Genomic DNA, 72089 nt, shown 5'->3' with positions numbered 1-72089 from the left:
ATATATATATATATATATATATATATATATATATATATATATATGTATGTATAATAGCGGGAAACATTCCACGTGGGAAAAATATATTTAAAAACAAAGATGATGTGACTTACCATACGAAAGCGCTGGCAGGTCGATAGAGACACAAACAAACACATACATACACACAAAAATCTAGCTTTCGCAACCAATGGTTGCTTCGTCAGGAAAGAGGGAAGGAGAGGGAAAGACGAAAGGAAGTGGGTTTTAAAGGAGAGGGTAAGGAGTCATTCCAATCCCGGCGGAAAGCGGAAAAAAGGACAGGTATACACTCGCACACACACACATATCCATCCGCACATACACAGACACAAGCAGACATTTGTAAAGGCAAAGAGTTTGGGCAGAGATGTCAGTCGAGGCGGACGTACAGAGGCAAAGATGTTGAAAGACAGGTGAGGTATGAGCGGCGGCAACTTGAAATTAGCGGAGGTTGAGGCCTGGCGGATAACGAGAAGAGAGGATATACTGAAGGGCAAGTTCCCATCTCCGGAGTTCTGACAGGTTGGTGTTAGTGGGAAGTATCCAGATAACCCGGACGGTGTAACACTGTGCCAAGATGTGCTGGCAGTGCACCAAGGCATGTTTAGCCACAGGGTGATCCTCATTACCAACAAACACTGTCTGCCTGTGTCCATTCATGCGAATGGACAGTTTGTTGCTGGTCATTCCCACATAGAAAGCTTCACAGTGTAGGCAGGTCAGTTGGTAAATCATGTGGGTGCTTTCACACGTGGCTCTGCCTTTGATCGTGTACACCTTCCGGGTTACAGGACTGGAGTAGGTGGTGGTGGGAGGGTGCATTGGACAGGTTTTACACTGGGGGCAGTTACAAGGGTAGGAGCCAGAGGGTAAGGAAGGTGGTTTGGGGATTTCATAGGGATGAACTAAGAGGTTACGAAGGCTAGGTGGACGGCGGAAAGACACTCTTGGTGGAGTGGGAAGGATTTCATGAAGGATGGATCTCATTTCAGGGCAGGATCCCTGCTGGAGAGCCACATTCAGAGTCTGATCTAGTCCCGGAAAATATCCTGTCACAAGTGGGGTACTTTTGTGGTTCTTCTGTGGGAGGTTCTGGGTTTGAAGGGACGAGGAAGTGGCTCTGGTTATTTGCTTCTGTACCAGGTCGGGAGGGTAGTTACGGGATGTGAAAGCTGTTTTCAGGTTGTTGGTGTAATGGTTTAGGGATTCCAGACTGGAGCAGATTCGTTTGCCACGAAGACCTAGGCTGTAGGGAAGGGACCGTTTGATGTGGAATGGGTGGCAGCTGTCATAATGGAGGTGCTGTTGCTTGTTGGTGGGTTTGATGTGGACGGACGTGTGAAGCTGGCCATTGGACAGATGGAGGTCAATGTCAAGGAAAGTGGCATGGGATTTGGAGTAGGACCAGGTGAATCTGTTGGAACCAAAAGAGTTGAGGTTGGAGAGGAAATTCTGGAGTTCTTCTTCACTGTGAGTCCAGATCATGAAGATGTCATCAATAAATCTGTACCAAACTTTGGGTTGGCAGGCCTGGGTAACCAATAAGGCTTCCTCTAAGTGACCCATGAATAGGTTGGCGTACAAGGGGGCCATCCTGGTACCCATGGCTGTTCCCTTTAATTGTTGGTATGTCTGGCCTTCAAAAGTGAAGAAGTTGTGGGTCAGGATGAAGCTGGCTAAGGTAATGAGGAAAGAGGTTTTAGGTAGGGTGGCAGGTGATCGGCGTGAAAGGAAGTGCTCCATCGCAGCGAGGCCCTGGACGTGTGGAATATTTGTGTATAAGGAAGTGGCATCAATAGTTACAAGGATGGTTTCCGGGGGTAATAGATTGGGTAAGGATTCCAGGCGTTCGAGAAAGTGGTTGGTGTCTTTGATGAAGGATGGGAGACTGCATGTAATGGGTTGAAGGTGTTGATCTACGTAGGCAGAGATACGTTCTGTGGGGGCTTGGTAACCAGCTACAATGGGGCGGCCGGGATGATTGGGTTTGTGAATTTTAGGAAGAAGGTAGAAGGTAGGGGTGTGGGGTGTCGGTGGGGTCAGGAGGTTGATGGAGTCAGGTGAAAGGTTTTGTAGGGGGCCTAAGGTTCTGAGGATTCCTTGAAGCTCCACCTGGACCTCAGGAATGGGATTACCTTGGCAAACTTTGTATGTGGTGTTGTCTGAAAGCTGACGCAGTCCTTCAGCCACATACTCCCGATGATCAAGTACCACGGTCGTGGAACCCTTTTCCGCTGGAAGAATGACGATGGATCGGTCAGCCTTCAGATCACGGATAGCTTGGGCTTCAGCAGTGGTGATGCTGGGAGTAGGATTAAGGTTTTTTAAGAAGGATTGAGAAGCAAGTCTGGAAGTCAGAAATTCCTAGAAGGTTTGGAGAGGGTGATTTTGCGGAAGAGGAGGTGGGTCCCACTGTGACGGAGGATGGAACTGTTCCAGGCAGGGTTCAATTTGGATAGTGCCTTGGGGAGTTGGATCATTAGGAGTAGGATTAGGATCATTTTTCATCGTGGCAAAGTGATATTTCCAGCAGAGAGTACGAGTGTAGGACAGAAAATCTTTGACGAGGGCTGTTTGGTTGAATCTGGGAGTGGGGCTGAAGGTGAGGCCTTTGGATAGGACAGAGGTTTCGGATTGGGGTGTTGTGGTTCCAGATTGCGTTGATTGGAATTTTGAGGTTTTGGAGGGAGTGGAGCTGGAAGTGGGAGATTGAGTAGATGGGAGAGACTGGGTTTGTGTGCAATGAGAGGAGGTTGAGGTTTGCTGGTGAGAGGAGGTTGAGGTTTGCTGGAAAGGTTGTGAAGGGTGAGTGAGTTGCCTTTCCGGAGGTGGGAAACCAGGAGATTGGATAATTTTTTGAGGTGGAGGGTGGCTTGCTGATATATATATATATGTGTGTGTGTGTGTTTGTGTGTGTGTGTGTGTGTGTGTTCATTGTATATAGCTTCAATCTGATGATGAATTTCGTTGCAGGTGAGAGTATACCATCCCCCGTGATTAGAAGATCTAATGAAGCTAACAGGCACTTCAGAGGGTGGCAGGTGGCACTCAGCACAGGTGAATTTTATGATTCTACGAACACTTTTTTACAAATTTTTCTCCCTGTGTGTTTACATAATAACATACTTATCTAAATAATGTTTCTCTTTCCATAACTGAATGGTCAATGCGACAGACTCTCATGTGGGAGACCCAGGTTCTATTACCAGTACCACTAAGGATTTTTTCTTGGTGGGAGGACTGAACTGGTCTGCACTCAGCATGCTGTATGATGCGAATTTAGGAGCTACCTGACTGAGAGGTTGTTGCTGCAAGGCTGGAACATCGACAACGACTTGGAGTGCAGTGTGTTGACCCCTTACCTGAAGATGACATATCAGTCGGTCGACTATCATGTGGTCTTCAGTCCCTGATCATGTGGTTCCTTTTCCTTTTCTTAAGGTAATGTTTCTTTTTTTTCTTTTTGTAGAATTTTTCAACGAGGTTGCGGCAGTGAGGATGGATGGAGTCCAGACCAGTCGTCTGAATGTATGCTCACAGAGTGTGCCCACTCCACAACCTATAATTGGAGTTCACACAAGATCCTCCCCACCTGCAGGAGTACATCAAAGTGAGTAAAAATGAAATATATGACCTATCCCTCGGTGCGTATATTTGTGAATGAAACTTTATTGAAATATCTAGGACTGATCAGGCCACTTGTGTAGACAGAGTGTGTCTACGATCTGATTCAAACTACAGAGAATCGAATGCATAGTGATTCAGATTAGAGTGTTATATAACTATGCATGAATATGTTACTTATGAAATGTTATTGTTTTTCGAGAGACTTGGATAATATCATAGAGATATGCATAGGGTAAATATTGAAGTAGTCAAAATTTCCAAACTATAACCTACAATACAAATCTCTGAGATTTACCCATAACAGGTTCTGTACGATGCCTTTCTCTGTTATTAATTTGCAAGTGTGAACTGCTTCTGTGTTCACCACCATCACTCCAGCCTGGTCTGCTGATGATGCCTTCCCCACTATTGGATCATCTTGACATCGACCATCACCTTGACATCGGAAATCATTTCGACCTGGACCTAGAAGCAACCTCCCACCCCAACCTGTTAGTGAGGACTAGGTTATTCACATGTCTCCTTTGAATACCTCTGTGGTTGTAGTCACTTTTGGGAACAGGATCTTGTATGCCAGCATATATAACTCAAAGGCAGGATTCCAGGGCCCTACCACATCTTTAAAAACATATCTACTTGTTTTGTACGGGGGGCTTCTCAAAATCGATTACAGCCCATGGCATCTCCCCATGAAGAGCAGTGCAGTTCTATGCCGTGAGGTCACACACACACCAAAAAGAAGGTGGAAATGCTGTTGAAGAAATTGTCTGAGTTTGGGAGATAATGGCGTAATATTGCAAGACGACTCAATTGAATCTTGGTTCAGAACTTTTACCTTGAGCGATGTACTGGGCCATTTTTATAAGATGCAGGAAAGAGGGTCCAACAAGGCACACAGCCATGTACTCTACCTCAGTGTGTACTTACATGTTTATGATCCAATAACTTGGGGAGAGGGCCCAGTTTTATCTTGCTTCCGAGGGATATTGCCGCTAAACAGGCCTGCATTAACGTCCAGAATGTTGATGAGGACGACGAATACTGTATTGCATGGTCACTTCAGGGTTGCGACAAAAATTACAAGAATCAGTCTCATCTTAAGAGAATCTAACATACATCTAAGGTTTGGGAGTATTACAAGTTCAATGACGTTACAACTTCAGTGGCATACCCTGCTAAACTTCAGGACATACCAAAATCTGAATGGCAGAATCAAGATTACTCAGTTCGTTTTTAGAGCTTCACAGCAGATGAATGCAGGACAGAAGACGACAAAGAGCACATGGTGCAGACAAGAAAGATGTAAAGCATAAGGTAGTTGGACTCCTCTAAATTTCAGAATTAGTCAGTCAGCACCTCAAACATGCAAACTTCTTGTTGCTCTAGGAGAGGGGGGAAAAGCACTACATCTGGACAAAAACATGTTCCACCTACTTTCCGCCAAACTGAGTGAAAATAAAGGGGCTTGGCATTTATACCATTTCTCTAACCGGTATCAGGTACATTTAGAAATGCCTACGGAGGCAAACAGGTCCTTAAAGTTTAAGAACAACAACTACCAAGAGTGTTGCCCCTCTGTAAGTCATGCGCATTTTGATTGCCTCCTAGCTGCTGCGGCACATTATGAATGTGACCTCACTGCCTTTCATCCTACCCTCATAAAACGGCATGTACCATATGTGATGGCCTATCAAGTTGTATGCTCATATGACTCTGGTCTTAACCACTTCAATTCATACATTGGGGATAACCCTGTGAGATGGTTGCTCTCTAAGCTTGAACAGCTTGCAATGTGTTTTGATGAGATTTATTGCACCGTCATTCCTATGGCCAATTCGTAGGAGAATGATGCATTATACAGGAAGGCAGTTGAGTGTCATACCTGTAGACTGCCACTCGATAGAAAAGTAGTAACTGCATCTAGAGACCACTATCAAGTAACAGGGACGTTCCGCAGTGCAGCACACAATGAATGCAACTTGAAGTACCCCCTGCCATGAGACATACCCGAAACTTCCATAGTTTGAGCGAATAAGATGCTTCCTTTCCTGTAAGTACTTGGGTGCTTTCAGCTAGAAAAATGAAAAGGTCAGTGTCCTGGCTGAGAGTACTGAAAATTATATTTTGTTTTCCAAGTGAATCACACCAAGAATAACGCTCCACTTCCTGAATTCAATTTGATTTATGCATGCACTGCTTCAGGAACTTCCTAAAGCAATGCATCAAGGGGACTTGCATATCACTCAAAGCGCACATCCTGATGATGCAAAGTGACAGCTGCCGGCCGCTGTGGCCGAGCAGTTCGAGGCGCTTCAGTCCGGAACCGTGCAACTGCTACGGTCGCAGGTTCGAATCCTGCCTCGGGCATGGGTGTGTGTGATGTCCTTAGGTTAGTTCGGTTTAAGTAGTTCTAAGTTCTAGGGGACTTATGACCTCAGATGTTAAGTCCCATAGTGCTCAGAGCCATTTGAACCAATTTAAAATTACTGCTTGTGACGAAGAAGTGAGTCTTATCATACGAATACCTGGGTTTGATGAAGAGACTCAATGTAAACAGATTACTCAGTATAGCCACATTCATCAGTAAACTTTCAGGCATTGCCATAACAGATGTGGGGTATGGGCATGTGGTGAATATTTGGCAGGAATTTAAGATCCCTAATTTATCGGAGTGTGCTAGAATACACGTGGACATCTGCATATACCTACTTGCGGGTATTTTTGGGAAATTCCTGAGTGTATGCATGGACACATACTCACTGGGTCCCGCCTTCTATTACACGAACTATTGGCGAAAGTTGACATGCTGCTCCTTTTCAAATACGCGATTCACGAGGTAATTTGCCAGTGTGTGCATAGATACACAAATGCAAATAACACATGAATGAGTGAGGGGAGCACAAGGCATCTGACGATTTGAGTTACATCCTAATCATGAATGCAAACAATTTATATGCGCACGCCATGCAAGAGTCTCTGCCGACTGGAGAGCTTCAATGGCTGTCCGATGAGGAAGTCATGAGACTGGTTAAGTTCCAAGATGTGGCTGTGGATTCTGGTTTGGGATATGTCGTAGAGGCAAAACTGCCACATCCTACTACTTTGCATGACATGTAGAGCGAGGTGCCATTGTATCCAGAGCGACTAGCTCCACACAGTGGTTCCATCCCCAAACTGATGACAATGCTAGGGAATAAAAAGAGGTGTGTTATGCACTACAGAAACCTCCAGCAGTGCTTCAGTTTTGGGGATGAATCTCATTAAAGTCATCCATGGCATTTCCTTCAGCCAGTTAGGATGGTTGAAGGAGTATGTACATATGTCAACAGTGAAAAGAGAACTCTCACAATGTCTGAGTATGAAAATGATATTTTAAATTAATGTACAATTCAGTGTTAAAAAAAAAGAAAAAAACATGGAAAACTTAAGGTACCACATGGTCATTCACGTACTTGCCGCTGGGATGGACGTTTGGCGAAAGGTATTATATCGCCAGGCCACATTTTAAGTGGATAACTATCTTCAATCAAGGATTAATCACTCTGAAGATGGCTAAGATTTCGGTACGTGAAAAACAGCATGCTGTAATCGACTTTTGAATTCGAAGAGTTCGCCGAGACATGGAGCACCCTCTCCTTCAACATGACAATGCCAGCGCTGCGACATCTGCAGCTGTCCCACGCCTTGGTTTCACTGTCATCGATTATCCTCCACACAGTCCTGACTTGGCCCTACGTGATTTTCATCTCTTTTCAAATCGTAAGCCGGCCGCGGTGGTCTAGCGGTTCTAGGCGCTCAGTCCGGAACCGTGCGACTGCTACGGTCGCAGGTTCGAATCCTGCCTCGGGCATGGATGTGTGTGATGTCCTTAGGTTAAGTAGTTCTAAGTTCTAGGGGACTGATGACCACAGATGTTGAGTCCCATAGTGCTCAGAGCCATTTTTTTTTTTTTCAAAACGTAAAGTACACCTTCGAGGACTTCACTTTCATATCGATCAAGAGGTGCAAGCAGAGCTGAGGTTTTGGTTCCGTCAACAAATATTCTGTCAAAACTGTTCAACAAAGGTGTAAAGGAAACATGCGTTACTGACGACTTAAGCAGCCATTGTAGATAAATTTGTCCTGAACACTACCTCACCTGTGGACCTGAAATGGAAAACAGTGGTACCAGCATTGTGGTGCAGACACCCAACCTCTGGGACAGTATAATAATTGGAGTAGCGGTTACTTTAATGAACAGGGCCGAGAGCATTAGTTGTCATAAATGTTGAGCTTCACGCTGATTGTTTTTGAATCGCGACGGCTGTCGTAGTTCTCTTCTCATAGATGATTGCCTGTTAAGTGTATTTGTTGGTGAATGATATCGTGTTACGCCATTTTGTTTACTACTATTGTTTTTTCGTTTTAAAATAGCTTTCTCTTCCCCTTTGCCCTAGCGTTTACCCTATCGTTAGTTTAGGATATGGCACATTTTAATTTATTTACCATTGTGCTCGGATGCCCTTACTGACGCCACAGTCGTCCAAGGTATATTAAGCGAGGGAAGTCGTGTGAAGTCGCGTCTGTGAATCATGTAGACTTTGTTCCGAGAGGTATCGTGTTTTGACTGTTTTTGTACGGTATTCCCTGATGCGAATTTTGTCAAAAGTTCAGCATCTGTCTAAAGGAGCGTCGGAAACCTCCTAAAAGGCCACACTGAGGCTCCCCTCGATAACCCACGGTCCTTCGTCCGTCGCGCGGATTCCGCCCGGATGTGGTTCTTCTCGCTGACTTGTGATGTAGGTGGCTGCGCGTTGCACTGTACGGGCAGGTCTTATCAGAGGCTTTTGGTACATCCTAAATTTCTGTGAAACTGTTTTATTTTTTGATGCCCCGAAAGACGGGAAACATTCGCTAAGGCACCATGTTACGTTCACAGTTTGGTTGGAGTCCATAGAGCCAATAAAGAGATATTCTTTCGACACCTGACGAAGGCAACTAGGGAAACTGTCGATATAACTTCATAACAAACTGACAGTATTACTCCGGATGCACACTCATAATCTTCAAAATCGTCCTTATTAGTGTCAGAAATCGAAACTAACATCTCCATCGTTCTTTATAGATAAACATGTTGAGCTAATCACTGTTCTCAGAAAATCGAAAGCCACCCGTGAGGCAGAAGAATTGTCGTAGCTTTTGAGACTAGTCGACATTTCTCCTAGTACACTGAAACTATTCTCTTCTAAAGTAGTAGATGAATGGTCTCGTTACGTGCAGTTACATGTCGATCTACGCCAGTTCACCATAATCTGGTAAATGATAGGATGGAGCAAAACAGGCAGATTCCATCATCCAAGATATTCGAAAGGTATTGACACTTTATCACATCGTTCATTACTAATCAAGATATTATAATACGGATTATCTTCAAAACTATGGAAATACATTATTGTCTCTATGAGTTTTTGACTACTACAGTCCACTACGTTACGCCACATGGTGAATGTTCAGTAGAAGTGAAAGTAAAATCGGGTGTGCCCCAAGCAGCTGCAACATACCCCCTAAGCTTCTCAATATATACAAACGGCGTATCATATGGCGTCATAACCACTATCAGGTTGTACGCTGACGATGTTCTTGTCTGTAGATAAGTATTGTAGTTAGGTGATCTGAAGAAAAATGCAGAAAGTTTTGGACAAAATTTGTACCTGATGTATGAATATCAATTCGCTTTAAAAGTGCATAATAGCCATGTGCATAAGACCCATAACAAAGAGAAACAATCTGCTAATATTCGATTATAATATCAATGGCGAAAACCTTTAGCATGTCTCACCACTTTAATATTGAGCAGTACAATTTTCAGCATTTTCCGGTAACATCATAATTCAAAAGGTTCTATCCACCTTTTTGTCTAACCTACAAGCATACACTTCAGACGAATACCTTCAGAAAAGACTCCCAGCACTTGAATCTATGAAGGCAAATACGGAAGTCTTATTAGACAAAGTAAGGTACTACCGGTAATGACAAATATACATCATATTGTACGTATCTAACACTATTTTTCCACATAGCCTCTATACCGGTTCACACATTTGTCCCATCGCAGCGCAAAGTATGAGATGTCCCTAAATTCGTCCAGCTGACTACGGAACCATCGTCGGACTGCTGTCTTGGCTTCATCGTTACTTGTGAGTCGCTGTCCTGCCAGGAACTTCTTCACTGGTCCGAATACGTGGAAATGACTAGGGGTGAGGTCTTGACTGTATGGTTGGTGGTGCAGAACCTTCCAGTGAAATGCCTGGAGCTTTTCCGCAGTTCTGATTGCCACATATGGTGTCGCATTGTCGTAGAGTACAATCATGTTGTCCACATCAAGAATCCGTCGGCGCCTACGCCTGATGGCAGCCCTCATATGTGACAGTGTGGAACAATAACTGTCGGCATTGATGGTTGCACCTTGAGGCATGAAATCCAGCTGGAGCGGTCCACAGCTATCCCAGAAGGCCGTTTTCATCATTTTCCCAAAAGATGGTGCTCAAAGGAATTTTTTGTCACTGGTGAACTAGCATGTTTCCGCACCATGCTCTACTGCTTGGATTCTGGCGTGAAATGCTGTATTCAAGTTTCATCGCCAGTACCAATGCGGTCCAGGACACCTTGACTCCCTTTGAGTATCGCTGCAGATGATTCACTGAATACATCATTGTCTTTCATTATGTCATTCAACTGCTTACAGACCCACCGACATGAAACCTTCTGGTAACCAAAGGGCCTGCGAACGATGTCGTAAGCACTCCCACACGATATGCCAAGCTCCCGGGAAATGGCCGTGATGGGCACATGCCGGTCTGCCTTCATCATTGCATCCACGCGGGAAATGTCTTCAGTCAACGACGATGGCGGCCTCCCCGACCGCTCATTGTCATGCAACACTTCACGGCTTTTGTCACCATAGTAAAATAAGGGAAATCAGAGCTCACACAGGAAGATATAGATGTTCGTTTTTCCGGCGCACTGTACGAGACTGGAATAATAGATAATTGTGAAGGTAGTTAGATGAACCCTCTGCCAGGCACCTAAATGTGATATGCAGAGTATCCATGTAGATGTAGATGTAGAACTAACAATATCATCACCTCACAGTTCTCAAAACGAGACAGTTTTCTTCATATTTGGGCTGTATTTGCCTGTAGATTCGGACATGTCTGAAAGAATAAATACCATCTCTATATACAGTTAAGGCCATCGCCTTCTTCTTCTATGCGGATGCACACGCATTGCCCGAACTCTTACGGGACTCGGTCAGATTGTCTGCCGCGAGTAATGAGTGTAGTGGGCAGGGGCACTGCGAATGTAGTGTGTGGACATTAAGTTGGGAATGTGGGCCTCACGGGGAGCGTGCAAGGGATAAATTCCTGGAGTCGCACTATCCTCTGTGCCCACGGTGGCTCAGATGGATAGAGCGTCCGCCATGTAAGCAGGAGATCCCGGGATCGGATCCCGGTCGGGGCACACATTTTCAACTGTCCCCGTTGATGTATATCAATGCGTGTCAGCAGCGTAGGCTCTCGATTTAATTATCATCGCTTTATACAACGTCCACTGTTAGTGCTGCCACCTGCCGTTTGTGATCTGCTACTGCACATTGACGTCGAACGTAGGCGGTGGTCACATTAATGTGACTGGACAGTCTAATAAATACTCGTCGAAGAAGAGACTCCGACGCCACTGATCCGCGTTGCACTGTAGGTGTTCTGTCGCTCATTTTATCTCGCATCATGACGCTGTTTTTTCCTATGATTCTCGTAATGGATGCCTATGGGCCAGATTTATCTTTTGGAGACTGTTGTGGACTGGCTAGTGTGACACAGTTTCTACCATAAAGGTAGTCAGCAGTCTATTACATTCTCCTCAGTGTACCTACGGGCCATACTTTGGAGGTAGTTGTTATTAGCTGGTATTGACTGCAGGAGAACACGACAAGGCAACGGTTGCACATTTGACTAACGCCAGCTCGGCGGGTACCTGACGGTGCCGAGAAGTGACGATGTGTGCATGGCGTAAGCTTGAAATGACACTTCGAGGTATGTCGAAAGACTAAACAGTGTACAACAACCGCAGTGTCCCTTTAAAGACTGAACTCAACGAACTGCACTCAGAAAGTGAGAGTACTGTAATCTCCATTACACAGGATGCTGATAAGGAGATATCGCGTGGCAAAATAGTACTGAGAAAGAGATTCCCGACAAAAAAACTCCTGTGCAAGTGATGTGGGTGTACAAAATTCTTTTTTGGGCAATTTATATCGAAATTATTAATGTAAAAAGCCCTACTGATAACAAACTGTGATAATAACATCGACTCACATTTTTCCACGGAAAGTTTGATGTTAGGTCACTTCTATCAACACAGTTTATGTGCTATGACGTTTCAGGAGGCTTACTGATATTTGTCATGGCTGTTGTAAGGTGTAAGGTAGTCCTTCAGCTGTTCATAAACAATCTCTCCTAGGCTTTACATACTACAGGTGCGATGATCGGCCGGTGGAGGCGTGATGATTTCTGATTGTCATTCTAGAGTGTTGGTGAAATTTCTCCAGAGTTTCGGAGGAGAGAGCTGACCCACCCCTGGCACGCGATACAAAATATTTAACCGGCTTGTCTGGCGCGTGTGGCTGACACACGCGATAATTACAGGGGCAGGTGGCGCGCGCCAGGGGTCACTGCTATCGGTTATTGGTTAATTTATTAGATGCCATTCATATTTAAAAAATATAAGGCGCATAACAGTTATTGATTCCTTGTCCTTGCTCCGACGGTATTCTGCGGTCAGACGTCAACCTGTAATGAAACTGAAGAAGATCGTTTGAATACCAATATTTCCACATAGTTACGGCCAGATATTTCGCACCAATACTCCTCCAGATAAAATGAAACCACTTTCAGCTTTGTATGTGAGGTCGTTTGGGGACTGCAGGTAATTCACACCTCCCGTGATGGAGCCAGTGAGAGGAAACTCCTTCTCCCTCTTCTACACAACTAACTATATTTGCATTCTGGCAAGTTCAAAATCATTTATATCCTCGATACGTGAATTGTATATCTCCTGAGTTAGCGATTTGCAAACAGAAGGTATTAAAGTGTGTATCCTGTTCACGAGACCATTAAATAAACAAACATCGCTCTTAAAGTTTTCAGTTTTCAGATGACTTACTGACACAGCAACAACGTTTCCATTGTATTAGAACATCAGTAACACCATCATCATCATCGTCATCGGTTTCCCACCCCAGTCGCACGGGTGTGGTTTACCATTCTTCTCGCCGGACCGTATTCCAGCTGACTCCTATTGTTCTTCATCCTCCTTCATCTGCTCCTTCCCTGATCTTCATACCGGTCTTCTACGAATAAAATCAGTGCCTAGTCATTTTGTGTTATTCTTCTCTGATCCATTCGTTTGAGAAGAACAAACCGTCCAAAACGTGCCCTTGGTAATTTTTCTTTCAAGGATGTGTACATTTCACCATCTTCCTTTATTTTTTCATTTCCAAATCCATCCTTCCTAATTTTATAGACCACAGTTCGTAAGGGCTTTATTTCTGCGGTTTGCAGTTTTTTGTCGACCTGTTTGGTTGTTGTGCAGGTCTATTGGCCATACCGTAATGTGGGGATAAAGAATGACTAAGGGAAGGTCTGTTTTGATCTTAAGGGCACTTGTTCGTTCCAGAGTAAATTCAGAACTTGATGGCAGAACTGAGGTGATATTTGAGTTCGATTATCGGTCCCATGGTGTATCCTGTTGTCGCTTGAAATAATGCACCCAACATTTCAACATTTTTGTACTGGTCTATTCTATGCGTATGCGTATCTTCCAACCTGACTTTTTCTTTCTTGTTCACCCTGTTGATTGACATTGCATCCGTTTTTTATTTATTTATTCTAATCCGTGTTATTTTGGATGGTCATTCCACGTGGGCAGCCCCTCCTGGACTTGTTTCATTGTATTGCCCCAAATTATTGCATCATCCGCAAATGCAAATGCGTAGACGTCCTTAATGTTTTTCTGCTTGATTCCTTCCTTAAGTTTATCCATGACAGTGATAAAAGGTAATAAGGGAAGAGTACTGTCTTGTTGACCTCCTCGAGTTGTCTACAGCCATTTAGAATTACCATTTCCTATCTGTTTGCAGCAGCAGCCGCCTTCGTAACGCACTTTAACTTTCTGAAGAAGCCTTGTAGGTAAATTTATCTTTCTTAGTTTCTCCCATATGGTCTTCCGCGGCACACTATCAAACGGTGTTTCGAGATAGAAAAACACTGATGTTATGTCTGTGCCCTTCTGCAAGTCATTTTCAAGCTACATTCTAACAGAACATATGGGAAGTATAGTGGAACAGTCTTCTCTGAATACGTAATGTCTTTCTGTAGTTGTTGTTCTATTATTTTATTTAGACTTTTCTAAACTATTTTCTGAACTATTTTCAGAGCATGTGACAAAATGAAACGAAACTAAAAATTAGGATTAAGAAACGTGTGACTGCTTTCCTTTCCGTCATCATTCCTAAGGTAGATTTCGCGCAGTACCCATTCCTGTGGCTTAACAAATGTCATTTTCGTAACTACTGCATCCTACATCATACTCAGGCCTAGGCCTGGCATGAGATACTTCCCTATCGCCTCATAGATAATGTCAACTACGATCGGTGTCGCAAGTAGTGATCTCAACAAAGACAGCGACAGAAACTCTAATTCGAAGCTTACTGTATCTATTCAAGTGTTAATTATGACTATGCTAAATACTATCCGCAACATGTAGACTGGCTTCAGCACTAGGGTTGGTAACTACACATGGTCCTATTGGAACTGGTATGTCTTTACCTCCTTCAGACCTTAGAACTGAGTCACCCAGCCACCTACACTGGAGCTATTGTTTAACGTCAAGTTCGAACAATTGTGCAGTTTTTGACTAACAAATCATTTCCAGAGGTTAAAGAGCCGATAAATGACAGCAGAAACCTATAGCAGATGTAGCTCGATCAGCAGAAATTTTGATTGGTGATATGACACTGACCCATTCTGCCACCAAGCCAAGCGATGACTGTATTATAAATGTTGCTTCTACCTAACTAAACTAGTCAAATCGTTAATGTTAACATCCATTGTGTACTATCTTCAAACGATACACCTGCATACAGAACATTTATATGAAAATAATAATTTCAAATAACTAAAATATATGAAAATATGTCGTTTCAATGTAGACTAATTGTCTATTGATTCCGACACTATACTCCATTCTGAATGAAATAAAAAATTTACCGATAATCGTTCTGTATGTGATTACTGTTGAACCAGGAGTCTATCACAACAGGATATTTCATTTGCGAGTTATTCGCCCATATCCGTGGGCGTTCGTATATTGCTTTCCAGTTAGCAGGTACCAAGTCGAAGTCATTGTTCTTGTCTAAATCATGATGAGCACAATAGTAACACTTTCTATTTACCATCTCCTACAGGCGAGACCTAGATGCATATGTCTATGTGTCTACTCTCCACGCAACGATAGAGAGCTATGTTAGTTATCCACATTTATATCCACATCTGTACTCCGCAAGCAATCGTAGGGTTCACAGCAGAGAGTACCTTGTACCACTATTACTGATTTCCCTCCCTGCACCACTCGCAAAAAAGCGAGAGAAAAATGATTGTCGAGATGCCTCCATACGAGCCGTAACTTCTCATTTCTTATCTTCGTGGTCTTCATTCGAAATGTGCTTTGGTGCCAGCAGAATCGTTCTGCAGTCAGCTTCAAATGCCGGTTTTCTAAATTCGCCGAAAGAATGTCGTCTTCCCTTCGGAGATTCCCATTTGAGTTCACGAAGTTTCTACGTAAAACCCATGTGTTGATCCTACCTACCGATAAAAAATCTAGCAGCCCACACGTGAATTGCTTCTATGCCTTATTTAATACGACGTGGTAAGGATCCCAAGCACTCGAGCAGTACTCAAGAATGGATCGCATAAGTGACCTAAACGGGATCTCACTTGCAGATGAGCTACACTTTCCTAAAACTCTCCCAATAATCCGAAGTCCATCATTCTCGTTCCCTTCTATCGTCCTTACATGCTCGTTTAATTTCATATTGCACTGCAGTGTTACTCCTAGATAATTAATAGATTTGACTGTGTCAAGCACGATGGTAATAATACTGTATTCGAACATGACAGGATTGTTTAGCCGACTAATCTGCACTGGTTTACATTTTTATACATTTACTGCCAGCTGCCATTCATCACACCGACTAGAAATTTTGTGTAAGTCATTTTGTATCCTCCTACAGTCACTCAACGATGGTACCTTCTCGTACACCACAGTCATCAACAAACAGTTGGAAATTGCTGCTCTCCCTGGACCTGAGACCATTTATGTATTTAGAGAATAATAGCCATCCAGTCACACTTCAATGGGGCACTTCTGATGAGACCCTTGTCTCTGATGAACACTCTCTCTCTCGAGGACGACGTGCTCAGTTCTATAAGTTAAGAAGTCATCGTGTCATTCACATATCTGGAAACATATTCCATACGCTCGTACCTTCTTTAACAGTCTGCAGTCGGACACCGTGTCAAACGCTTTCCGGATTATAGGAATATGGAGTCCCTTACTTCCACGGTTGCAGGATATCGTGCGAAAAAAGGGAAAGCTGAGTTTTGCACGAGCGATGCTTTCTAAATCCGTGCTGATTTATCGGTCCATGTTCAAGAATTCTGCAGCAAACCGATGTTAAGAATGTGGAGCTGTAATTTTGGGGGTCGGTTCCTTTTCCCTTCTTATATACAGGAGTCACCTGCGCTTTTTTCCAACCGCTTGAGACTTAGCGCTGGGCGAGAGATTCCTCCTTAATCTGTTCATCGATGGGTGTGAAGAAAATAACTGTCTGTATAGCTCATTACGTGTCATAATCTCTCTTATATCTTTCCTATGTTCCTTGCGCGAAATATGCTATTAGAAGAAAGGAAGACTGCGGTTTAACACTCCGCCGTCGACGAGTTGGTTACAGACGGAACTATGCTAACCGTACATTATAATAGTTTTACAGTTCGTATGCAGTACTACTTTCTAAATTTTGCTCAGTATGCCTTAGCGAGGAGGAAGTCGTCTTTCTGGTAAGGATTCCCACTTACTTTGTCTGGGTATCTACACAATCTTGCCGTAGGGAATAAGGCGGGCGTCTTCACCCTTAGGAACGCACCTCCGAATTGTCTCGATTCCATACAGTGGACTAGTTGTCAAGAACAGTCCTGCATGTTACGACCTTCGTATAAATAAGGCGAGTACACATAATTTACCCAATACTTGGAAATATTCCAACTGGATTGTTGCTGTTGGTTTCGTTTGTGAGTTTCACTCCATATCTCTCTACAATGTTACGTATAGATATGTAATATATGTGACGGCATCCGCAGATTTACACTAAATGCGAACTTGTATGATCCAGTTATTCCACTATTCAAGCGGAATCTCTTGCACACTTTGAATAAGACCTGACGTTCATTACATTAAGTGGAAGATTTGATTGAATTTTTCCGAATTTCGGGTACTATTAGAGTATGAAAAATTAGTGCACACAATAACCAAGAGTGCAGGCAGCCCTATATCTCAGATGGCGTAGAGAGTGAAAGAGAAAGAGAGAGAGAGAGATTGAAGGGGGAGGGGGGAGGAGAAACAGGGTGCAACGGGTGTAAGTGCAGATTTTTCTATTGGTGACTGATTACAGTGTACTGAACAACATTACATCAGAATTTACGTCATCTGCGGAGTAAGAATTATAGACATTACACGTCGTATGTTTTTAGGTTGGTTAGTATGTCCAAGTGAATGTGGCGAGAGCGAGCCACTAAATCTTATTTTCCCCTGGGCAGCAGGTCAGGTGAAGTGTGGATGCGTGAATGCAACACGGTTAGTTTATAGCGACAGGCGTAGTCCACTTATTGGTGGCGTAAGACCGTGAAGAAAACTTCAGGTCATTATATTTGTGATGTGTTTGTGTGAAGACACTTCAAGGTAGAGAAAAAACAATCAGCACACATTATGTGTGTACATATCAAGGTACTAATATAAAAATATATGCATATACATCCGTTACACCCTATAAACGATCCCCTCGGATTTCCTATGGAAATTATGGGCTTTCTATTTGTTATGGATGAACACCTGCCAGCCAGCAGAACATAATGGGTTTTGAAACTGTCTGCCAGACAGGGACTCGTACTCGAGACCTGTGCGGTCCAGGCACGAAACACGACCCAGTAACACAATTAACTTCGTCAGTACTTTTTCAGTACTCCCCCCCCCCCCCCCAGACTTCTCAGAATCTAACTTATATACCTTGTGGGAATAAGGGTATTAAGGAGCAGTAGCTTCGCCATTAGCCTAGAGGATAGATTCGACAGTGTATTTTCACTCTGCAGCGGTGAATGAGGTGATCTGAAACATCTTGCCAAATGAAAAAGGTGTGCTGGCCCAAGATCTAGCGACCGAGCACTCCAGTTTCAGCCTGCTGGGAAGTTTCAAATCACCGCGCAATCTGCTGAATAAGGACAATTCATTCTGGATACTGGGTTCTATCAGAGAAATGCCGAAGGGACCACATTTTTACATCGCATGCTGGTACCATTATTAACCGACAGTGCGCACCAGCTGAATGGTTTTGAAAATCTAGGAAGGCAGAATCTACCTATTTGCCTGCGACAACGTTTTAAAAATATCGTTTGTGGAAAGAGTGAATTACATCTATAGGGCCCATTCTTCTCAAATCGATGATGAGTTTTGGAGAGTTTATCGATTCTTAAGAAACGTTATTAAATTAAATCTTAGAATATGTTGTACGATTCTGCAATAGATGCTCTAAGGGAAGGATATAATTAGTAATTCTGGTAGTTAAAACCGAACCGCGACGCATGTATTCCACGTTCTTATTATACCTTAACCTTAGCAACACCAACGCATTTTCCATAACGAGCGGTACAAAGGGGGTGGGTTACTTTCTGGCCACCATAAGAACTTCTATAAACCAAAATTCGTTAATTGTTGTTGACTTAAATTAACAACATATTTTTAAAGAGGTACTGATGTGCAAGTAGGGTCCATAACCTGAGAATATCTCTTAACACACTCTTAGCGATATCAACGCATCTACAACAACGAATTTTACGTCAATTTTTGTTGACTGTTCGTCACAACATAATTTTGAAAGAGATAATGGTGTATAAATAAGATTCCTAACGTGAAAATATATTTTTTGAAGCAATAATGATGTATAGTAAGATACTTAACCTGAAAATACTGACTGTCACATTCACTGCCGAAAGTGACGTCTTCTACCAAGACTTAAATTTTTGTGTTAAATTTAAATGAAATATTTAAAACATCTATGAAATCTGGTTGAATAATTCACTAAAACAAAAAATATTTTAAAATAAATTTTAAAATACAGTATTAAGTAACCGACTAGATTACAATGTGAGCATAAAATAACAGCCCCCCCCCTTGATACTGCGAGCGTTAATGGCTTTACAGATAGAACAAAAGTTGTTGTTTACTTTTTTAAAAACTAATTAGATCCGCGCAAAAGCAGGAGATTTAGTGTGCATACCATGAAACAGAAGCTGTGTTAGTATTAAGATACGATTTCCTCCTACTTGTGAAGCTCAGATCAACACAAAGAAAGATGAAGTAAACAAAAAACTCCAAAATAATCTTAAATTATAATTTCAATTTTCTGTCAAAACAAGCCTTTTTGCGTAAAAAAGAGGTTCGTTTTAGCCAGCGTCCTGAAACACAGGAGTCTTGTGGTATTGGAACAGAATCTCATTTTTTGAATGCGATTGTTGTGGCCTAGAGTGAGTGCGGCGTGAGTAATGAAGCGCGGGAGATGCGATTTATCAACCGCCTCGGCGCACTCCGACCTCGTAAACAACATAAGCAAGTTCCTCGTTAAATTCAAGCCAAGCAGAAAAACACATCAGACCACACGCAAGCGTTCAGCAGGGGATTCATTCTTCCAGGCCGTGGGGAATGAGGAAAGCTCTACTCCCTCATCAACATACACAGTCATGAAAAACGAATTTTAATTCCCTGCAGAAGAGCTACCGCTTGCTGAGAATGCTGTAAACCGAACAGTCTGCAGTGACAACTGTCATGGGAAAGTGAGAAACGTAGACACTGTCAACTTTTCTCGGTATAAGTGAAAGGTAGCTGAAAGATCGAGAACGTTTCCACGTCTCTTTTTGTGTCTTTCTATTTGGGTAGAAGAAGCCGTCGGATACATTAATGCGCAAACGGTAAGAACGAAGGTAACTTTCGAATAATGTGTCACGGCCAAGTAGCATAGCTCCACGAAACTTGTACTACACATAGGACGAACAGCTACAGCATGATACAGAAGGTAAGTGAAAGGAATACGCAATGAGGCAAACAGAAATGTCACTTTTAGCCGAATACCATAAAGTTATACTAAAGTGATCGCGATTTATGAATGTCCCTTGGCAAACCAAGGGACATGGAACTTAGTAGTATGTGTGATCACCACAGCTTGCTCTCGTGCTCGCCACAAAGTTCTAGTGGTAGGGCGTCTCATTCCTCCGCCAGTGTGGTTCACAACTGCTGGATGGTCGTTGTGTATTAACGTGCTGCAGTACGTATCCTCATCGTATCCCTCACGTATTCGATGGGATTTAATTTGGGGGAACTGGTAGGCCAGACCATTCACTGAATGTGCTCTCGTTCAATGGACTCCTCCACCTGCGCTCTTCAATGCTGACGCGCACTCTCCCCCCGTCAGGTCAGAATGTAGCCCTGAAAAGACGCATATGAGGAAGGAGTACAGTGGCACAATAACTCTGATCGGTGAGTGTACCATGTTCAAAGATTTGGAGGTCATTACGCCAATATCAGAACACGTCATCACCAAAACGATCATTTTAGACAGTGTTCGTTGGTGCATTACGTGATCCCATCTAACACCATTTGCACTGACGTCCAGCTTTATCGAACATGATCGTTTAGGTGGTCCAGGTGTAATGGTGTGGGAGGGCATGAAGTTCCATGGATGTACTGACTTCCAGATATTTAACACCGTACACTCACAGGTCCTGTCTCATGTACATCTTTTCAGGAGTGCATTAGGCTCTAACTTCATGCTTATGGATGGCAGTAAGCGACTGCATCGAACAGCGCAATGAAAGATTTCTTGGAACGAGATGATATTCGGCGATCTGTCTGGTCTACCCGTTACCCGACATAAAACCCATTCAACACGTGTGGGATGAGTTGGGGAACGCATTGCAGGCCGTCCACAAGCAACAACGGCCGTCCACCAGTTGTCAGTCGCGTTGGTGGAGGAATGGAACACCTTACAACAAGAGCTCCATGCCAGACTTGTCGCCGGTATGGTAGCACGTTACGCTGGCATGCACTGTCGTCCATGATGATCACACGCCGTATTTAAGACCCATGTCTCGTCTTTAGTAATGCCCACGGAGCCTCATAAATAGCACTGATTTCAGAGTAATTATTGACTTTGAATAAAATTGTCATTTCTGTACGTGTCATTGCGAATTTATTTCAGTTACTTTCTGTAGTATACTGTAGCATTTCTTTTCATGTATGGTAAAAGTTTCATTGAGGTATGTTTCTTGAGAGTGACATATGATGAGAAAGTTACTTTCGTCCTTAAGTTCGGCACACCATCGTATATTTTGTGCAGGAAATGGTAGGCTCTCTCTCTCTCCCTCTCTCTCTCTCTTTCACTCACTCACTCACTCACTCACACACACACACACACACACACACACACACACACACATACACACACACACACACACACACATGTGATCAAAAGTATCCGGACACCTGGCTGAAAATGACTTACAAGTTCGTGGCGCACTCCTTCGGTAATGCTGGAATACAATATGGTGTCGGCCCACCCTTAGCCTTGGTGGCATTTACACTCTCACAGGCATACGTTCAATCAGGTGCTGGAAGGTTTCTTCGGGAATGGCAGCCCATTCTTCACGGAGTGCTGCACTGATAAGAGGGATCTATGTCGGTTGGTGAGGCCTGACACGAAGTCGGCGTTCCAAAACATCCCAAAGGTGTTCTATAGGATTCAGGTCAGGACTCTGTGCAGGCCAGTCCATTACAGGGATGTTATTGTCGTGTAACCACTCCGCCACAGGCCGTGCATTATGAACAGGTGCTCAATCGTGTTGAAAGATGCAATCGCCAACCCTGAATTGCTCTTCAACAGTGGGAGGCAAGAAGGTGCTTAAAACATCAATGTAGGCATGTGCTGTGATAGTGCCACGCAAAACAATACCATCGGGTCGCCACATTGTGTACCGTGATTCGTCACTCCACACAACGTTTTTCCAATGTTCAATCGTACAATATTTACGTTCCTTACACCAAGCGAGGCGTCGTTTGGCATTTACCGGCGTGATGTGTGGCTTATAACCAGCCTCTCGACCATGAAATCCAAGTTTCTTACCTCCCGCCTAAAAGTCATAGTACTTGTAGAGGAACCTCCCGCAGCTTTGAATTCCTGTGTGATGGTCTGGATAGATGTCTGGCTATTACACATTACGACCCTCTTCAACTGTCGGCGGTCTGTACGCTTTTGTGCTGTACGTGTCCCTTCACATTTCTTCTTCACTATCACATCGCAAACAGTGGACGTAGGGATGTTTAGGTGTGTGGAAATCTCGCGTACAGACGTATGACACAAGTGACACCCAGTCACCTGACCACGTTCGAAGTCCGTGAGTTCCGCGGAACGCTCCATTCTGCTCTTTCACGATGTCTAATGACTACTGAGGTCGGTGATATGGAGTACGTGGCAGAAAACTGCTCCTAATAGGAAAAACATACGTTTTTGGCGGTGTCCGGATACTTTTGATCACATAGTGTACAACTGTTTCCGAGTTGCGATCAGTGAGTAACAGGCATAATATGTCAAAGTATATCTGCTAACATTACAATGCATGCAGTGAAGATCATAAGGCCGTTATATATTGGTGACACCCCAAAATGTTCACATTAATGGAACTCTCTAGTTTCACTGTTATTATTGTAGTTAGAAGGGAGTGAACTGAAGGTTCAAAGTGACAGATGACTCACATCTAGAGAAGTTCCATTGTGACAGGTTTAGAGTCATAGTTACATACTTACATACCACATACATACATATTGCAGAAAGGGACCATTCTGTGACACTACAAAGTTATAGTTTTCCAGACCGTGAAGATGTCACAGTTAGTATAAAAGTAGTAGTTATGTATTTTATGACAAATAGGCTCAAATGAATAACGGCATAAAACGAAGAACCATAGCAACGGAAAGTGTCAAAACTGTTGTTGTGCCGGCCGGTGTGGCCGAGCGGTTCTAGGCGCTTCAGTCTGGAACCGCGCGCCCGCTACGGCCGCAGGTTCGAATCCTGCCTCGGGCATGGATGTGTGTGATGTCCTTAGGTTAGTTAGGTTTAAGTAGTTCTAAGTTCTATGGGACTGATGACCTCAGATGTTAAGTCCCATAGTGCTCAGAGCCATTTGAACCATTTGAACCATTTGAACTGTTGTTGTTGTTGTCCACTTCAGTCAGTTGTTGTCCTCTATGGTGTAGCTCTGCACTATATTCTTAACTGCATCATTTTCTCCGTCCTGTGCAACTACGGCAACTCACATTCATTTGAATCTGCTTTTCTATTCAAGCCTTGGTTTTTTTGTAGAATTTTAACCATTCGTACTTCCCTCCATTACAAAATTAACTATTCCTTTGTCGTAAAGCACTTTTCTCGTCGATGAAGTAACCTCTTTTTCAGTTGCCCGATCTAGTCATCTAATATTTAGCATTCTTCTGTTAAACCACATTTCATAAGTTTCTATTCCGTTCTTTTCTGGATGCTTAATTGTCCACGTTGCGCTTCTTTCAGAAAAAAACTTACAAGTATTTAAATTTATATCTTATAATACTTCATTTTTCAAACCAAATTCCATTGATATGGTGAGTCTACATTTTTCATACTTTTTACTTCTACCGTCGTCAGTTATTTTGCTGTCAAAATAACAAGGCGCGACTACGATGCGGGTATATACGCACGAACGTATAGATAAGGGATTACAGTGGCCTTCGAACTGAAACTTTTTGATCGCCCATTATATATAAAACGATCACACAAGTCCACAGTGTACATCACTGAATTTGAGCGGTATAAGTGGTAATAAGTAGTAAGACGTTAAAAGCACAAAGAAAGAACAGCGTCCACTCCCCTCGCCATTGCACAGATCAACAACGAAAGTAATTCGTATGGCTGTGGGTGTACAGAAAACTTTCCAAGTCTTTTCATGGGGTACTTCCTCTGTATTCGGCTGTTAGATCTACTGATGATGGTGTCCAATGGTCTTCCAAGGATTTTATTCACCTCTCCAGTCGATATGTGTGTAGTTCTTTGAAGTCTACAGCAGGGCGCCACTCTGCAAACAAGGCAGTTTGGGTCTCCTTGTAGCTCTCCAGTTATCTTCCCATTACAGATTGTGCGATGAAAGCCACTTAAAAAATTTCTCCGTTGGGGTTGGCCTGCGGCAGTCAGGTAACAGTCTTTATCTTTCATCGAAATCACAGACGACCTTTCAGGTGTGTGAAAATTCTCTTAAACATTTAGAGGACAGTGCAGCAATAAATTGCAACGATTCGTAGCAGACGAAAATAACTGTAACGACTACACTGAGTAACAAAACGTTATCGTTACATACACACAGGATGTAATGGGTATAAGTGCAGATATTTTTATATGTTGTATCTTACGGTGTGCACATGCCAGTGTGTCAGTTGTTTTAGCTCTGCATAGAACAGTTTTCCACAAACACGCCAAAAACCTTACTGTCTCATGTTTTCTCCAAGGTCATATCTGCACCACTAAGTGGACTACGCCTCTCTGTATAGACTACCCGTTTTGCATCCGCGTGTCCACATTTCAACACCTGAAATGCAGCCCAGGGTTCAAAATGGCTCTGAGCACTATGGGACTCAACTGCTGAGGTCATTAGTCCCGTAGAACGTAGAACTAGTTAAACCTAACTAAGCTAAGGACATCACAAACATCCATGCCCGAGTCAGGATTCGAACCTGCGACCGTAGCGGTCTTGCGGTTCCAGACTGCAGCGCCTTTAACCGCACGGCCATTTCGGCCGGCCAGCCCAGGGTAAAATACCCTTTGATGACTTGCTCTTGCCACATGTACTTGGAGGTAATAACCAATCTAAAAACATAAGACTTGTAATAGCTACATTTATTAGTCTTCAAATGACTTAAATACTGATGTACTGTTCTCAGCACACCGTAATAAGTCACCAACAGAAATACCTGCACTTGTACCCATAACACTCTAGATACGCACTTATAAATAGAATTGTTTGCAGTATAAATGTTTGCAATTAACAGCCTGCTCTGCAAAGAATAAAATAATTTATTATGAACTAGAAGAAGCAGCAGTCGAACAAGTCCCTCGCGTTTTTCTCGTGTAATGAATTTTGCGATTTGCAACATCGTTTGTGTAGTGGGTTGGATGGAAAAAAAGCGGCAGGAAGAAGCAGCTGAGAAAGAGACATTAAGCAGAGTCCCTGGCCGGTTCTTCGTCAGAATTGCGGAGAGCTCGCCGCCAGCCTGCAGCCGTCTGCCTCATTTCAAGCGTCTCGCGCCAGTGTTTCCTTTGTGCAGAAGACTGCGGGTAATTGCTTTCGCAACGAGAGACACAATCTTCTCCTGATAACTTTTTCTTCCCTAGTGATACCTTACTCCATTGACAGATTTGCCTTCCTTCTAATAAAACACATACCTACCGTCTTACGAAAAAATGGTGTCAATAAAATATCAGTGTATTCGCAACTAATGAAAAGTAGACGGAAAGAAAGCAACTCTGCGGAAAATTACATTTATTGAATTCGAAGCCGAAACAAAGAGCCACGAGGAACCGGAGGGTCATGAATGGGGGCTATCGGTAACATTCATCTGCCCAGTTTATTGGCATCGAAACGAAACAGAGCTCGATTTCATTCGCAAAGGCAAATAAATGCAGACTGAAACCACTTTACATAATAGCTAGCGTCAGAGGCTCCATTCCTTCTTTTTGTGTTTACTGCGTGTACCACATAAATTCCATCTTTTACAATACATTACGTGTCCGTAGGCTACTACCCGCGATGAATGTGAAATGTCGCTCCCGCCTTCATTTCTTTGCATCACACTAGGTTTGTATTGTGTTGCAAAAAGTATCTAAATAAGTACAATAATTAATTATTTGAGGTACTGGAAAAAGAGCAGGATGTTTTTCCGAGGAGAGAACGGCCATACTGCATTATTTTAACACTATCCCTCAGGTTAGGATTCAACCATGAGCCTTACATTTACTTCTACATCTACTAATACATATACATTCGGCAAGCCACTATGTAATGCGTCGTGAAGGGTTTCATTCGTGTACAGTGCAAGGTAATTACGTCAAACTATGTCTCAGTACGTTCCCTAATATCAGTCATTTTATTCCTATTGTCCCTCCGCGATATATATGTCGGTGGCAGTAAGCCTGTTACACAGCCTTATTCGTACATCGCTTCACTAAAGTAGAAACTTTACAGACTTTCGTGAGAAAAACGTAGCCCTTTTTTTCAAATACTACACCTTTAAATTCTCCGAGAATCTGTGATACACTTTCGAATGGGATATACATACCTGTTCAGGTATCACGCTTCATATTTATAAGGATTCCAAAAGCTGAAACAGAACTCTAGAATTGGTCCTACTACCGTCTTGTATACAATTACCTTTACAGATGCACAGCAGTTTCCCAGAACCGTTTAAACAAACATAAGTTTTCTGCTCACCTTCACTACTACTGATTTCACACATTCGTCCAAATTTACGGCGCTTCAGAGTATTTCCCTTCTTCCTGGCCTGTTCCCGTATATTCACGGGGTCGGCATGTTAGTTTTTTGATTTGACAATATTGAGGGTTGCGGAATGCCGTTCCTGACGCCACCCATTTTGCTCGCTGGGACGGAATTTTTGTACCCGAAGTGTCTGCGTCTAGTGTTATCCCATGTGAAAGTGTGTGAAGGTTTTCTAAATTCTTGCAAACCGTGTAACTGAGGCTGGACCTGGCTAACAGCCAGGCATTCACCTGTTCGGAAGGAGAAACATCCCAAAAGCCACACCCAGACTGGCAGCCACACGTGCCTTCGTAGCTAATCCGCCGAGGTAATTTGATTCGGGGCCGGCGCATCTTCCCGAATCCCGGAAGTGGCCTGCTACTGAGCGGCTATTCGGGTGGGTTAGTATTACATGTGTTACTCCTAAAAATTTGAACCGTGTGATATTAACCATTAATATTGCAATCTTATCAGCTTCTTCATTATCCTTATTGGCAGTATCTGGCATTTATCCTTATTTAAATCATTACACCAAGCAGACATTTTGAATATATGTGATAAATTTCCGATTCATAGAAATTAAGAAACGGACTAATTACACAGCGAATTCAATATGAAATAGAATGGAATCTCCGTTACGGCTTGATACCTTGTTTGAAATCTTAAATGTTTTTCAATTTTGAGGATGCTTAATTCACTATCACCCATTTGTGAGTCTGTGTTTTGGTCAGACACTGATATGTTTGTACACCCATCGTGAAATTTTTGTTTTAAATGCGGAATTTTATATTTCAGCTTTCTGTCTGCGTCTTAATTTTAGACATCAGACTGATCCAAGAGAGATTGGAGGGAACATTTGGATCCATTTATTGACTTTACGTATGACTAGACTAAACATTCGTCGGAAGAACATAATTCAGACATAAGTCTTAAAAGAAATGTCCAGCTAAAGCTAGACTAGCGAATAAAGTACAAAATTTCAAGGTATGTAGTTTGTGAACAACAGTTATCAATCCATCTCCTTTACATGATACGTGTGGAAGGGACGTTTTCTCTAAATGGCAGTGGTTTAGACAAAGGTGAAAGATCTTGAATACTCGGAGTCTGATGGAGCATATTATCCGCTCTTCACATCGTTGAAGAGGACTCACCTTCGGGTGAGACCTATAAAACGTGGCGTAGTGTGAATTTTATTGGATATACCCACAATTTGAAGCACTCGGGATCTGTGACGACACAAAATGGCGACATTCTTTAACGAAACAAATCAGGCGCTACACACAGGACGGAAACATCAAATTTTCAGATTCGAATGAACGTGTGAACAAATACAGTAACGATGAAACGATCAACAAATCATGCTTCGAAAACTGCAGCGCAATACACCGCACGGTTAGGCATTTACCTCAATCATTGAACACGCGTTTTCTGGGTGAATGACGCATCCGATAAGTTACATAGGCATTCTCGGTGACTTCGCCACGATCGATAGCGCAGAGAATACGTAGAGAGCGGCACGAACCAGAAGTCTGTAGTAGTTCGGAGAACTACCCAAGCACACTAAACATTACTATGAGGAATACCAAACCCTTGAGCTACATTCGTCCTTCTTTCAGTTTGTTCCCATGATTCTTCCCCGTGAGAAGTCATCTACACTATGTGGTCAAAAGTACAAGGACACCTGGCTGAAAATGACTTACTAGTTCGAGGCGCCCTCCATCGGTAATGCTAGAATTCAATATGGTGTTGCCCCACCCTTAGCCTTGATAACAGCTTCAACTCTCGCAGGCATACGTTCAATCAGGTGCTTGAAGGTTTCTTGGGGAATAGCAGCCCATTCTTCACTGAGTGCTGCACTGACAAGAGGTATCGATGTCGTTCAGTGAGGCCTGGCACGAAGTCGGCGTTCCAAAACATCCCAAAGGTGTTCTATAGGATTCAGTTTAGGACTCTGCGCAGGCCACTCCAAAAAAATGGCTCTAAGCGCTATGGGACTTAACATTTGAGGTCATTAGTCCCCTAGAACTACTTAAACCTAACCAACCTAAGGACATCACACACATCCATGCCCGAGGCTGGATTCGAACCTTCGACCGTTGCAGCAGCGTGGTTCCGAACTAAAGCGGTTAGAACCGCTCGACCACCGCGGCCGGCCCAGGCCAGACCATTACAGGGATATTACTGTCGTGTAACCACTGCGCCAAAGGCCGTACATTATGAACAGGTGCTCAATCGTGTTGAAAGATGCAATCGCCAACCCCGAATTGCTCTTCAGCAGTGGGAAGCAAGAAGGTGCTTAAAATATCAATGTAGACCTGAGCTGTGACAGTGCCACGCAAAATAACAAGGAGTGCAAGCTCCCTCCATGAATAACACGACCAAACCATAACACCACGGCCTCCGAAATAGTGTTGCCACTACACACGCAGGCAGATGACGTTCACCGGGAATTCGTCATACCCAGACCCTGCCATCGGATCGCCACACTGTACCGTATACGTTTTCCACTGTTCAGTCGTCCAATGTTGACACTCCTTACACCAAGCGAGGCCTCGCTGGCATTTACCGGAGTTATGTGTGGCTCATGAGCAGCCGCTCGACCATGAAATCAATCCTGATGTAGATTGGAATTCCTGTGTGATGGTCTGGATAGATGTCTGCCTATTAGACATTACGATCCTCTTCAACTGTCGGCGGTCTCTGTCAGTCAACAGACGAAATCGGACTGTACGCTTTTGTGCTGTACGTGTCCCTTCACGTTTCCACTTCACTATCACATGGGAAACAGTAGACCTAAGGATACTTAGGAGTATGGAAATCTCACGTACAGACGTATGACACAAGTGACCCCCAATCACCTGATCACGTTCGAAGACCGTGAGTTTCGCGGAGCGCCCCATTCTGCTCTCTCACGATGTCTAATGACAACTGAGGTCGGTGATATGGAGTACCTGGCTTTAGGTGGCAGCACAATGCACCTAATATGAAAAGCGTATGTCTTTGGTGGTGTCCGGATACTTTTGATTACATAGTGTATATGATGTCTCCGGGCCATGTTGTAATGAAGAACATCACCACAGTTCACCGTAACTGCTCCTTGATTGACAAGTACTGTATTTTCCCGTTCCTTCAACTGTTGCTTGTTGCAGGAACAGCCCAATCTGACGCATTAGTCATGCTGGCCTCACGCCATGTCACTTTCAGCTTTTTTTGCACGACTGGGTGACTTACGGCAACATTATCTCGCACTTTCATTCATTTCCACGGAGTATTTAATGTATTATGGTACTTTCTCTATTTCGATCTTAAGTTTTGCATAGCAATCGATACGGGCCGATCCAGAACTCAACGGACAAACTTTCAGATATGGACGCAATGCAAGCATTTTTTTTAATTGTTCAAGTTAGTTGTTTCTGTTGCACGAAGAACCGTTTGTGACAGCAGTTTGTATAATTCTTCCTGCCTAACGCGCGATCGACCGTGACAAGACGGCATTGTGCTAATATTCGGAGTTACACAAGCGAATATGAAGCACCTACACCGTAGAAAAAATGTCACGTATCACTGATGTTTTGAGTTAGAGGCAGTTCGTATCGACAGCTAAACAAGCTAAACAGTTGCACATGTGATTCTTACAAAGGTGACTATCAGAGGAAAATAAATCAAGGCAATGTTTGATGTTAAATTACAGTTTTGAATACTGTGTATTGTAGTAACAATGAAACAGTTCCTTGTTTATTTCCCACGGTCGTTACAGTAAAGCGGAGTGTCATTTGAATGACGAAAACGAACATTTTCCTTACATTAGGCACACCTGATGAAAGAAAATTTAATGGTTTTAGACATCTCACAGTAATTATTAGTTTTATTTAGACAGAATTGCAGTGGAGTAAGTAATGGTCCTGGACGTTGCTCTACTTTTTGTACTGCATACAGAGCATACTTAAAGCAAGTCGAAAAATTTACCAATATAGACTGATAATGCACAAATAATGCTTCTCACACTGTCCATCACTTTATGCATGTATAGGATAATAACAGTCCTATTACACTTCCATGGGGAGCGCTGACAATACTCTTGTCTCTGATGAGTCTGGGAACCTATTCCGCAAGCTTGTACCTTCGTTAACAGTCTGCTGTGGGTCACCGAGTTACAAGCTTTCTGAACATCTAGGAATATGGAATGTGCCGGTTTCCCTTCATCCATGGAGTGCAGGACATCGTGCGAAAAAAGGTCAAGCTTATTTTCGTACTAGTGATGATTTCTAAATCCGTGCTGGTTTGTGAACAGAAGTATTTCTCTCCCAATGAAATTTATTATATTGAAGCTGAGAACACGTTCAAGAATTCTGCTGCAATCTGATGTCAAGCATGTTGGTCTGAAAGTTTTCGGGTCCATTCTTTCCCTCCTCTTGTATACAAAACTTAACATGTGCTTTCTTCCAGTCCAGTTTGGAACTTTGCGTTGGGCCGGAGATAACCGATAGATGGAAGCTAAGTAAGAGGCCAGAGACGTAGAGTAGTGCCTGCAAAATCGAGTTGGGAGTCAATTAGGACCTGCTGACTTATTCGTTTTCTACTCTTACAGTTACTTCTCATTGCCAGGGATGCCTATTTCTATGTCTTCCATACTGGAGTCTCTTTGACGATAGGCCGGCCGCGGTGGTCTAGCGGTTCTAGGCGCGCAGTCCGGAACCGCGCGACTGCTACGGTCGCAGGTTCGAATCCTGCCTCGGGCATAGATGTGTGTGATGTCTTTAGGTTAGTTAGGTTTAGGTAGTTCTAAGTTCTAGGGAACTGATGACCACAGATGTTAAGTCTCATAGTGCTCAGAGCCATTTGAACCATTTTTTTCTTTGACGATAAACGGTGGTATGTCTGTACGATGTTCCTGCGTGAAATATTTTTTTAAATGCAAAACTTAAAACTTTAACATTCGTTTTGCTGTCTTGTTTTGCACGACCAGACTTGTTGACTCGATAGAAGCCTCCGGTGCGCTTTGTGATTTTACGTAGGACCAGAATGATCGCGTTCTCGGCAAGATTCTTCCCTATGCTGTGTTGTTGTACGTACGCATCACATACTTCTGCAGAGCGCTGTTTACAATCAGTTTACACTTTGCCCATAATTCCTCTTCGTTCATCATATTGGAACTAAATGATGTCCAGTCACTGTCGACGTAGGATGCTAACAACTACTTACCTTGTCTTCCTGACGTAAATACTCTCCTAGACTTCTCAATGGATTTATTGACCTTAGTTACCATCGTCGATATAATGGCATTGCGGTGACTAATCCCCGTCTCTCTACTGACACTGTCGATATGGTCAGGTCTGTTTGCAGCTACAAGGTTACAGTATTTCTATTTCGTGTGGGTTGTCGAAATGGCGGCTGGAGACAGTTTCCGGTAAATGTGTTCAGAACTACTTAACAAGACTGTCTGTCTGTACCACCTGCAATGAATCCACAGACGTCCCAGACTAACTCCGTAGGTTAAAGTCGCCTCCAACTAGTAAGGCATGATCTGGATATTTTCGCTCTACTTGAGCGTAGGCTTTCCTTGAATGTTTTACAAGTGTTACGGCGGAATCAAGCTTTTCCTTCCGAACGAGAATGGTACGGCGCGTTATCAAGAAAAATTGGCTGCCTTTTCCTGAAGCCGAGGAACAACATCTTGAAACCACATCTCGAACTTATCGGCGCACATCTCCTCATGATAATCTCCACTCTTCTAGGATTCGATAGCCTTCGACGACAACTGCTTTACTCCTAGTTTTACGCTGTGGGCCCTTATTCGTGGTGGATAATTCGAACAAAAACGACTATTTTAACGATTTTATGGCGTTATCTACCCAGACTTTATTTCGGGTATTTCCTGCGCTCAACTGTATTCGCCCAAATAATAAATAGGCCTTCCTTCATTTCTCAACAATTTAATGGTTCGCAGATAACGCCGCCACCATAAAATAGTGTCAACCCTGCCCCTTAGCACGCTGTCACTTCCACGCCAAACATATTTAAAATTTATTTATTTTAATGATATACAGCATATTGTTCTCTGAAAATTGCCCAAATCTGGATCTTCGTTCACGGCACCTAGCACTTTGTGAATTGTTGGCAAATATATATTCCTTCGTTTAGTATATGTATCGAAGTCATAAATACTTTCTCAAAGCTTATGGTGTGATTTTTCTTTCTAGTGAGACTTCAAAGAGTGTGTGGCCTTGTACTCACATATCACGCTATACACTCAAAAACGACGAACAGCAGTAGATGCAGCTGTTTTGAAAACAATATCGGTCATTGACTGCTCTAGATACAACAGCTCCGTTTTATACACATTAAAACGCACGTGTTTCTCTGAAGAACTTAATGGTTTCTTCTTTGATCGCTTCTTGGGTGGATTCAAAACTGACATGTCGACTTCACTCGCTGTATCGGTGGAGGATGAAAAAACAAATGGCTCGAAGCACTATGGGACTTAACATCTGAGGGCATCAGTCCCCTAGATTTAGAACTACTCGAACATAACTAACCTAAGGATATGACACACATCCATGCCTGAGGCAGGATTCGAACCTGCGACCGTAGCAGCAGCGCGGTTCCGGACTGTAGCGCCTAGAGCCGCTCCTCCACAGCGGCCGGCTGGTGTAGGACGACATAATGAGTTTACTCGTACGCAATACTAAGGAAACAAAAACCGAGAATAACCTACGCGATGCTACTGGATGGTCACAGAAGCAATGAAAGCTGAATGTGATTACAAACACTGGTAGTTACGGTAATGACCAACAACTGGTTTTTCAAACGTCTTTTAAGATGAACTTTAGAATCAGATTCTAAAATCACCGCTGTATAACAACACACACTAACGAGTTTATACCTGCAACGGACGCAGCCACAATGAGAGAGCGCCTCCTGTTTTGTTCACTCCTCGAAGGCAGCGCTGCATTTACGCACCTTGATGTGTTTATAGGGTCTCTCATTTCGCAGAATGGAGTATACACCCTAAAATACCCTTTACATATGCACACTAGGAAACTGAGAAGGCTTTAAAAATATTTTTAAACATAATTTTGTCGTCTGTCAGACAAAAGGAGCAAAATAATAATGTATAGCTACGTCGAAATTCATTTTTGAATAGAGTCTGAGCAAAAATGAGCTCTAAAAACGTTACGTAACACTTACAATCTAATCTCAGTTGTATACTTCCTCAACAGAACTATTTAGGACAAAAATTTTGTACATAAAAAAATAATCAACAAAATAATAAACAGTCTTCTGCGTCAGTCACTCATTTATTTTGTCACTACGCGTTTCGATGGTTCACAAAATCACCTTCAGGTGGAGAATTATTTATTTACATCGTTGGTGCTATTGAAGAGCACAGACACCAAAAGCAATATAGGTAATGTTGCGTCTTTTGCCAATTATAAAAAATGTTTTTTAGAAAGCATGCATCCGTGACAGTAAATTGTACTTACAGGGACAGGAGAGTAGACTCAAATATTCTAACGTAGAACTCCACTCACTGCACCAACTATGCAGCACAACTTGTCAGTAATCAATGACGGCGCTTATCGCGCATATCATTACAGTGTTCCAAGACTGTCTTTCTTTTATTCGCGTAGCTACCGCAAATAAGCACGAGACGAAATTTTGGTACGAAATTCTTCGTAATGTTAATATGCAAGTATTTGTATTGTGGTGCACGAATTTTGATTCATCCTGTTGAAAGTAATAGATGTAAATTTTAACTTCAATGAATTTCAAATCAATTTTCTCTCTGACTTCAACATCTACTTCGCAAAGAAAGCTGTGACATATGCCAGTAATGGTGTAGCTCGGAGTCCTTGAACACCAAAAGGCATTAAAGTAACGTGCAGTAGAAAGGCAGAAATACACAAGGTGGTCTGGACAAGCACACATGTGTAAGTGCTTTCGTATTATATAAGCTATTGTTCTTCATTGACGAGAGTTACAAAGTACAATTTTCTTGATTTTTTATGTCATGAATTAATAATTGACAAAATAAAGTGAAACAGTACGGAACATGGTTAGAAGGGAAAATGAGAAGTCAAGAAAAGAATAATATAGTCGAGTTATTAAAGGCAATGACTGAACGGTCCATGACAACCACTTAAAAATAACGGAAAAACTCGACACGCTAAGCACAAAGGTAAAACCGTTTCAGTACATGCGGCGCTTCAGACAGCAAGGTGTAGATTAGACACATGCGAAAAAAGGCCCGACCTCAGAAGTTCGTTGAAGTGTAACGTCGATTGATCATGCCACATTAGCACCAAATTTCGTAATATTTCTGCACAGCGCCACCGTGGACTTTTCACTCGATGGGAAGGTCTTCTTACATCTCTTCTTACACGCATTTCAACCTTTCTTCTGAGGCATCTGCGATAGAGGTCAAAATCGCTCACCCAGTGTTAATACGGGTGGCCGAGGAAAGCATTTCAGACCCACTGCTGCACAGTATCGAAACGATTAGCCCTCAGGGCCTGGTATAAAGTGCGTCAGTAAAGCCAGATCTTTCAGAAATAAATAGTTAATATATAAAATTATTATTATCCAAGGAAATTTGATTTGTATGGTCTATTTAATCTTTTCAGACAACAGGCTGTAATTATGAATGATAAGTAATAAGTAACCCTCTTTCCTTAAGTCGTAGATTCCCACATATTTTGAAGTCGAAAATGACTGTTCGCAGTGTGACGAGCAACAGGAAGTCGTTCTTAACAACCTTTGACACTATTGACATCACTGGACAATCCAAATTTTCTCTGACCACACTGTGGGCCTGCAACCGCACTAAACGTGATCGCAACCCTTTTGCGAGGAGCTCGATTGCAGTTTTTGCTCTAGTGTACGGGGTGAAACAACTAGAGACCGTTCAAAAGCATTCGATGAAATCTGTGTTGTGGATTGGCAAGAGAGACAACCCACTATGAGAGGAAGCCGAAAGGCACGCGTTTTAGCTCACGCAGGCTGGCGTGAGGTCTGGAACAGGACAAGGAAGTTAGACTTTAGCAAAAAAGGACGTAGCTGTTGGAATACTTAACTTTAATCCACAAATGGTGAACATCGCTCTTGACGGTACATGTTTTACAGCATCGATAGTAACTGGTAATGGCGCCTTGCTAGGTCGTAGCAAATGACGTAGCTGAAGGCTATGCTAACTATCGTCTCGGTAAATGAGAGCGTAATTTGTCAGTGAACCATCGCTAGCACAGTCGGCTGTACAACTGGGGCGAGTGCTAGGAAGTCTCTCTAGACCTGCCGTGTGGCGGCGCTCGGTCCGCAATCACTGATAGTAGCGTCACGCGGGTCCGACGTATACTAACGGACCGCGGCCGATTTAAAGACTACCACCTAGCAAGTGTGGTGTCTGGCGGTGACACCACAATCTGAATGTGATCCGAAGCAGCAAAGGATGTTTATGCTTTTTCAGCCCTCCAGTTGTGTGCCGTCCTGGAGCGTGATCGCGGAGGAAAGGGGTGGAATGCGACCAGATGCAGTTGAATGTAGGTTGAAGCAGAGTATTAGCTTAAAGAAAAAGGACAGGTCGGGATCAAACCAGAATAGGAAAAGAAGAATTCTGCTTATAGGCAGCAGTCATGGGAGGGGTGTGCGCCAGTAGCTTCAGGAGAAATTAGGTGCAGGGTACCAAGTCCCCCTTAGCCAGGTGTCAGAAAACTTAGGTTAGCTATGCAGGGACTTTGAGAAGGAAGATCAGGTAATTATAATTGATTGGGGGAGCAGGAAACAGCCTGGCTACGAATCTAAGATACAGTATTAGGAGTGACTTGGATAAAATAGAAGCAGAAACTGAGCACACAGATGTGGGGTTTGTGGAGTTCTTTCAGCGCCATGATCAGCCCTGGGTAAACACTGCTGTAAGGCATGTTAACACTGAGCTGAACAGGATGGACCAGACACCGGCAAAATCTCACATAAGTGTTGTTCTAGTAAATGCTATTGACAGGTGGGGATACACTACACATGGCCTGCACCTGAATAGCATGGGGAAAAATAAGTTAGCTTCTCTATTATCAGAAACTGTAAGGGGGTCCACAGTCACACAAGGGATAATCCCTGTGGTTAATGGGTCCAGATAGACAGATTTGTTAGGCTAAAGCCAAAATACAGACAGTTGACAATAAAGATAAATAGAATAAAAGAAACTTCATGTACAGTAAATAGGGGTAAAGCTCTTCATCAAAATATCAGGGGAATAAAAAGTAAAGAAGATGAGCTATTAGTGTGTTTAGATGATCTCAAAAATAAGAATGAGATTGATATACTCTGTCTGTCTGAACACCATGTAACTGTGGGCATAGATAGCGTCAGTATAAGTGGGTATAATTTAACATCTTACACTTGTAGATCTAGGATGGGTAAAAGAGGAGTTTTCAAAAAACAAGGGTATAAATGCAAAACTGTAGAAGTAAGGAAATTTTGTACTTTGAGGTTTGTGCATGTGAACTTCAGCTAGATAATGTAGTATTGATATTAGCAACAGTGTACAGGTCCCCATTAGGAGACTGGAAGCTGTTCATAAAAATGTTTCACTCCCTACTATGCTGTCTGCCAGACAAAAAGAAGAAGTTATTAATCTGTGGTGATTTCAATGTAAACTTTCTAAGTAATTCTGATAGGAAAAATGAACTAGAAATCTTATTAACAACATATAACTTAGAATCAGTGATCTACAGTCCTGGAAATTGAAATAAGAACACCGTGAATTCATTGTCCCAGGAAGGGGAAACTTTATTGACACATTCCTGGGGTCAGATACATCACATGATCACACTGACAGAACCACAGGCACATAGACACAGGCAACAGAGCATGCACAATGTCGGCACTAGTACAGTGTATATCCACCTTTCGCAGCAATGCAGGCTGCTACTCTCCCATGGAGACGATCGTAGAGATGCTGGATGTAGTCCTGTGGAACGGCTTGCCATGCCATTTCCACCTGGCGCCTCAGTTGGACCAGCGTTCGTGCTGGACGTGCAGACCGCGTGAGACGACGCTTCATCCAGTCCCAAACATGCTCAATGGGGGACAGATCCGGAGATCTTGCTGGCCAGGGTAGTTGACTTACACCTTCTAGAGCACGTTGGGTGGCACGGGATACATGCGGACGTGCATTGTCCTGTTGGAACAGCAAGTTCCCTTGCCGGTCTAGGAATGGTAGAACGATGGATTCGATGACGGTTTGGATGTACTGTGCACTATTCAGTGTCCCCTCGACGATCACCAGTGGTGTACGGCCAGTGTAGGAGATCGCTCCCCACACCATGATGCCGGGTGTTGGCCCTGTGTGCCTCGGTCGTATGCGGTCCTGATTGTGGCGCTCACCTGCACGGCGCCAAACACGCATACGACCATCGTTGGCACCAAGGCAGAAGCGACTCTCATCGCTGAAGACGACACGTCTCCATTCGTCCCTCCATTCACGCCTGTCGCGACACCACTGGAGGCGGGCTGCACGATGTTGGGGCGTAGGCGGAAGACGGCCTAACGGTGTGCGGGACCGTAGCACAGCTTCATGGAGACGGTTGCGAATGGTCCTCGCCGATACCCCAGGAGCAACAGTGTCCCTAATTTGCTGGGAAGTGGCGGTGCGGTCCCCTACGGCACTGCGTAGGATCCTACGGTCTTGGCGTGCATCCGTGCGTCGCTGCGGTCCGGTCCCAGGTCGACGGGCACGTGCACCTTCCGCCGACCACTGGCGACAACATCGATGTACTGTGGAGACCTCACGCCCCACGTGTTGAGCAATTCGGCGGTACGTCCACCCGGCCTCCCGCATGCCCACTATACGCCCTCGCTCGAAGTCCGTCAACTGCACATACGGCTCACGTCCACGCTGTCGCGGCATGCTACCAGTGTTAAAGACTGCGATGGAGCTCCGTATGCCACGGCAAACTGGCTGACACTGACGGCGGCGGTGCACAAATGCTGCGCAGCTAGCGCCATTTGACGACCAACACCGCGGTTCCTGGTGTGTCCGCTGTGCCGTGCGTGTGATCATTGCTTGTACAGCCCTCTCGCAGTGTCCAGAGCAAGTATGGTGGGTCTGACACACCAGTGTCAATGTGTTCTTTTTTCCATTTCCAGGAGTGTATTTCCCTACACGTATAGCTCAAGACAGTAGCACGCTAATACATAATTTATTTGTACAGAAAGAGGATGTAAAACAAACACATGCTTTCCCTGTGGTAAATGGATTGTCAGACCATGACGCAGAACTGATTAACTTACAAAGCCTAACAGGGTGTACAGTTCGGAAACCATTATGTAAAAGTGTGAGGTCGCTCAACCCAGTATCTATAGAGCACTTCAGAGAAAGCTTAAGAAACGTTAATTGGGGAGATGTATATAATGAGCCAAATACTGATAATATATGCAACATATTTCTTGATAAATTTGTATCCCTTTTCGAACATTGTTTCCCAAAGAAAATTACTAAATGTAGCGCCACACACTTCTCAAAGAAACCTTGGATTACTACAGGTATTAAAGTGTCTTCAGAAAGAAAAAGAAAACTGTATGAGACAACAAGAACTAGTAAATATCCAGAAGTAGTTTTATACTATAAAATTATTGCAATATACTGAGGAAAGTTGTAAGGAAATCAAGAAATATGTATGTTAGAGAAGAAATTAACAACTCTTGCAATAAAATCAATCCAATACGGAATGTCGTAAGAAGGGAGACAGGAAAAGTAACCACTGGGGTAGGTAGTATTACTATTAAAGAGAACGAGACCATCCTGACCAACAGTACACAAGAAGCTAATGTTCTTAACAACCATTTCTTAAATGTAGAAGAAAAAATTGGTGAGAACAGTTAAAAGACAAAGCCAGGCAGTACATGGAAGAGTCTGTTTTGAAAAAATTTAGTCAGATTAAGTTTCACCCAACAACCTCTTGTGAAAGAAGTAAAATTACTAAATCTTTGAAAAATAAATGTTCTGTTGGAGTAGATGACATCTCTAATTAGATATTAAAACAATATGGAGCAATTACAGCTGGTGTTCTGAGTCACATATGTAATGCATCACTAACTCAAGGTATTTTCCCAGACAGGTTTAAATATGCCATTGTAAGGCCTCTCTACAAAAAGGGCAACACCACAGATGTCAAGAATTATCGGCCAGTATCCTTGCCTACAGCATTTTCAAAAATCTTCGAGACAGTAATGCACTCAAGAGTGGTTAGCCATCTCAGCAGTAATGTGATACTTAGTAAATCACAGTTCGGATTTCAAAAATGCTGTTCCATTGAGACAGCAATATACAATTTCACTGACCACATAATAGAGTCTTTAAACAGTAAAATGTCACCAATAGGAATTTTCTGTGACTTGTCCAAATAATTTGATTGTGTGAACCATGACATTATGTTACAGAAATTGCAATTCTGTGGTATAAATGGAATAGCATATGAAGCAAAACGTTTCCTTATATGGGTCAAGTGATTTAAATAAGTTTGCCACTTCATCTAAATGGGGTGAAATTACATTAGGTGTTCCACAGGGTACAATCATGGGCCCCTTTCTGTTCTTGATATATGTGAACGACCTCCCTTTCTACCTGAAAAAGGAAGCTGAACTGAAACTGTTCACTGATGATACAAGCATCATTATTAATCCAGTAAAAGAAACTCCAATTGAAAATGATACAAATAAGGTCTTTGGAAAAGTCATTAATTAGTTTTCTGCAAATGGGCTTGCTCTAAACTTTGAAAAAACACAGTACATCCAATTTTCTGCGGCAAAAAGTACAGTTCCTTCAATAAATATAACACATCAACAGAAGTCAGTAGACAGGGTAGAGCATACTAATTTTTTGGGTGTACATATAGATGAGAATCTTAATTGGAAAATTCATATTTTGGACCTTCTAAAGCGACTAGGTTCAGCAACTTTTGCAATCAGAATAATTGTCAATATTGAGGATATGGAAATCAGTAAGCTAACATACTTTGCATACTTTCACTCTCTGATGTCATATGGAATAATATTTTGGGGTAACTCAACATTTAGACAAAAAGTATTCACTGCTCAAGAGAAAGTGGTTAGAATAATGTGTGGGGTTCATAGTCGCACATCTTGTAGGCATCTTTTTAAAAGATTGGGAATTCTTACAACAGCCTCACAGTACATTTACTCACTAATGAAATTTGTTCTCAACAACATGGACCAGTTTAAAAACAACAGTGACATTCATGATTATAATACCAGAAAAAAGAAATACTTATACTATCCTTTACTCAACCTATCTTTGACACCAAAAGGGGTGAAATATGCTGCTATAAAAATTTTCGACAATTTGCCAGATGAAATAAAATGTCTGACAGGCAGCAGTAGTACTAAATTGAAATTATATCTCCTTAACAATTCTTGACCAGGAATCAATAAATCTATAAATATAGTATATGCATTCTGTGACATTTAAGTGAGTGGGGTAAATTATATATATATATATATATATATATATATATATATATATATATATATATAACTTGTTTCATATGTGGATTTCTTGTGCACTTGACACGTTCCACAACATAACGGCTACCGTACGTGCGATTGATCAATGGAACACGCAACCAACTAACTAACAATGACATCCACCTGAATATAACGCAAAGGATCGCAGAACGTGATTGCTCTGAGCATGACTAAGCACAAAGCGAAGAAAACAGTACGATATCTGGTCCTTCGTTTCGGTGTGTGTCCATGATCTGTTGATGAGTGTGTACGAGTAGGAGTGCGTTTTTCATTGTTACGAGCCTGCCTCGATAACTGTAACACCTTTAGTGCCACCCGTGTATCTTTGTTGGGCACTTCAAAAATGTTCCTGAAGAGAGACACCCAGGCATTAGGCCCCGATGTGGCAGGCACCCCTTTCACAACCCCTCAGATTTCCATGGGCCAACAGACGCTTTTTCAGTGACGATCAGCTCGTGGGTGTCGAAAGGGATGCCTGTCATGCCGGCGCCTAAGAATCAGTGACTGCCTGTTTCTGTTCAGGAAGGGGGCGAGCAGGAGGGCTGAAACACCCTTTGCTGCTTTGGATCACGTTCATATTTCGTCGAATGCTTTTGAACAGCCGCTTGTGGCTCCATCCATTACATCACAGCAAAGACTGCGGTCGTTCTACACTCCAAAGGGTTGTGGTCACGTTCCATGGGGCTGGAGGCCCACGTTTGCCTTACATAACGATTTAATCGTCTGGAAGGGGGGGGGGGTGCCAACAGTGCCAAACGTTGACAAGAACGTCGTCCTATATCCCACTGCACTGCGAACTGTCGCTTTCTACTGCAAAATGCTTGGCAATCAATGGCTCAAGGGAAGGGGTGGTTTTATTGACGTAATTTATGCCACCCCCTGAGGTCTTTTCGTGTCGATACTGAGCGACATTGTGTTTGAAATGTTTTCCTCGGCCACTTGAATGAAAAACACCTGCTGGACTTCGCGAGTCTGATCTCCATCGCAGAGGTGTCTAAAGAAGGTGCGAAATGTGTGTAAGGTGTGTGACGACTTTTCCCTTGTGTGACACGTCCACGGTGGCGTTAGGCTGAATTTTGGTGGAATTTCATGCTTATCTGACATTATTAACCCACGTTACACCTCACACTAACTTCTGAGCTCTGACCTATCTTTATAATGCATCAACACCTTGCTCTTTGAAGCGTCGCCGAGCGCTAGGGTGACGTTGGAGGGCAACACTATTTTACACCGTTGCAGAGGAAGGTTGCAGGCGCCTTTGAACCAAATTTCATACTTCTGCGTCGCAATGGGAGACAATTACGGGGTTTCGGAACAGTGTTGCTCAGTGTATACTCTGAAAGCATGTAAAATCCACGATATATCTATATGCACACTGGCTCTAGGTGGGGCTGTACGAATCTAGCAAATCAGGGCCATGTTAAGTCTCACTCTGTTACACGTATATACTTGCTATATGCATGTGGCTCATAAAGCAGAACATATGATGTGATCCATGTGCGTATAGAAAAATCATTCCACTTTCATTTATAGATCCTTTACATTTACGATCCACTTATTAGCAATGCTACCCCTTCGCATTTGATAAAAGTCCGTGGAACACACAGAACGTTATTCTTATTTGAGTGTTCACCAACACAGGGAAAACCATGGCACCAGTGGTGCATAGTTAAGTAATAACGCTTTTTCCCGAGGACATGCAGCTTTACTGTATGATTAAATGATGATGGCGTCCTCTTGGGTAAAATATTCCGGAGGTAAAATAGTCCCCCATTCGGATCTCCGGGCGGGGACTACTCAAGAGGACGTCGTTATCAGGAGAAATAAAACTGGCGTTCTACGGATCGGAGCGTGGAATGTCAGATCCCTTAATCGGGCAGGTAGGTTAGAAAATTTAAAAAGGGAAATGGATAGGTTAAAGTTAGATATAGTGGGAATTAGTGAAGTTCGGTGGCAGGAGGAACAAGACTTTTGGTCAGGTGATTACAGGGTTATAAATACAAAATCAAATAGGGGTAATGCAGGAGTAGGTTTAATAATGAATAAAAAAATAGGAGTGCGGGTTAGCTACTACAAACAGCATAGTGAACGCATTATTGTGGCCAAGATAGACACAAAGCCCATGCCTACTACAGTAGTACAAGTTTATATGCCAACTAGCTCTGCATATGATGAAGAAATTGATGAAATGTATGACGAGATAAAAGAAATTATTCAGGTAGTGAAGGGAGACGAAAATTTAATAGTCATGGGTGACTGGAATTCGTCAGTAGGAAAAGGGAGAGAAGGAAACATAGTAGGTGAATATGGATTGGGGGGAAGAAATGAAAGAGGAAGCCGCCTTGTAGAATTTTGCACAGAGCATAACTTAATAATAGCTAACACTTGGTTCAAGAATCATAAAAGAAGGTTGTATACCTGGAAGAATCCTGGAGATAGTAAAAGGTATCAGATAGATTATATAATGGTAAGACAGAGATTTAGGAACCAGGTTTTAAAATGTAAGACATTTCCAGGGGCAGATGTGGATTCTGACCACAATATATTGGTTTGAACTGCAGATTGAAACTGAAGAAACTGCAAAAAGGTGGGAATTTAAGGAGATGGGACCTGGATAAACTGAAAGAACCAGAGGTTGTAGAGAGTTTCAGGGAGAGCATAAGGGAACAACTGACAGGAATGGGGGAAAGAAACACAGTAGAAGAAGAATGGGTAGGTCTGAGGGATGAAGTAGTGAAGGCAGCAGAGGATCAAGTAGGTAAAAAGACGAGGGCTAATAGAAATCCTTGGGTAACAGAAGAAATATTGAATTTAATTGATGAAAGGAGAAAATATAAAAATGCAGTAAATGAAACAGGCAAAAAGGAATACAAACGTCTCAAAAATGAGATCGACAGGAAGTGCAAAATGGCTAATCAGGGATGGCTAGAGGACAAATGTAAGGATGTAGAGGCTTGTCTCACTAGAGGTAAGATAGATACTGCCTACAGGAAAATTAAAGAGACTTTTGGAGAGAAGAGAACCACTTGTATGAATATCAAGAGCTCAGATGGCAACCCAGTTCTAAGCAAAGAAGGGAAGGCAGAAAGGTGGAAGAAGTATATAGAGGGTTTATACAAGGGCGATGTACTTGAGGACAATATTATGGAAATGGAGGAGGATGTAGATGAAGATGAAATGGGAGATAAGATACTGCGTGAAGAGTTTGACAGAGCACTGAAAGACCTGAGTCGAAACAAGGCCCCGGGAGTAGACAACATTCCATTAGAACTACTGATGGCCTTGGGAGAGCCAGTCATTACAAAACTCTACCATCTGGTGAGCAAGATGTATGAGACAGGCGAAATACCCACAGACTTCAGGAAGAATATAATAATTCCAATCCCAAAGAAAGCAGGTGTTGACAGATGTGAAAATTACCGAACTATCAGTTTAATAAGTCACGGCTAGAAACCAGATGGCAGTTATAAGAGTCGAGGGGCATGAAAGGGAAGCTGTGGTTGGGAAAGGAGTGAGACAGGGTTGTAGTCGCTCCCCGATGTTATTCAATCTGTATAATGAGCAAGCAGTAAAGGAAACAAAAGAAAAATTCAGAGTAGGTATTAAAATTCATGGAGAAGAAGTAAAAACTTTGAGGTTCGCCGATGACATTGTAATTCTGTCAGAGACAGCAAAGGACTTGGAAGAGCAGTTGAACGGAATGGACAGTGTCTTGAAAGGAGGATATAAGATGAACATCAACAAAAGCAAAACGAGGATAATGGAATGTAGTCAAATTAAATCGGGTGATGCTGAGGGGATTAGATTAGGTAATGAGACACTTAAAGTTGTAAAGGAGTTTTGCTATTTAGGGAGTAAAATAACTGATGATGGTCGATGTAGAGAGGATATAAAATGTAGACTGGCAATGGCAAGGAAATCGTTTCTGAAGAAGAGAAATTTGTTAACATCGAGTATAGATTTAATTGTCAGGAAGTCGTTTTTGAAAGTATTCGTATGGAGTGTAGCCATGTATGGAAGTGAAACATGGACGATAACCAGTTTGGACAAGAAGAGAATAGAAGCTTTCGAAATGTGGTGCTACAGAAGAATGCTGAAGATAAGGTGGGTAGATCACGTAACTAATGAGGAGGTATTGAATAGGATTGGGGAGAAGAGAAGTTTGTGGCACAACTTGACTAGAAGAAGGGATCGGTTGGTAGGACATGTTTTGAGGCATCAAGGGATCACAAATTTAGCTTTGGAGGGCAGCGTGGAGGGTAAAAATCGTAGAGGGAGACCAAGAGATCAATACACTAAGCAGATTCTGAAGGATGTAGGTTGCAGTAGGTACTGGGAGATGAAGAAGCTTGCACAGGATAGAGTAGCATGGAGAGCTGCATCAAACCAGTCTCAGGACTGAAGACCACAACAACAACAACAACGCTTTAGATAACTATCCTGGTCATTGCAAGGTATGAACAGACTACCAAATATGCATCTGGTTCACATTAGTCTGCATGGTTTCCTAATGTCCGTGTAAGTTACCATGTGGCTGGTAATTACAAAATATTTTCGTCGTCGTTAACATCATTGCCCGAATATATATACCTTCTAATGACGATACATTCGTACCACTCTCAAATGTATAGTTTCATATACCGATAAAAGAATGGGCCTGTAACACCTTTATATATCATATTCGTAGTTACACTTTTGTTACTTCATTCGGAAGATACTCGCAGCTCACTGTTTATTTCGTTCGTCAGATATGTTTCGTGGAAGTAATGTATAATACAACTGCATAACTTCGTACGGTAGTGTCAGATTCCGAACTTTCTGTTTGACACGTCAGTGTGGTTGTCAATTTATCCGAAGTACCTCCGTGATGACGCCTCAGTGGTTTAGCCTAATAGTGCCTTTCTGACTCACAGTTATCTAGTGCAAATCCACTACACTGAGTACACGGCACAAGATTACTACACCGTCTGTTAAAAATGTTTCCTTGTTATTCTTGTAATATTATTCTACCTATGAAGTTCTCACAATATATACAGTTTAGCATATGAGTACGCGGCACAGGAAGCACAACTTGTATTTTAGCATGCCTCGGTACCTTTTTAGAGTAATGTGCACTCAGTTTCATCGTAAAGCTTTCATTTACATAAATGGTTTGTGTTTTTAGAGATCATAGTTCCACTGTAAATGTTCTTTAATTTTCACCGAAAAGTTGGCTACCGAATTTACATAATCATATTTAAAGAAAATACTGTGTACTGGTATTTTTTCTAAGACTGAATGTTCATACTATGGGTCAACAAGATAATTTTAGTGATTCCAACAACTTCTGTTTAACCGTATCGCGTTTTTACATCTGAAGACTAGGGCCCGGATTTTAATAACAAGTCATATTTTTTTCTGAACTATTGGGTGAATTTTAGAACAATTTATACACAAATCTAGGCATTTTAGTGTCGAAAAATGTAGTTTGATTGTGCATATAAAGTCATATTTCAACAAATTTTAGTAATAGGTCATATTGCGGCTAAATTTTAATGTAATAAGTCACACTTCCGTCAACTTTTGCCAAAAATGCATATACCGTTTTTCTCGTATCTTACGGGACACACGAAGAAGAAAATGAATATATTGCTCACGGGACAATATTTAACAAGCTATTATGAAAGATAAGCAAATAAATTAGTACACAGCTTTATTTCTCAGGGCTGTAGCAGAGAATCTGTGTACCACAACATTCGTTTCGCGAATATAAAACATTGTTGCGCAGAGACGACAATACGCTCTCAGAGCCAACAAAGGCGGCTTCTGCCGCAATAATCATCGCAGTCGCAAAGTTGTTCCCAGTAACCAGTTTGAATACAGCCTTTGCCTTGTTCAACATGCCTAAAACAAAGTGCTCCGACAGCGTGAAGTTGCGAGGATGTGTTCGAGAATTTGGAGAGAAGTTCTTTAATACTGATGGGAAAATAATATTTTGTAAACTGTGAAGTTAAAGTTAGTGCAGAAAAGCGCTTTAATGTGCAACAACACTGTAATACCGCTAAACACAGCAGCTGTGTGGTAACGAAGTGCTGAAAATAACAGCAGGAAAGCGCTGTTATTTGAATAGACAGGACAATCGTCAACCGTGCAATCACTCTGCAAGGATGTGTGTGAGATGATGGTGTCCTGGAACATCCCATTGGAAAAGCTGAAGAATCCACGCTTCAGACAGTTCTTGGAGAAGTACACAACACATCCAGTTCCAGATGAATCTACACTGAGAAAGAACTATTTATCCGTATGCTACAATGATGTGCTCAACAAAATTCGAATTACTATTGCTGAGCTAAAGATCTGGCTGTCGATAGATGAAACTACGGATATTAGGGGGCGATACATTGCAAACGTTGTTGTTGGTGTTCTTAAAGTTGATGACCCTGGTGACATGTTCCTACTAACGTGTGAAGCTCTCGATAGAGTAAACAATTCGACGATTGCTATTTTGTTTGACAACTCTCTGAAGCTACTGTGGCCGGATGGTGTGAAAAGTCCGCCCCCGGTAGCTAAGTGGTCATCGCGACAGATTGTCAATCCTAAGGGCCCCGGTTCGATTCCCTGCTGGGTCAGAGATTTTCTCCACTCAGGGACTGAGTGTTGTGCTGTCCTAATCATCATCATTTCATCCTCATCGACGCGCAAGTCGCCGAAGTGGCGTCAAATCGAAAGACTCGCACCAGGCGAGCGGTCTACGCGACGGGAGGCCTTCCTGCTTGTAACAGATGGTGCTTCATTAATGGCTAAAGCAGCCAAAGGGCTTCAGATTCTCTACCCCAGTATGGTGTACGCCACTTGCCTCGCACATGCGTTGCACAGAGTTGCCGAAGAGGTGCGATCAAATTACCCTGACGTGGACAAATTAATTTCCTGTGGCAAGAAAATCTATGTGAAGGCTCCGCTACTGGTGCAGAAGTTCAAGGAACAAGCATCTTCAACGCCCATCTCACCTAAACGTGTTCTTACACGATGGGGTTCTTGGCTTAATGCTGCTGAGTATTACTGCACCAACTACACCCAAATAAAGACAATCTTCTGTGAACTTGATAGCGATAAATCAAGTGCTATCAAAATTGTGAAAGAAGTTTTTACAGATACATTGTCTCGAAACTTGGCATACATCAACGTAAATTTTTCAGTGATATCAAAAGCCATCAAACGACTGGAAGCTGTTGGCACTCAGCTATGTGAGGCCCTGAGTATTGTGCAACATGTGCAAAGTGAGTTGGGTCGAGCTCGTGGTCATGTGGCTGACAAAGTGAAAACCAAATTGCAAAGTGTTCTCCAACGGGATCCTGGATATTCTACACTGTGCAAAATTAGTGACATTCTTTCAGGGAATGCCGCAACATTTGAAGATACTGAAACAAAGCTGAACTCCAGTGACCTGGCTGCCTTCAAACACGCTCCAGTGACGTCTTGTGAGGTGGAGAGGAGCTTTTCCAGGTACAAAACTACCCTCAGCGACAACCGTAGATCTTTAACAATGGAAAACCTGAAAATGCACCTTGTGATCCAGTGTAACTTTGCACATACTGAAGATTGACAGACTGTATTAAATAATGTGAAGCGCTTTAAATACTATGCAGAAATAAAAAATAAAAAACATTGTATTACTGCTTCGATAGATGATCTTATCACTGTACTTTGTGTTTAGAAAATAAAACATTCATTCCAAAGATAGTTGCAAATGAGCCACAAAACCTACAGAAAGAAGGAACTATACTTACAATATTTTGAGAAGTGAATTTTGTATTACTTTATGGTGAATAAAAATTAAATAAACAAACAGGAATGCTTTAAATAAACTTCTATTAAGTCATATTTTATTTTTAAGGTCATATTTATGAAAGTTTTAGGTCATAAATGCTTGCATATTTCACTGTTTTTTAGGTAATTAAAATCTAGGCCCTACTGATGACTCACCTTCTTTCACACTATATAGCCCATGGGGCACCAAATAGTGTTTTATTATATCTCGGAGCCCCGTCAAATTAATATTCGTTTGTGCTCAGTGCAGAGGTTTGTTTTTAATGCCATAAATGTTTATTGCGTGTAAAGTGTGGTACACACATTTCCACTATAACTAGTTTTAATTCAACCGTAATTTGGTTGCGAACGATATGTAATGACATTAATATTCCGAAGACATAAAATATGACGTGGCTTAATATTTTATCTTGACTATGAGTAATTGTAAATTTATGTATATTTTGACTTAAACTCTTGATCTCACGGCCGGTAGGCTTTATAACTTGCAACATTTACTACACGGAAATGCTGTTATGTTGTATATGCACTGATGTAATTTTTGGAAAATTTTACTATGTGCACAGGTACACCTTAAGATGCGATCGTCACTCCCGAAATCAATTAGGTGTGAACGAAATTATAAAATCGTCCTCGCAGCCTGAGGTTATACTGATAATTGATAATCATATAGAGCTGGTTTCCCACTATCAACTGTGATGAATACTCGAGATAACTGAACAACGAAATTTATCCTGCTGGGAATTTTGTCACTTTTCTAAGGCATTTGACGGTGCAAATCGTAACATTCTTGTTGAGAAACTTAAATTTTAGGACTTTCAAGGTACAGTATCTAAGTGGTTCACTCAACGTTTAGCTGGCAGGAAGCAAAGGTTTGCAGTTTTCGTGATGAATCTTCACCTAACTGGGGACAAATTGACACTGGTACTTTATAAAGTTCACTATTGGAACAACATCTGTTCATAATATATACAGGGTGATTCAAAAATCTTGTTACACAATTGTAGAGGTTCTAGAGGAGATTTAGTAGAGCAGGTTTCACATACGAACTCATGTTCGAAAACGTCATCTAACGACGCTACAGAGTGTCAAAGTTATAGGCGCCGGCGCCTGTAAATTTATGTACATACAGGGTGATTCTGTGATGATGTTACAAACTTTCAAGGATGATGGAGAACCATAAGTGTATGGATTTTATGTAAGGATCTCAGTACGGGAAACGAAAGAGTCGAAAGCTATAAGCGAAAACCGTTCTGATACCTCTGACAGTGGAATATGTCTACCGGTACTTCTGTCGCTAAGAATATACGGCAGGCATCTTTCAGAGGTGGCAGTAAGGAGCAACACAAGAAGAAATGTTCATGAACATCCAACTTGTACCTATAAAAGAAACAGCGCCCTTTGGTGACGATATTTTATATTTCACGTGTCAGAAACATACATAAGAGAACAGTTAACATGTCATACAGTCTTTGACCAAAGTTTGGCCACTTCCAGTTCCCTTTCTCTCGCTTGATGGAGGCCTTCGGCAATACAGGAGGATGGATACAGTCGACACTTAAGCATATGCCCGACAGTCTAGACTTCTTCACAATCATACTTAGTATTATTTTCTGTACTGTAGTCCCATCTTACCAAATTAAACCTTGATCCACCCGCTCCCCATCTCAGCCTATTCAAAGATTTCCAGGTCATCCCTTCCTCGTCATGTACTGGAGGCAGAGCTTCAGAAACTCTTTTCCAGCCAGCAGGAAGGGAAGTCTTATCCCTCCAAAGTTGCATCCTGGCATTTTCAGTAGTGGTAGTAAGTATCTTTGATATTCTAGGGAAACACTACCTTGACTTCAATCGCTGCGAATGCGGTTTATTCCCATACAGGGGATGGGTTGTTCTATTCCACTTTCTTTCGTTCCTTATTCGCCGTAATTTCTCTTCGAATAGAAGGTGGTGCTGTTCCTGCAAGGTGGTAAATCTGTCCAACAGGAGCACATTTCAAACAACCTGTTATAATTCTGCAGGTGTCGTTGAGAGCTACGTCTACCTATTTGCCATGTGATGAATTATACCAAGCAGGACAAGCGTACTCTACTACAGAATAGGCTAAGGCAGGCATCATAAATCTAGTCCAACGAAGCTGTAACAATAAAAATAAAAGTAAATTAAACGTACAGAAAAATTATAGATTGGTTAGCGGCAAAAAAACCAAAAAAAATCAATTTCTGAGAGTAGAAGAAAGAATAAAACGCGGTCCTTTCATTTCTGTACAAGACAGGATTCATTATCACTGGTGATTATAATAATAGAGCCTGGGGGAAGGAAATATGTGAAACGGAATGTTCAGAATTCGTGGGTGTACTACTATTAAGACCTTGAATCGCAAGTCACATATTTTAAATCTTCAGAAACTACTGAGTCCAGTAGCATGTGCTCTATGTATAATTGATGATGGAAAACATTTAGGACGCTTACGTTGCATTTTACCATTCGTTAATGCAATGTGAAATTCTTTTTCTGTGGCAGTTAATGTGAAGATACAAAGTGTCGGCTATCCAAATTTATGCTAGAAGCACAATATTTTTTCTCTAACATCAAAAAAAGTTTTGCATCACCTTGGTTCAGAATTTCCGTAACTTGTACAGAAAACTGGAATAGACATCAACATAAACATCATTTCCGCCCTTTTTATTGCTCATGAAAACCACACATTGCACCATAGAGCGAGACCTTCAGAGGTGGTGGTCCAGATTGCTGTACACACCGGTACCTCTAAAATCCAGTAGCACGTCCTCTTGCATTTATGCATGGCTGTATTCGCCGTGCCATAATGTCCACAATTTCAGCAAGGCACTGTTGGTCCAGATTGTCCCACTCCTCAACGGCGATTCGGAGTAGATCCCTCAGAGTGGTTGGTGGGTCACGTCGTCCATAAACAGCCCTCTTCAATATATCCCAGGCATGTTCGGTATGGTTCATGTCTGGAGAACATGCTGGCCACTCTCGTCGAGCGATGTCGTTATCCTGAAGGAAGTCATTCACAAGATGTGCACGATGGGTGTGCCAATTGTCGTCCATGAAGACGAATGCCTCGCCAATATGATACCGATATGGTTGCACTATCGGTCGGAGGATGGCATTCACGTATCGTACAGCCGTTACGGACTTCCATGACCACCAGCGGCGTACGTCGGCCCCACATAATGCGACGCCAAAACATCAGGGAACCTCCACCAGGTTGCCTCCAAACACATCTCCGACGATTGTCTGGTTGAAGGCATAAGCGACACTCATCGATAAAGAGAACGTGATGCAAGTCCTGAGCGGTTCATTCGGCATGTTGCTGGGCCCATCTGTACCGCGCTGCATTATGTCGTGGTTGCAAAGATGGACCTCGCCATGGACGTTGGGATTGAAGTTGTGCATCAAGCAGCCTATTGCGCACAGTTTGAGTCGTAAAATAACGTCCTGTGGCTGCACGTAAAACATTATTCAACATGGTGGCGTTGCTGTCAGGGTTCCTCCGAGCCACAATTCGTAGGCAGCGGTCATCCACTGCAGTAGGAGCCCTTGGGTGGCCTGAGCGAGGCATGTCATCGATAGTTCCTGTCTCTCTGTATCTCCTCCGTGTCGGAACAACATCGATTTTGTTCAATTCTAGAGGCTTGGACACTTCCCTTGTTGAGGGCCCCTCCTGGCACAAAGTAACAATGCGGACGCGATCGAACCGCGGTATTGACCGTCTAGGCATGGTTGAACTACAGATAGCACGAGCCGTGTACCTCCTTCCTGGTGGAATGACTGGAACTGATCCGCTGTCGGACAGACCCCCTCTGTCTAATAGGCGTGGCTCATGGTTGTTTACATCTTTCGGTGGGTTTAGTGACATCTCTGAACAAAGTGTGATACAATAACCACAGTCAACGTCTAAACGTCTATCTTCAGGAGTTCTGGGATGGGCTGTCACTCAGATATGATTTCAGTTTCGATTTGAAGTTGATCTCACTATCTATTACATTTTTTATACCACTCGGTAAGTGCTCAAAGGCCCGCCCTAAAAAGTTCAAAAAATATTATTTAATTATTGTTGACTTGTTAACAACACACTTTCGAAGAGGTTCTGATGTGGAAGTACTGTCCAGAACCTGAAAACATCTCTTAGCGCATTCTTAGTAATATCGACGCATTTTTCAATAACTTGTATTACCAAGCTTGGGGCACTTTATCACCACCACAAAAAAATTAAAAAATGCAAATTTCATTACTTGTAGTTGACTTTTACTTACAACATAATTTTTAAAGAGATATTGATGTGGAAGTAAGGTCCTTAATCTGAGTACATTGAATATGTCATTCACTGTATAAAGTTGCATCTACTACTAAGACTCAAATTTTTCGATGAAGTATAACTGAAATATTTAAAATGTTTATGGACTCTAGTAGAAAAAATTAAAAACATGCTTTTTCCAAAATTTAAAGTAATTGACTAGATAACAATATTTTCAAAAGATGGGCGCAAAGTACTCCCCGCTTCCCGCCCGCCCCCTGCCACCCCCGCCCCCCCCCCCCCACCGGCCGCTGTATTTTGAGGGTTAACGTAAATGAATCTGTCAGTTTTTCCGGTAAGTCGTTCTCATTTGTGACTGGCATGGCATATCTCAAGAGGTTGAATTCATACACTCTATATTTTATGGTTTTTACTACAATTTCGGATGGGACTGTGTATTTATGTTTAAAAATCATTACCTCTTTTTATATAGTGAGTGTTAGCTTATAGCACTTGGCAGTTATATTTAATCTATAAATGGCTTTTTGAAGGGTATCCTTACTGTCAACTATAAGTTGTTCATCAGCAATGAGTGTTGTAATTATGTAATTTCGGTGGTTCAAGTTATGTGTGTAAAGCTCTATTTCTTTTAATTACTATCTCAACATAACGTGAACATGGATTTGAAAAGTGTGGGAGACAAACAGGATTATTGTCATTAACCTAGATTCGTTGTCATTTTAACATTCTGTTAACGGGCCGCTTAGAGTATTGGTCCATTACGCTTTGTAAGTGGCGCGGTATGCCTCTCCTGTCTTGTATTTGTCACAACATTCTCCTATCTACACTGTTAAAGGCTTTTACGTAGTAAATAAATAGATGATGTATTTCTCTTCTAAATTCTTCATGCTATCAATTATTTATTGGATGACAAATATGTGTTCTGAGCAGTCTGCTCTTCGAACATGGTATTTTCAAAATTACTGCGAATCTTTGTGTTATTGTCTACGAAAATATTTTATATCTAGATTTGTGTAACGAAATTCCCCTATAATTTTTACAATGCTTCTTATTTCCTTTCTTGAATGTAGGTGTTACTATGACTAATTTCGAACAGTTTGTAATTTCTTTCCGTATTCAACATTTGTTGATGAAGAGAATGAATCTAGATTTCATAAGACGAGATAAATAGATGATCGATTTCGTGTTTATGTTGTCAATTCCTAGTGTATTCCTGTTTCTCACTTTTCGTAGCCCATGCTGTAACTCTGTCATTTCAGTTCTGACTACATTTACTTCTTCCTTCTGTTCAGGTGTTCTAACTCGTTCATCTTTGTTTATATCTGCTTCCTACTCTGCCCAGTTCCTATTATGGTAAACGAACCACTGTAACTTACTTATCAGTTCGATGATCATATTACCTTTTGTATTCTTGTTGAAGTATATCATTATTTTATAAGCTGATTCGTGTCATCCACGAATATCGTTTTCTGCTCCTGAAATGAATATGGCCCAGTACTCCTCTTTAACTGGTCTGCAGAGTTTCTTCATTTCTGCTATTAGTCTCTTGTATTCATCTCTACTTTTCGTTGTGAGGGGTCTAACTTTTTCACCTCAAATTACTTTTGATGCGTTAAAGACATTTGTAATCTATTTTCACCTAGACGAACAGTGAGTAGGAGCTCACGAAGCAAACAAATCAACGAATACATTCTCGTAACTTCATTAACAATCGAGATATAGGCGGGTACTTCACTTTTTTCAATGTCACTACTCTACTTTTTGCCGCCAAAATAGCATACCGTATTTCTGTGACGCAAATTCAGTGATGTAATTCTTCTGAAGATCTAATAAGAAAACACGGAGTCAATACAAATCGAATGTAGTGACTTCTGTGTTCTTTTTGCTGTTTAGTGTAGTGGGGATGGCGGTTATCGCTGAAACAACCGGTTTTAGATAATATCGATTTTTTCCCACGCCTGTTCCACCTGACAGTTAAAACCGCTCGAATTAAATGGTTTCTCAAACAATCAGTTTTCGGTTTTTATTTCGATTATTTCCTGTAATAAAGGTAGAAATCTAACAAAAATTGAAGAAGTTTTATTCACTCAGTTTCAAGATACATAGAATCAAAATATTAAATGAAACAGGCAAATAAAAGAAAACAGTCCGTTCACCGATCGCTGCGTTTCCCGAAAAGTGATAGGTGGTTGGATGCTTCAAAAAATCATCAGAAATTCTCCTGTTCATCATAATTTTTTTAAACTCTGCTCAAAAATCATTTTGTAATCGGGGATCATACCACTGTTCGAGCATTACGAATAGTCAGTGCTAAATGTTTAAAACTGAGATTGAAGAATTATAATTTTCGTTTTAATTTGTTCGTTTTCAAGAGCTTCAAGAAGATAGAGGCATGTTATACACATACAGGCAGCAGATCACCTATTTTACATTTTTATCGTATATTGTGAATGGAGTGTTGTTAAGTTTTTAGTTTATTACTGTTACCACAATTTCCTTCCTCATTTATTATTTCATATAAATGGCAGAGAAATCCTTAATCTTTCAAAGCAAATGAAGCACTGTACTTCTTTGCTGTGACATTTCGTGAAAATATTTCCAGACCAGGTACACTGCACGTACACACGGCAACAGCGACATAATTTTCTTACCAATGTTGTACCAATTCTTAGGCAATGTGCTTGTTGCTCATTTCTGTCAGCATTGTTTATTAAAATAGCACTGATCGGTTTTCACATTTTCTGTAATAAAGCAATGTTTCAAACCAATGAAAATTTTACGAAAAGAATCACACCTTTTTTAAGCAATGTTTATTTTAAAATAAAGTTTTCATAGCACTTCTACTATGACTAATTGATATTTCGGTTCTTTACCCTGTTATTTGCAAAAAATAAAAAAAACATTGCAACCGAGAGCAAACAAATACCGGGAAATACCGGTTATGCAGAACTAAAATAACAGTATCGGTTTTAATCGGTCGTTTTTTCCCGTCCCTATACTGTAGTGATTACTCCCCATTCCGGAGACGGTGTTCCATTGTGTAAAAACCTCACACTTCCCTTTTGAAACGTTGGTGAAGTGAGGTATTTGAGGCGGCGCAGCACAGTAGGCAGGAAGTAATAATAGGAAGAGGCAGGTGATGGATGCGCGGGTATTGGCCTGTCGGGTGGCAGGCAAACAGTCGCCGGGCGCCGGCCATGTGTGGGGACTATAAGCGCCGTCATATAGCTGGCCGACACACTTTGCACGATCAGCAGCGCGCCCCGCGCTTTATAGGCTCAATGTCCATATTTTTTATGTATTAGCCCGCCGTGCTTCTCCAGATGCTGCTGGCGCCACAAATCTGCGCGCGGCACTTTCTTACTGCAGCCGGCCTAACGACTCCACACGCGTCCCCCGCTCGTAAATTACTACGAAAGGCAATACCTCGACAGTACTCTGGAAATAGCTGCATATTGTTGACCGGTATATGTCGTCAGCATCGGAGATCGGTTTTCTTTTTCTTTTCAGAAAGAGGGTATCGTTATAACAAAGTGTCATATACAGTAAATGAAGACCCTGGGAGACTATACTAGAACATGTTGAACCAGCAGCAGGACATTTCTTTTATCTTTTGTGCTAGTAATCTAGACTTTTTTGTTCTGTGTTGTCTATTGAAAGTTTCCTTACAATGTTCCTTACAATGTTGTGCAGCTTTTTGCTAAGCAAATATGTGGGATTATTTATACTTTCAATGACTGGATGGATAGGGGCAGATATTTTATGAATTTTCAGACGACCACGTAAGTTAGATGATCTAGGATTCACTATCAAAAATGGTTGGTTTTCGTAGCCGCGTAGAATAGTGTTACACTCTTTGATGATTTTCTTTGTCGGTGCCGCGAATTTTTTGGTGGGATGATTAATGATTTGCGTGACGTTATTCACTGTGAAAAAGTCATTTACTTTCTGTAGATAGTTATTTCGTTTTAGTGTGGTTAAACTATTACCTTTGTCTGACTTTGGTGTTATTGTGCTAGTAGCTCTTCCCTTATCATTAATGTGACGGAATATCATATATTCTTGGTAGGTTTGTGTAATTATTCGTGCTTTCTTTTTCTTTTGCATTTGCTGTCCTAATAACGATTTCGTTTTCTTGCTTTATAGGTAACATAGCTACACGAATCTCTATTTTACTTGTTGCTACAAGTTGTTTACTGATAGTGTCGTGTTTGGTTCTGGAATATATTTCAGTCTCTTATATGACAGATTTCGCTCGTCCTTTGTGCGCACTATGTCAGTCAGGTTTTCTGTTCTGTCATAAAATTAAAACTTCGTCCACAGTGGGAACCAATGCCCGTATCTTTCTCCAGCACCTTCAACACTAAAAAGGGAACGAAGGGAAAGTGGTTTGACGCCTCGATACCTACAAGTACGTGTATGTACACATACTCCGCAAGCTACTGTACAGCTCACAGCGAAGGTATTTTGCAACATCGTTAGTCTTCCCGTTTCATGATCCACTCGCAAATGGATCGAGGAAAATTGATCGTATGTCTCTTTACGAGCACTAATCTCCGTTACGTTATCCATAAGATCCTTATGATAGATGAACGTTCTAGGCAGCAGAATAGATCTAGCTTCTTCAAGCGTTTTGTGAAAAGTTCGTCTTCCTCCCTCCAGGCATTTCCGTCTGCGCTAACATCATGCCTCTAAATTACTCCGATGTACGCCTTTAACCCGACTTGGTGGCATCCCAAACACTAATGCTTTACTCATAAATCGGTTGCACAAGAGCTCTTCTCTTGGAATCTTTTATAGATGCACAACACTTTTCCAGAACTTTCTCAGTAAACTGTAGTCGACCATTTACCTTCCGTACAACTGACCTCATGTGCTACTTCCGTTTCATGTCACTTCCTGCGTTACGTCTAGATATTTAATCGGCGAGACTAAGCCAAGAAAATCGTTTGAGATCAGTTTTTAAAAGTATATTCTCTAAAACTTTTCCAGGACATTTGTCAAAACATCAACATGTAAAGTAATATGTAATAAAGTGGCCTGCTTCACGCCGGCGACACTAGGTAAGAATCCGCTTAATTCCAAACACGTACTATCCCCCATGAATAAAAGCGGAGTCTAGCGATCACATGCCAAGAGGGTGGTTCACATTACATAGGAAAAACAGGCAGATCTGTATGCATGCTAATGATGGCATTTCACAGATGCTGGATATTGCAGAAGATAGAATGTACTTATGCACACAACTGTGTAGGTGCTGACCACAACAATTCCGTGCACACTCAAAACACTGCAATCAAGATCGAGAATACAGATGCCTGTAATATTCTCTCTCAACACTTCCGAATACTGCCAAAATAGCTACAGGAGAATCGGATTGATCTCTCTTCCCCCAGACACAGAATGCGTTGCTCACTTACCTACATCTAGAGTGCAACGTCCGGTCTACCTCTACACATATTCTATGCAACCACAGTATGGCGTGTTGTGAATACCTTGTACCACTACTAGTCAATTCCCCACTTGTTCTACTCGCAAATAGAGTGACCGAAAAATGACTGTCTATACGCCACGACCCTTAATATCGCTCAGCGTATCTTAGCAGTCTTCACGCGAAATGTACGTTGGCGCCAGCATAATCGTTCTGCAGTCAGCTTCAAATGCCGGTTCACTGAATTTTCTCAATTGTGTTCCTCGAAAAGAAAGTCGCCTTCCCTCCAGGGATTCCCATTTGAGCTCCCGAAGCATCTTCGTAATACTTGGGTGTTGCCCAAAGCTACCTTTAACAAATCTAGAAGCCCGTCTCTGAAATGCTTCGAGGTTTCCCTTTAATCTGACTAGATAACGATCCAAAACACTCGAGAAATACTCAAGACTGGGTCGCGCTAGTGCTCTATATGCGGTCTCTTTAACAGATGAACTACCCTTTCTTAAAATTCTCGTAATAAGTCGTAATGGAGCATTCGCCTTCCCTACTACAATCCTTACATGCTCGTCCCATCTCATATCGCATAGCAACATTACGCCTAGATATTTAACCGACGTGCCGACGGGACAGTCACAAGCATCACACTACCAGTGCTGCACTTCAATATTACGGGATTGTTTTTCCTACTCATCTGGACGCATTAGTTTTTTTTTTTTTTTTTTTTTAGAGCTAGCTGCTGCCATTAATCGCACCAACTAGAAATTCTAAGTCATCTTGTATCCTCCATCCTCCTACAGTCACTCAACGACAACACCTTCTCATGCACTACAGTACCATAAGCTGCTGTCGCAGACTGCTGCTCACTATGTCTGCTAGACCATTTATGTATGTACGCAGAGAATAATAGCAGTCCTATCACACTTCCCTGGGGCACTCCTGACAATACCCTAGTCTCTCATCAACTCTCGCCTTCGAGGATATCGCACTGGATTCTGTTACTTAGAAGTCCTTGCGTCAGCCACCTATCTGGGAAGGTATTCGGTGTGCTCATACCTTCGTTAACAGTCTGCAGAGGGGCACGGTATCAAAAGCTTTTCGAAAATCTATAAATAAGGAATCAGCCTTTTGCCTTTCACCAATAGTTAGTAGGCTACCATGTGAGAAAAGCGCAAGATGAGTTCCGCACCATCTATGTTTTGCGGACAAAAGCTTTTCCATCTCAGTGAATTTATTATATCAAACTGAGAATATGTTCAAGTATTCTGCAGCAGACGGGTATTAAGCACAATGGTCTGTAATTTCGTAGATTCGTTCTTTTACCCTTCTCCTATACAGGAGTCACCTGCGCTTCTTGCAGTCGCTTGGGGCTTTGCGCTGGACTAGAGATTTTCAATAAATGTAAGCTAAGAACAGGGGCAGTGCCGTAGAGTATTGCCAGTAAAACTGAGTTGGGCTTCCATACACACCTGTCGGCTTATTTGTTTTTAGCTCTTTCAGTTGTTTCTCTTCGCCAGGGATACCTATTACTATGTCTCCCATACAGAAGTCTGCGCGATGGTCAAACGATGGTATGTTAGAATACGATTTCCTAAACGCGGAAATTAAAATTTTGGCTTTCCACTTGTTGTCTTACTGCCACACCAGACTGGGCAACTCGTGACTGGATAGAAGCCTTCGACCCGTTTAGCTATTTTACAAGATGTTTTGCTAAGGTCAGACGGTGGTAGTAGTATGCTTCGCTCATCGATCTTTCTACAGGCCCACGAATCTCTACAAACTTTTGCCTATTGTCATTTGCACGTCATCATTTGAACCGAGGGTGCAACATTTTTGCTTCCTCACAATTTTCCACATTTTTTTGCTATATCTTGAAGGGTCTCTTCCAGCCTTTTATCGACTTATCGGCACATACTTCTCCAGAGCACGATTTACAATCTGTTTAAACTTTACCCATAATCCAATACGCCCGTCACGCTAGTACTAAATGATGTCAATTTACTGTCTACGTTAACAACTTCCTGTCTGCTATTTCATGTACAGGTATTCTCCTAGCCTTCTTGATTGATTTATTAACTGTAGTACTCATCGTCGCTATAATGACAACATTATCACTAATCCCTGTCTCTACACCAACACGTCGACAAGGTGAGGCCTGTTGGTAGCTACAAAGTCTAAAATATTCCAATTTCTTATGGATTGTCTAACTAGGGACACAAGACAGTTTTCGGGAAACGCGTTCAAAAGTACTTCGAAAGACTGAATGTCCGTCCTTTTATACCAAAAACTCAACTCCATCCTCAAATATTGTGAAACTTATTGAAACAATCGTGACACTCTGTTCGTAGTGGAAAGCACTTCTTGTCAAACACTGTCTCTAATAAGTAAAAACAACGTCAGATACCTTTGTTGTATGTTGTGAGATTTTGATGTAGGCCTATTTTGAATTACCACTTAATTCATTGGTGTTCGTGGGCTCTTCGCTTCATAGTATATTCATTTGGTGTTTGTGGACTCTTTGCTTCGTAGTATATGTGAATAATACCTTTCAAACAGTAACTCTATAAAATAAGCTTTTAAGCAGAAACTTAGATCGTGTGAAACAAAATTCTGTGAAACATGGCCAATAATTGTGTTTCCTTGTCTGTTAGGTAAATATTTACTTCATTTAGACCTTTGCTACGTGTTTCTGATAACTCTGTGATTAATTTAGTAGAACAGATACAATTTAAAATTTTATTGAATTGAATACAATAACTACATAATATTAAAGTGTGCCAATCTCTTGCATTGCTGCATCACCAGAGGAAGAAGCACAAAGGAAACGCTCCTCATTAAGACATCATGTTTCACTTTTCTGTCTGCATCACTGCAGCTTCAATGTTCGGTGGAACCATCACCTGGAACGTAGTTCTTAGGTATACAACTTTGCTTCTGCCGTTTTGCAATAGATGACAGTAGCAGCAAGTGGTGGTGCATGTGGTAGGTCGTGTCATACAATAAGCTTAGGCCATAATACTATTAGTCAATTTGTGATTGCATTATAAAGTTTTTCTCGATTTAATATGTCAGATTACAAGCTCGTCATTTGCGGGAAGTTCTAATTTTCTGCTTCAACATGGAAAACTCTGGGGCTAAGGCTCATAAAATAATGAATAAGACCTGTGGTGAGGCACCTATTAGTGAAAGAACGTGCAGAGAATAGGTTCAACGCTTCAAGAACGGTGATTATGACGGCGAAGACTGTCATGGTGGTGGAAGAAAAAAGGTTTTCGAAGCTACTGAAACCGATGGAAAAAATCACAGGAAATTAGTTTTGAAAGCAACTGACGCGTCTGAGCCAAGCACTGAAAGGCAAATGGCCACAATACAGCGACAGACATGAAAAGGTGATTTTGCAAAATGACAGCGCTCGACACCATATCGCAAAACCGGTCAACACGTAACTGGAAACGATTAAATAAGAAGTCCTACCCCACCTGCCGTATTCTTCAGATATTGATTACCACCGTTTTCGATCAGTGGCGCACAGCCCGGCTGACCAGCATTATCTGTCACATGAGCAAGTGCGAAATGGGATCGATTCATGGTTCTCCTCAAAAGACGGCCAGTTCCTCGGCCGCGGGATCCGTATGCTGCCCGAAAGATGGAGGGAGAGTAGTGTTCAGCGATGGCCAATGCTTTGAATCGTAAATTTTTTATATCTTTTCACAATAAAATCTCAAACTTTGAGAAAAAACGTTGGAAGCCAAGTTGTAGACCTAATATATTGTGACGATGTCATTTAGAGACGAAACACCAAATCAGTTGGAGGGGGAAGAAAGGAGCATTTTGTAGTGACTTTGTAGATGAAAGTATCTCAGAATTTGCCTAATGCACCAGCTTATTCGTTCAGAGTTGAATTTTTTCGGTATGAATTTATTCTGTCTGTTGCCTGATGAAAGTGGTTGTTCGTAAGTGGGAACTAACTTATGTGACGAGGTCGTCTTGCATCCTTGGCAATGCTCTACCTACTTTATATATCAATATCTTCTGAAGTTTTTACCTTGGATAGTTTTTAGTAATCCTTTGAGAATTTTAGCGTTATTATTACGGCAGTGAAGCATTCTAGGTACAGTACCAAACACCACAAGAAACAGCATCCTGTGTACCAGTATCATTTGCCTTCTTCGTATTCAATTCGCTGGTTGAACGTGAAAAGAAATTGTCGATATTCTTCTGTACGAGTCTAAATTTCTTTATAATTGGCATCGTAGTCATTACGCGAGATATGCGTAGATGAGGTAAAGCATTAAACCAACTGTCCTCTGCGAGATTAAAGCAGCCTAATGACGATAACGGTAAGTAAGCGGTAAGGAATGTATAGAAGCGCATCAGTGACGAATGAAGAAACATTTTAGTGACGATCCGGGCAGCAAACGGAGAATTCATTGACATATGCGACTTTGACAGAGGGAATATTACTCTGGCCCGACACCTGGGAACGAGCATCTCGAAAACGACAAAACTGGTCGACTGCTCGCGTGCTACGGTCGTGTGCATCGATGGAAAGTGATGGAAAGACGGTCAAACCACCATTAGGCAGCAAGTTTTTGAATGTCCACGCCTCATCACACAAAATGGACGCTGGAGGTTGTTGTAGATATGACGAGAGAATAAAATGCTGGTGCAGGCACAAGTGTTTCAAAACACACCCCTCAGCGCAAGTTGTTGAACATTAAGCATCACAGACGACGACCTCTACGTGTTCCATGACGACCCAACGGCATCGACAATCGCGATTGCAGTTTGCACTGGATCATCGAAACCTGACTGTGGATCAATCGATACGTGTCGCCTGGTAAACTGCGTTTCTTTCTACACACTAGGTTGATGGTCGTGCCCGGATACGCCGCCGCCCAGACGAAGAGCTGTTCGAAACAGCACTGCGCCACGGACGCAGACCGTTGGGAGTAGTACAATGATAAGGGGTTCATCCACCTCGGCTTCCATGATACTTTTCGTAGTATTCGAACACACGTGAGCTGTGGAATAAGTGAACGTTATGGTGGACCACCTGCATCCCTTCATTCTTGATGTACTCCCCGGATACGCCGCCGCCCAGACGAAGAGCTGTTCGAAACAGCACTGCGCCACGGACGCAGACCGTTGGGAGTAGTACAATGATAAGGGGTTCATCCACCTCGGCTTCCATGATACTTTTCGTAGTATTCGAACACACGTGAGCTGTGGAATAAGTGAACGTTATGGTGGACCACCTGCATCCCTTCATTCTTGATGTATTCCCCGGCAGCGATGGCACTGTCCAGCTGGATTACAGTCCATGTTACAAGGCTAGAATCATGCTAAAGCGTATTCTAGAGCATGATAGGAAACTCACGCTGATGTGAGCCTACTATGAACCCCATGGAATATATGTAGGGCGCTATGGGCGCCAGCACAGCGCCCATTGTACACCGCCTCATATTCACGCAAACTGCGTAGACCTCTGGTGCCACCTAGGACTTGTCGAATCCATACCACACAGAATTACTTCTGTATCGCATGCTAAAGGTGAACCAACTCGCTTTTAAGTAGATGGCTGTAACTTTTTGGTTTATCTTCGTATTTTGGACGAAATAATATATTTCTGGCCTCTTGGAATTCTGTGATGTGCGAAGTACCACGTCTTTTTTGTAACGTGTCCCACTGCACTGCATCGTAATCCTCACGTTGACTGAACAGACTGGTGCTGAATTGTGTAACTCCTCTTTGACTCTCTTCTGTCTCTTCCGTTTACCTAAGTAGGTAAGTGTCCCATACCGTGAGTAATACTCAAGGACTGGTCGAACAACGTTTTATCTAACGACATCAGTCGTATGTGAATTGTTCTACCATAGAATTGTTTCAATAAATGTAAGTCTCGCATCTGCCTTCCCCACGGATAATTTTACGCGGTCACTCCCTGTACGCGCATTACATCATATTTATTCATATTTTGAGTCAAATTTTAATCTTTGAACTAGTTACTTATCATCTGCAAGTCTCTCTGCACTTCATGGCAAATTTATATCGATGTCGCCACCATGCGTCGTCTGCGATCAGTTTCATAACTTTATCCGCCATGTAATTTATATATACTGTGAACATCAGCGGTCCCTTCACACTACCTTGTGATTCATTGATACACTGTTCGACTGTTCTACTCCAAATTCCACAAGAGGAAGACAAGTGCTAGAGTTTCATTTCGCATCGGCACCGAACTTAAGCGCTGATGGACTTGCATGAAGAGGGGAAACCGATGCGCATTATTCTGGGAATGATTTCAATATTTGTTGAAGTTACAAGATGTCTCAAAGTTCATTTAGTGGTCAGAAAAGTAAATGCCATCGTGTGGTAACACAAGTGCTTACGCATGTGAATAGAAAGGCATATTGAGAAACCTACGTAGTGCCGAACAGATTGACTTTTTGTTGCATGATGGTATCAGAATCAGCGGCATTGGCATGGTCTCCCCTGGGACTGCCTAATCTTTTGTTCCCTGTGCTTTGGTAGACATAGTAGTGATAACAGCGATGGCGACGGTGCTAGTATTAGCAATAATAATAATAATTTGATCTATTTTAACCGTAGCATCGTTATTTTAATCTAATATGAATGCAGAAATGTAACTGTAGATAGAAAGTAGACCCCATTGTAGAGTACTAGGTAATAGGCCATAACATAAATAAATAAGAATATGACACAATCGTGATGTTTTGCTGATGGCATCATAAATCCCTTTGTCATAAAATATGAATCTCGGATGGGCTCGTAGAAGGAACCACATTAAGGTATGGTGAAATTGTTGCTGCTTCAGGGGCTCCACGTTGAAGGAAAATATTGTCCACGTGTATGTACAGATTGTAGCAAGTGTCTCCTCAGAATTGTCGATGGGACGTGAAACCATTAAAAATAGAAAATAATACTAACATGTAAACATATTTTACGCAGTTATGGACAATGTGATAGCAGTTTTCTCTTCAGAGACACAAACAGCAATATTTTCTTACGTCGTTCAAAACTAGAAGCTTTCCTGAAGTATAGAAAAATAACATCTAAAAATTGTGCATTGTAGGCAGCACACCAAATACTACATACTATATAGCAAGCAATAAGGGTCTCTCGAGTAAAATGAGACTAGGATGCAACCATGCATTCCTGAAAACACCCGGTCCAGTCACATTAACGTGACCACAGCCTATGTTCGAAGTCAACTTGCAATAACCACACAGGTGGCAGCACTAACTGTAGAGTATATATAAATAGCGTCGGGAGGAGACGAAAAACAGTGCAGTCACTGTCGTAATGCGGAAACGGAGCGAATTATCTGACGTCCAAAAGAACATGATCGTTGGCTGTCTGGCCACGGATGGAAGCTTTTATGAAACAGCTAAGTTTGTAATCTGTTCCCATGCCGCCATGGTTAAAATATACTGTGCGTGGCAAAATGCATGCTAACCAAACCTGTCGGCAGTGGTGTGCACCACGGGCCGCAGATAACAGGGTTGAACGACGGCTGTGGGGATGTGAACGGGCGAATAGATGTATAACGTTTGAGCAACTGACCACCCAGATGAACCAATGGGCTACCAACTGTGTCCCCTCAACAAACGTTGCTGCGTATGGGCCTTCGTAGCAGGCGCCCACGACTGCTGTTCGGCGACGAAGGCTGGAATTTTCACGCCAATTCCCCAACTGGACGTCCATTGAGAGGCGACAGGTGGTCTTTCCAGATGAATCACGACAGACTGCCCATTACAAAATCACATATTTATTTCGATTCTGACATGACAATACTGCTCTCATTGAAGTTTTCTTGCACCAGTTAACTGGCCCTACGGTAATGCATTTCCCTTCGGACAAATGGACGTTGGCGGGTACCGCTTGAAACGTCTAAAATAAAAGTCCCTGCAACAATCATCGGAAGCATACAGGCTGGAGCAGGGGGCGTCGTGGTCTGGGGAATGTTTTCGTGACATTCCCTGTGTGATTTCGTTATTCTGGAGTACGCAATTAATCAACATTGGTAAGCATTTACCTATGCGGATCACGTCCACCCTTACATCCAGTTTGTTTCTCCTCGACACGATGGCATCCACCAGCAGGGTAATTCAATGTGTCACACAGCTCACAGTGTACGTGCGTGGTTTAAAGATCACCAGGATGAGTTTACCGTCCTTCCCTGGCCACCAAACTCCCCAGACTGAAACCCAATCCAGTATCTGTGGCCGGGCTGTAGGCGCCACGGATCCTCAACCGAGAAACCCAGCACAGCCGGCCACGGCACTGGAGTCGGCATGGCTCCACATCTCTGTCGGTATGTTCCCGAACCTCACACACTCTCTTCCTGTGCGTCTCGCAGCGGTCCGCGCTGCAAAAGGAGGTTACTCAGGCTTTTGACAAGTGGTCACATTAATCTGACTGGACGCTGTATTTCTCTCTCTGCGTCTCTTTCTTCAGAGAGACTAACTTTGTAACATGTACGCAATTTCAAGTTGAGCTTACTAAGAACATATAAGATCAGAGTGTTTATAAAAAAAAAGAAACTAGTCGGCAGATCCATCATGCATGTATCACATATTCACACGTTAAGCGAGACTAACTGCTTCCGATACTTTTGGTAAAGAAGAGTCAAGGAAAGTTATTTGTCTTTCTTTCGTCTGTCATGGTGACTCTATAAGATCAAAGTTCCTAATGTCATATCACGTATTTTTAATTTTCTCGTGCGTGCGTGATGTGATGGTTTACTTACGCACACTCGTTTGCACTGTAAGAGTTTGCCGTACACTCTCTCACTATGCAGGGCTACATCAGGAAAAAGGGGTGTTTTCGCAAAATTCCAGATTTTTCTCCAACGCTATACTATAAAATTGAAGTCTCTGTTGACAGTCTCAATGGAGGTTTGTGAGGTTTCTGAAGCAGTGCGGAAAGATCTGGTGCTTATTATTCATGTTTGCAAGAAACTGTACTTTTCATCCGCACTGTACGTCGATGGTCGTCCCAAGCCCCAAAGTTTTAGAGGTTTACAACTGCAGCATACTCTTTCATGTATTTATCCATCCATTCAAGTGTTCATATTTTTCGTTTCCGTTGGTGATGTCTGTTGTGAAACGTTTGCTTCCTTCTGTAATCCTATAGAGACGGTGTTTGGCGGCATATTTCTCATTTATGAAAGCTGCTGTGTAATTCACACTGCGAAGAATTCGTTAGCAACAGTGCTCGCTGTCACATCCGCAAAGACAACGCAGCGTGTCCAGTATCTGGCTGAGGGCTGTTTAGCAGTGTTTACGCTTTCAGTAGAGGGGACACAGAGTATTGCTGTCTGCCTTTCACTCGTATTAGAAAATTATCTAGCTGTTTTTGTGAAAATTTCATTGAAAACCTGAACAAATGACATGTCATTGGACTATTCTTTCCTAGAGGTTTTGAAAGCCATTAAAACAAAACTTCATTCCATTTAACACAAACATTATTCTTTCAATATCTCAGTTGACTGAAAAGATTATACAGCTAATTACTTTCTATTTTGTGTAGTATCACAGTGCTGCAATACCTAAAGCCATCCACAAATTATTCAGGATGTCCCAAACCTCTTGAACGTTTGGCCGAACACTCATTACTTTGGGAAAGTACCATTCAAGAAACGCAACTATTGCATATTTTTCAGAGCGTTCATGTTAATAGTATCATCCCATACAGTATAAGACGCGTACTTGTTTCACCATAAACAAATTTCTTCTCAGTATTGACATTTCTTACTTCTTTCTCTCGACGATCAAGAGGTTCATGAAACAAAGACCAACGCCCTTTATGTACTTCATTAACCACTAAGTAACAAACTTGTGTTTTTAATTGGAACTATGGTACACTTATTGTGCTACAATAGAGGCAAATCGAATGAAATCAGTGTTTTCTTCCAAGAGAAATGATCTTGAAGGCAATATTATAGAAGGGGAAGGAGAAGTTCATTAAGGGTAGATGGCAAATGTGATAGTGCGAGAAAAACTTCGCAGAACATTGAAAGACGTAAGTATAAATAAGCTCCCCGGAGTAGAGCTAGTCCCCCGATATTATTGAGATCCTTGTGTGGCCCAGTCGTGTTAAAACCATAGAACTGTGTGTGCAAGTTACATGAGGCTGACAAATACCTTCAGACTTCTAGAAGAAATAAATAACAACAATTCCAAAGTAAGCAGTTGCAGACATGTGTGGATATTATCGAGTAACATTTTAATATGTCATGATTGCAAACTGCTGAAACAAATAAGTCACAGAAGAATTGAAAGACTGATAGAAGCTGACCATGGGATGGATCAGTTTCTATTCCAGAGAAGTGCAGGGACAAGACTAACAATACAATACTGACCCCTACAACTTATCTTAAAAGATAGTCTGAATAAAGGAAAACCTATAATTATAGCAATTGTAGATTTGTAAAAACTTTTGACAATGTTTTACTTCTGCCAGTATCTCGTGCTAGTTCTGCAGGGTTCGCAGGAGAGCTTCTGTAAAGTTTGGAAGGTAGGAGACGAGATACTGGCAGAAGTAAAGCTGTGAGGACCGGGCGTGAGCCGTGTTTCGGTAGCTCCGATGGTAGAGCACTTGCCCACGAAAGGCGAAGGTCCCGAGTTCGAGTCTCGGTCGGGCACACAGTTTTAATCTGCCATGAAGTTTCATATCAGCGCACACTCCGCTGCAGAGTGAAAATCTCATTCTGGAAACATCCCCCAGGCTGTGGCTAAGCCATGTCTCCGCAATATCCTTTCTTTCAGGAGTGCTAGTTCTGCAGGGTTCGCAGGAGAGCTTCTGTAAAGTTTGGAAGGTAGGAGACGAGATGCAGGCAGAAGTAAAGCTGTGAGGACCGGGCGTGAGTCGTTCTTCGGTAGCTCAAATGGTAGAGCACTTTGCCCGCGAAAGGCGAAGGTCCCGAGTTCGAGTCTCGGTCGGGCACACAGTTTTAATCTGCCAGGAAGTTTCAACAGAGATTACTGCTTAATAGGTGTGAAACAAAGCGTAGGGCTAACGATACAGAGATGCTGAATGAAAATCGTTTGAGTGTCAAGAGAGCATTCCGAGATGCCTTCAATAACTATCGTACCAGAATACTGTCATATGATCTTTTATCAAAACCCAAAGAAATGCTGGTGATATATAAAGACTGTTATTGCCACCAAAGTTAATATTCAGTCCCTAGCGAATAAGATAGGAACTGAAATTGAGGGTAGCAAATCAAAATCTGAAATGCTTAACTCAGTTTTCAAATGTTCCTTTGCAAAGGAAAGTACGGGAGAATTGCCACAATTTACCCCTTATACCACTGGAAAGGTGCATGAAATAAATATTAGTGTCACTGGTGTTGAGATACAGCTGAAATCGTTAATATTGAACAAAGCTCCAGGGCCCGATGAATCCTTGTCAGATTCTATACTGAATTTGTAGCTGATTTAGCCCCTCTTGCAACTATACTCTATCGTAGATCCCTCTAACAAAAATCCGTGCCCATTTCTTAGAAAAAGGCACAGGTCACACCCGTCTACAAGAAGGGTAGTTGAAGTGATGCACAAAACTACCGTCCAATATCCTTAACAGCGATTTGTTGTAATATCTTAGAACATATTCTGAGCCCAAATATAATTAGGTATCTTGAGCGGAATGACCTCCTCAGTGTCAACCAGCATGGATTCCAAATGTTCAAATGTGTGTGAAATCTTATGGGACTTAGCTGCTAAGGTCATCAGTCCCTAAGCTTACACACTACTTAACCTAAATTATCCTAAGGACAAACACACACACGCATGCCCGAGGGAGCATGGGTTCCGAAAACATCGCTCATGTCATACCCATTTCGCACTTAGTGCAATCATCTGTAATAAATATTCAGTCAGATCTTGAAATTATTTCAAAGTGGTACAAAGATTGGCAACTTGCTATAAATGTTCAGAAATGTAAAATTGTGCACTTCACAAAACGAAATAACGTAGTGTCCTATAACTATAATACCAATGAGTCACCGTCTGAATCGGCCAACTCATACAAATACATGGGTGTAGCACTTTGTAGGGACATGAAATGGAGTGATCACATAGGATCAGTCATGGGTGAAACACGTGGTAGACTTCGGTTTATTGCTACAATACTGGGGAAGTGCAATCAGTCTACAAAGGAGATTGCTGACAGATCACTCGTGCGACTCATCCTAGAATATTGCTCAAGATTGTGGGACCCGTGGCATATAGGGCTTACAGGGGATATTGAACGTTTACAGAGAAGGACAGCAGGAATGGTCACACGTTTGTTTAATCAGTGGGAGAGTGTTATAGAGATACTGACGGAACTGAAATAAAAGACTCTTGAAGGTAGGCGTAAACTATCCCGAGTAAGTCTGAAAAAAGTTTCAAGAACCTTCTCTAAATGATGACTCCACGAATATACTATTATTCCCTACGTATCGCTCAAATAGGGATCGTGAGGATAGGATTAGAATAATTACTACAAGTACAGAGGCATTTAATCAATCATTCTTCCCGCGCTCCATACGTGAATAAAACGGGAAGAAACCATAGTAACTGGTACAATGGGATGTAGCCTCTGCCATACGTCTCACGGTGGTTTGCAGAGTATAGATGTACATGTAGATGTAGATATAGAAGCGCTTCACCCTGTTGTATAGGATGTAGCTAAACGGTACTGACAATCCTCGAGGGGTTGTGGAGTGTGTCTTGAGAACAAAAATAAACATCGGAACCCATGTTCGGAGAAATTTTCCAACAACAGTACACAGTGTCCAAGTTATTAAAGCCAATGCCTAGGGCAGCGAGAGCAAACGAGAATGACACCTGTGCGCTTAACCGTCTCTACAGTGTTGCGACCCCATATCACGACGCTGTGTTCCTGCCACTGTGTATCTTTTCTTCTCTAGTCCTTCGTTTTCTCTCTTAGAAAATACATTTTGCAGCCCGCAAATTTATTCTTTTCTCATGCCTTACAGAAAAGCAAAAATTAGTTGTCTTGGAATACAGTTAAAGAAGACGTCCCGCAAAGGTCCTTTCAATCTATTAGACACCAATATCCTCAATTTTTTAAGCCACCCCAGAAACTAGGAGCAGGGAGCGTGGGTAGGCCGAGGAAAGCCGAAGAAGGTACGGGCTGGCTGGTGTTGCAGGCAGGCAGTATTTAGCGTGCTATATTCGCCTCTCGGCAGCAGATAGCAGCTCAACAAATATTGAACCAAGCGTGACACATCGCGCTCGCTTATATCGAAGATGAAACTCCAAGATCCCGTACTTCCGCCACGTTTATATTAAAGTTCCCCAGCCAAAGGTCTCACTTATATACAAAAGTGTCGCACCTTTCTGAAAACAGAAAGAAGCATCTTGGTACGTGTATGTGCAATTTTATT

The sequence above is a fragment of the Schistocerca piceifrons genome, chromosome X, assembly GCF_021461385.2.
Source record: "Schistocerca piceifrons isolate TAMUIC-IGC-003096 chromosome X, iqSchPice1.1, whole genome shotgun sequence".
In the NCBI taxonomy this organism is placed as follows: domain Eukaryota; kingdom Metazoa; phylum Arthropoda; class Insecta; order Orthoptera; family Acrididae; genus Schistocerca; species Schistocerca piceifrons.
The sequence above is the reverse complement of the archived record's forward strand: the minus strand, read 5'-3'. Positions refer to the sequence as shown.